The 72,089-nt window shown below is 44.7% G+C and overlaps 4 protein-coding genes across 4 annotated transcripts; 2 read left to right on the forward strand and 2 right to left on the reverse strand.

Annotated features, from left to right (window-relative positions):
• Positions 1 to 1,579: 1,579 nt before the first annotated feature.
• PtA15_7A343 (uncharacterized protein) lies at positions 1,580 to 1,957 on the forward strand (the record flags this gene model as incomplete). The annotated part of the gene is made up of 1 exon (XM_053170941.1): positions 1,580 to 1,957. One exon carries the CDS (start codon positions 1,580 to 1,582, stop codon positions 1,955 to 1,957), a length of 378 nt encoding a protein of 125 aa, XP_053022172.1.
• Positions 1,958 to 17,112: 15,155 nt separating this feature from the next.
• Positions 17,113 to 18,399, forward strand: PtA15_7A344 (uncharacterized protein; the record flags this gene model as incomplete). Its single annotated transcript, XM_053170942.1, has 4 exons — positions 17,113 to 17,505; positions 17,569 to 17,677; positions 17,744 to 17,971; positions 18,044 to 18,399. 4 exons carry the CDS (start codon positions 17,113 to 17,115, stop codon positions 18,397 to 18,399), a joined length of 1,086 nt encoding a protein of 361 aa, XP_053022173.1.
• A 10,634-nt stretch (positions 18,400 to 29,033) lies between these two features.
• On the reverse strand, positions 29,034 to 29,782 carry PtA15_7A345 (uncharacterized protein; the record flags this gene model as incomplete). Its single annotated transcript, XM_053170943.1, has 2 exons — positions 29,034 to 29,244; positions 29,319 to 29,782. 2 exons carry the CDS (start codon positions 29,780 to 29,782, stop codon positions 29,034 to 29,036), a joined length of 675 nt encoding a protein of 224 aa, XP_053022174.1.
• Positions 29,783 to 47,337: 17,555 nt separating this feature from the next.
• Positions 47,338 to 47,954, reverse strand: PtA15_7A346 (uncharacterized protein; the record flags this gene model as incomplete). The annotated part of the gene is made up of 2 exons (XM_053170944.1): positions 47,338 to 47,390; positions 47,465 to 47,954. The coding sequence occupies 2 exons, from the start codon at positions 47,952 to 47,954 to the stop codon at positions 47,338 to 47,340; spliced, it is 543 nt and encodes a 180-aa protein (XP_053022175.1).
• Between the last annotated feature and the right edge of the window lie 24,135 nt (positions 47,955 to 72,089).

Here is a 72,089-nt window from a genome sequence, read left to right on the forward strand (position 1 = left end):
ACCCACCGGCCCAAGGAGCAATGTTCCCAGATAAGGGTAACGCATTATCTGGTAACAGTGGGAAGTTACACTACAAAAATCCCTCTGGATATCGTAACGTATATAACTTCCCATTGTTGGTAGAAGCTAAAGAAGCTTAGACTAGATTTCAAAGAACCAAAAACCAGAACTGACAAAAAAACACGGTAAGAACATTGAGACAGAACAAGATAAGATCAATAAGAAAAAAGAATAAACCAACCCAAATGTAACTGTGCTAATTAGAAAGATGGACAGAATAGAATATGATCTGGAGATTATAAGAGCGGCCAAGAACTGAGATATGATTGAGAAAGATTAGTTGACAAAGAACAGGAGTGATTGAAAGACAAAAAATAACAAACCCTATTTAATAGGTGATAAAAGATAATAAGGAAATCAGAGAAGATAGACAATGGTCAAAGAGGCTGGAAAGCTGAACGGAAAAAAAGAGTTAGTAATGAAGATCAAGGAAGGAGGGAGTGACGCCGAGATGAAGATTGATCTGGAAATGCAAGGCATTTCTCACCAAGTTGGAAGCCTGATCAGCTGTCCAAGTGAGTTCTTCGAGTTAGTCAAAGAAAGAGTTGGACCGAGTGGGCTGACTGATGTTGAGGTGAGTTGGTGATCAATCGATGGATTTCGAGGAGAGTTCCAAGGGAGGAAGGATGAGAGAGATTGATGATGAAAAATGGAAACCAGATGCCACGCGCTAAAGGGACCGGGATCAGTTAGATTAGGTTTCTGAAGCCTAACCTAACCTCAATCTTGCTTGCTGCAAGTTGCGCCGGACCAAGGATGACGGATTGACAGCTGATAATTCAACAGAAGCTTTTGTCTGTTAGATGCATATGCATAGTGCGCAATGTCAAATCAAATCTGCACTAAAAAAAAAAAAAAAAAAAAAAACGGTGCTCTTGCCGTTGTTATACGTTGTACAATATGGCATAGGCTGCGACCGGACTTCTCCAAGTCCGGCCAACCCTTTTGAACCCTTATCCGTTTCTTATCCTCTTCCCTTGTGGCACTCAAATCAGTTCCACCTAAGGAAATTTCCCAGCTTCCCCTTATAAAAAGGTAATGGCTTCGGCCACCGTTTCCCTTCTGACTGCTCTTGGTCCTTACTCTCCATCTTGCACACCACTCTTGGCCTCTTACATGTTTATTGCTGCTCTTGCTCATTTTTCCCAAGTATGCTGCTCTTGGCCAGCTTGTGTATCCGGCTATCTATTCCTGCTTCTCTTTAGCCCTGTATATTACATTATTATTTTGGATCGGATTTTTCCAAGTCCGGTTGCCCTTTTGTACATACTCCCTCCCTCTTTGCTTAAACTCTTTGAAATCATCCAATGGGCCTTGTGATTAATAAAGGGGCTGTGAAGAGTAGTTTGGTTGAAAAAACGGTGTTTATATTGGGTTGGTGGGATCAAAGAGGAACAGCTGACCCTGCCCGGTTGTAGCAAGTATTTTGAGAATACAAGGTTGGTCATCAATGATCGGGTGTTTTCTGTACGAGTCCTCAATTGTTGGATCATATCCAAGTCTTTGTTTCCCAGACAGGATGAAAGAAGAGTGGAGGCCTGATCAGAAAAAATCTACAGACGTGATGACCGCGCAAAACACAGAGAAGGCAAAGGATTTGTGCTGGTGTATTCCATCACAGCGTGGGCAACGTTTGAACGGATTGAGCGGTCCCGGTCACAGATCTTACGAGTCTATGCCAATCATCCTTGTTGGCAAGGCCAAAAAGCACGAGGTCGGCAAGGACAAAGGCCTCGCTTATGCTCAAAAGATGGGCTGCTTCCTCAACGCCCTGTCCAAGTTCAAAACCGAAGGAACCATTTTTTGGCGGCAGAGCACACGCAAGAAGTCTGAGGCCCCCGCCTCCTTCTCACCCACCTTGAACAGTGCACACAGGTCAATTTTGGGCTGTTCTTAAAAAACCTTTCTCATATTTACTTATTAGGTACATCAATTGTGTGAGTAACTGTTGCGAGAGGATTGCTTGAGAGAAGAGGGCAACGGTGGGCCGCTACACTACATTTAGTCTGTAGTTCAGCGCAGCGTAGCGGATCTAAACTACAAATGACAGGGTTTTCTGTTAGCGGACAGTGATTGCCCGCTACCGCTAACAGGCACCCCTTGAAACTACAGGGCCTCTATCGCCGCTATCAGCGCTAGCAGTGTTATTCAACCGCTAAAACTGCTGATAGCGCTGTTAGCGCCTATTAGTGTAGCGTAGCGGCCCGTAGCGGGCGCTACAGCTAACGGCACTGTGTCAGGAACTACGCAACGCTGAACTAGCGGATAGCGCTTGCTACAGATAGTTTAGCGTAGCGGCCCACCGTTGAATAGGGTGCCTGTGGAATGTTTACATCAAGGGAGGAAGCATTGTATAGACAACCTATCCAACTGTGCTCACAAATTGCTTTCCCTTGGAGCCGCTTGAACCGGCCAAAAACCCTCTTTTCAATTCATGAAGTACTGGATAACCTCTCCTTCTCTATTCCTGGATAAAAATGTATTCAAATTTATATTGGATAAGCAGCTTGTGAATTGTGACGTGCCAGTGCAGGTGGTACCTAACTTAATCAAGTCCCTCTGCAATTGGAGAGGGAGGATGTCCCACAGGGAGCCTACAAAGGAGGCCGCCTGTGGAGGGAGGAAGTTATTTAGGTTAGTGGTGTTAGAGAAAGCACACAGTGCTGGATGCAAAATATGTGCATCAGGTTTTTAAAAGAAATTTATGCAAACTGGCCCCATATACACAAGTGCTTCAAAGCCATGCGGAGGTTTCTTGCTGATGTTGAAAATTTTCAACTGAGCCTTCAGTCTTCAGTCCACAACCTACCCAAATGGGCCTTACAAGTTCCCAATCATTCTTTGGCTTGAATGTGACCGACTAAGCCGGCGTACAAAGGTGATAATGTTCCACCAGAAACTGAGACCACTTCTTCATTCAAACCATTAACAAGAAAGATCTTTCTCATGATGGTGAAGAAGGGCTATGAATTTTTCAATCTCAATGATAAATTTTTCAATCTCAATGATCTTTATTATTATACTTCCTGGTTGAATGATGAGTGGAGGACCAGCTGCAAGGATTGTTTTGCTGAAAATATTGATCATGTAAATTAATAGCTTCCCTTGTGAATTTCCTCAACAAAACAGCCTCTGAGTCATCAACCATCACCTTTGCAACATCTAAACTGACTCTGCTGTACTTGATTACTCAACTATCCCTGCATTTTAAGCAAGGGAATTCCCTACCCAGTGCTATCTCCAAGGTATTCCCTGTCCACTGAAGTCTAAGACAGAGAACCAATTGTAACATCGTCAGTCTTTCTCTCCCTCAGCTTGAATCCAATCCTGCTTAGGAAGTTCAAAGACAATATAGGAAAATATTCTGCGGTCCTTAGGTCCTTACTCAAAATCCTGTTTGAGCTGTGGTGCTCTGCACTGGGTGTGACATAGGTGCTGATTGCATGTGCTACTCAATTTTTTTCCAGAAAGGCAAAGTGACTGTTCCATTTAATCAAAGGAAGATGAAACTTCCAATGTGGTTATTAATTCTCTGTTGGCAGGAAATTTTACAGGCCTAAAATGAGATTATTTCTGGCTGTATGCAACAATGCATCTACACTACAGTTAGCGGGTTGGTATTACACCAAACATTACGGCCCCAGATTACTAGCTGCAAGTGCTACACTATGTACTTTCTTAGTGGTGCTAATTACATTTAGTGTAATAGATGCATCATTGCTGTATGAGTGCACCATTAATTAAAGCATTCTGCTATGTGAGATAATTGAATTTTTCATCTTTTTGATAAAAGTTTAATTTATATTTCAGGACTTGAGCCCTCACCAGGGGAGGATTTGACGCACTCTCCAGAGAGTGCCTGACTGTAATTTTATGTTGTTCTGGGTCTGATGTCAGTTAGATGTGTATTAGGAAATGATTGATAAATTATTCAGGAGTCAATGGGAAGTCTTTCATAATTTATGAGGAAGTATCACAGGACCTCATGCAATGTTGTATAGAGCTGTTTCATTCCTTAAGGATAACTCAATTACAACCTATAATGAAATGATATTTACTCAATGCCCAATTATCAATCATTTATGGTGAATTTATGGTGATCAATTTCTCTATGTGCAAGGGGTTTCACACAACATAAATGTGACTAGCTGGGGCTTTAATGGCTTTCCGACCAGTTTTTAATTGTCATGGAGCTGTGAAAGGCCCCTCTGGTGATCTGTCACCACAATGTACGCGCGTACACAAAGGTGACATTGTAAAAATGGAAAACAGCTCACATGCATTTGCATGGAGACATTGAAAAACAAAAGACCATAAAAACAAATCACAATCTTATATGTGTTAAGAATCCAGGTTGTCTAGCTGAAATCTGGTACAACAAAACTCCAAGCTTGACTTGACACATACTTTCACCCTATTTTCATCCTTTTTTGGCTCAATTATAGATGATACCTGCTTTTATTTAGGGAAATATGACAATTCAGGTGGGCCTTTCACATCATTCTAACCGGTGGGTATGTGTTATTGATCTGAAAGAGGCCCAGCCTATAATTTGTAACAACATTTTACGCGCGCAATGAGGGAGAAATTAGCAAAGTGAAAACAGTGAAAACCTTCATGAGCATGTGAATAATATGAATTGAATCCCAAGAAATCATAACAATCAACAAACAGGTCAAATTGAGTTATGATTTAATTGTGGTCAGTGTGTCTTGGTTGTTTCAGCTGTGTTCTGATTGAGTTCCAGTTGAGTTCTGCATGAATTCTTGATGATTTATGGATGAATCCAGGATCAGTTTCAGAACGGTTGTGGATGAGTTCAAGCATTGTTCATTATTTCTTACACTAATTTCACCAAAAGCATCCAGCACAGTTCTGGAAAAAGGGTACGGTATGGCACTCTCTGGAGAGTGCATCAAAATCACCCCTGGTGCCTGATTCAAGGCTGCTATGTATGAATATATTTCCATGAGTTGCAATAAACCTGATTGTGCAATTTACATTTTTTGTTCTGGGGCGCAGCCGCAATTTCCCTAATTTCTCATAGTGCTCAGGCCACTCGGGAGCACTCGGGCCGGGGCTACTTCGTCCCGCGGGGACGCGGGGTCCCGAAGGGACCCCCGTTCAAGAGGCTTTGTTAAGCTCGGGAAGCACCATCCAATCACCTACTCACATGAGTAGGGTCAAGGCGTAGTGGCAACCTATTCAGGGCGCGGGTGCGCGTTTAGGTTTCGTGGAATTGTGATATGCAAGTTCTCTCAATTCATAAGTTTTTAGATACACTCAATTAAGTCAGCGCTACAGTGTTGCTTCTAGACATGTTCAGTGACAGGTGTCACCTAGGTGGTCCCGAGTACCAGGCATAATAGGGCCGGTACTCCAAGACCACCGTGTGTGGGTTAGGGTTAAAAGGGGGCGCGAGTGCTTTGGCTGAAAGCCTAGCCCAGAACCTGGAGCTCCAAGGGGAGATGCCGTAGCGCCACATCGTGGGTAAGGCTAAATCTCGCTCCTGGAGGCCCCAGGGATAAGGGCGCGCTATAGCGCTCCCAGATTAGAAGTGCACACCAGAGTGTGCCAGGGTCGGTGCAAGGCCCATAACTCAAGACTAAGTAGTCGAGAGCCCCGCACCGACGCTTCCGGTTCCCTATGCCGCAACGGCTTCCACAGGGGAGTGTCTGTGAGAAGTAGTGGTCCCTATTACTTCATCACCCGAGTTCAGGTGCGCTGCCAGGATGCCTCTAGTTCAAACAAAAGCTTCAAAGTAGTCGCCAAGTCGGCCTTGGAGTACTCTCTCAGGTAGAGTTTGTAGCAGTCCGAGATCCAACGGCCTAGTTTGCAAATTTCGTCCGTAGGTACCCCAACGGTGCATCGCAGAGAGGCACCTCCTACCCAGAAGGAATGACCGGTGATTTCGGCGCAGCCCCTTTTCTTCCAGATTTGGTCCAGTTTACGGCAGACCACTCGCTTGGTGAGGTGAACCCTGTTGAAGTTAAAGTAGTTCTTTTGGTTCTTTCTCATTTTCCCGCCTTTAGTGTAGTTGTGCCGCAGTTGTTCCAAAACCTAGTTGATCTTATAAAACTCCGTTCTTATCATGTATCGGTTCTTTTCTCAATCAACTCATTTAGTTTCATCAAACAACTCTTCGCTAACTCTCATCACAACTGATCAGGTTCGTTACTCATTAAGGTTATCTTATCATGTATCCTTCCATCTTAACCAACTCTTATCTTGTTGTTCAGGTTAATGATTGTTCGCGGTACTAAGTCGTACACTCGTGTAGTTACTTATATCACTACACCTTAAAGCTCCGAGTTCATTAGGTTATGAGCCCAGATTGTGCTTAAATCTGCAACCTCTTCAAACCCGAGTCTTCGTACGCAATGACCGATAAGGCTATCCATCGTCTTCCGATTCTCACCAGGACTACTTTTGACGACTGGCGAAATGTCATGTTCTCATTCTGTCTTGAGAAGGGAGTCGATGAGCACTTGTTATCTGACTTGGTCACTGGTGAAAGAGATCCGATCGCCAAAGCAACTCTTAAACTTCAAAAAGGAGTTGCGGCGGGAATCTTAGGTCGCAACTTAGGGGTAGAAAACTACGCCAAGTTCATCACTGAAGAAAATAAGAAACAACCTCATCTTATTTGGACCGCTTTGACTGATCACTTTCAGTCAAATTCAGCTCAAAATCAATTGGTTGTTTACCAAGATTTTCTAAAAATTAGATTCAACTCGACTCTCGAGCAATTTTTGATGGATATAGATGTAGGGTTATCTCGTGTTCGGTCGGTAGGGATCCAAATCGTCAAGATGGAAAAGTGAACGCTTGATGAACATCTATTAGCCGAATACCTTGTCAACCTTTTGCCTTCCAAACTGGAAGGAACTAAAGATCTTCTTCTCAATAAGAGTCCGATCGACATCGATACTGTCAAACAATTCCTCAACTCTAAATCTTTGAGTTTGAACGCTGAAAACTCCTCATCTGCTTCCGAAGGGGTTATCATAAAGAGTGAAAATGCTCTCAAGTCCGTCGTGGCAACCTGTGAAAACGGTGTTCACAACGAGGATGCTCCGCATTCTAAGTCAAATTGCTATCAACTTCATCCGAATAAGGCAACCGAAGCATACAAAAAACGTCGAAGTCAAACTGCTTCAAAGAAGAAAGCTAACGCCGTGACATCCAAAGATATTAGCGGGGTCTACGTCTGCGTTTCTACTCCTCAAGCTTTGGCGGTGATCCACGACAACGCACTGATCTTCCTAGACAGCTGCTGCTCTGATCATATGTTTCCTGAATGTCGTAATTTCACTGAGTACGAAAAATTCGACTCTGCGGTGAACGTTGCTAGCGGACAATATTTACCTATTAAAGGACGCGGTCTCATCAAAATCAAGAGTGACAACGGGAAATCTTTCGTCGTTAAGGCTCTTCATGTGCCTGATTTAACTCACGCGCTTTTGAGTCTCGCGCGCTTGTCAGCATCCAACTGTGACTTGCTCCGTCGGGATGGTTCTCAATACTTCGTTAAGGATATTGTTAAGAATATCGTCCTTTTCGAAGCAAATATCAGCAGCAACATCTTTGTCTGCCAGGTCAGAGTTGTTCAACCACCGGGTTCCTCCAAGTCGTTATCGAATGCTACGCAAGCTCAAGGTCCGTCTAAATTCGCTTCACTAAGCTCAGCGGATGTTGACTCTGAACTTGCGCACAGGCAAGCGGGGCACCCTAGCCGAGAAGCATTAGTTAAAATGTTCGACTTAAGCTACTCAACTTCAAATTGTGAATCGTGTTGCATTTCAAAATCTCACCGTCAACCATTTACTAGTCAACTACCTAAGCCTACTTGTGTCCTTGACTATGTTTACATGGATCTCAGCGGCAAAATAACGCCAGCCACTGTTGGGAAATGTTCATACTACTTCAAAATTACCGACGCTTTCTCTTTGTATAAACATGTATATATTTTATCATCAAAAAGTCAAGCTTTCAAAAAGTTCAAAGAATATTTCAATGAAGTAACAACGTTTCACTCAAGGAAGCTTCTTAACCTGGTAACCAATGGCGGTGGCAAATTTTGCTCCGCAGAGTTTGAAAGTTATCTTAAGGATCAAGGCATTCGTCATCATATCACTGCACCTTATACACCTCAGCAAAACTCAATTGCTGAAAGGGGTAATAGGACGACAAGTGAGAAGGCGCGATCTCTCCTGAAGCAAGCTTTGCTACCTGTTACCTTGTGGGGGGAAGCCGTTATGACTGCCGTTTTCTACAAGAATATTACGCCAACCAAGAAAATAAAGTGGAAATCTCTGCATGAAGTTTGGTTTGGATATTGTTTTAACCTTGCTTGTTTGCGTGTATTTGTTTGTCGGGCGTATGTTAACATTCCAAAGGAAAGAAGGCAGGGGAAGTTTGGCGATACCTCGAAGAGAGGTGTTTTAGTTGGCTATAGACTTAATATTCCAAACTGGAGAATATTAACTTCGGACTACAGGGTTGAGTACAGCCATGACGTCACTTTTGACAAGGCTAGTTTTCCAGGAATCTCCCCCGCAAGTTCTGTCTATGCGGAGCTACATGAAGAACTTGATGATACAATGACGTCATCCTTTGACGATTCGTCATCGCTTTTATTTCCAGTTTCTCCGATCATTCAAACTTCTCCATCTTCTTCTATCCTGTCCATTCAACCTATTCCCTTGCTCGCTCCGGTTGCAGTTGATTCCTTGTCATCAGCGCAACCCACTTCCTCCCAGGCTCCACTCACTTCGCTTCCTTGTGATTCTTCGTCATCAGCGCCAAAACCAAACTGGTATTACGTTCCCGCAAACCAGCCTGCGCCTAAATATATCACTTCAGACCCGACTGACCCGAGTAACATCCTTACCACCAAACAAAGAGCTCACTTGGTCAACAAAACTTTGACGACTGAACCTTGGTTTGTGCCGTTCTTTAATCATAGCTTGTGTTGCTCCTCCATTCAAGAATCTAACTCAGTTCCCAAAACCTACAAAGCCGCAGTCAACTCAGCTCAATCTCATAATTGGCTAGAAGCTATTTCGGCTGAACTTGCTGCGATGGATCGTCTTAATGTTTGGGAAATCGTACCAATACCATCCGACGCCACTCTTCTGGGCACAGTGTGGGTATTCAGGATTAAAACCAATGCTGCGGGTGAATTCGTAAAATTTAAGGCTAGACTTTGTGCGCAAGGCAGTGCGCAACAGGATGGAATCGACTACAACGAGACTTTCGCTCCTACTGGTCGGCTTCCAGCTCTTCGCTCTGTGTTGGCTTACGGTGTCAACAACAATCTTGATATACATCAGATGGACGTCAAGAATGCCTTCTTGAACGGGACCTTGGAAGAAACGGTTTACCTACGAATTCCGCAAGGTTTGGATGCTCCGGCTGGGACCTGTCTTCATCTGGTAAAGTCAATTTACGGTTTGAAGCAGGCACCGAGGGTTTGGTATCGCGAACTGTCCGCCTTCTTCGAATCCATAAATTTTTTCTCTTCTCCGAATGATCCCTGTCTCTTCAGTTCCGCCGATCCCAATTGGACTTGTCTTGTTCACGTCTATGTGGACGATCCCGTCGTCGTCTCAGAGGATGTTGGTCGTTTCAAACAGTTCATCAACAATAAATTTTTGATGGACGATTTGGGTCCGATCAACTCTCTTCTTGGGATGAAAATATCTCGCGCCAATGATCATCTTGAGTTGTCTCAAGAAAATTATGTCTCTGAAATTCTGGCCGAATACGACATGGCGAATTGTCGACCTGTGCTTACTCCCATGGTTCCGAACACAAGATTGGTACGAGCCACTTCAGACAAAATTCAAACCTTCAAGGATTTAAATATAAGTTATCGAAGGGCGATTGGTTTAGTGAACTGGGCGGCGGTGGCGACTCGACCCGACATCACTTTTGCCGTTTCTCAACTCTCCCAACATCTAGAAAACCCTGGGATTGTTTATTGGCGTGCTTTTCTCCATCTTCTCCGTTATCTTTCAAAAACAGTCTATTTTTCCCTCAACGTTGGCGGCAATGATAATCGAGTTTTCATCTACGTCGACTCAGACTACGCGAGTTGCGTTGATACTCGTTGCTCTTACTCGGCCTACTTGGTTCGTTGGGGAAACTCTATCATTTCCTGGCGTGCCAAGAAGCAAGTTTCTGTCGCGTCCTCGACTACCAAAGCAGAGTACAAAGCCTTGTACGACGGTGTTCAAGAGGCTATTTCCATGCGCGCTCTTCTTACTTCGCTTAACTTGCCAATCTATCTGATTCCTATATTCTGCGACAATCAAGGTGCAATAGCTTTGGCAAGAAATCCTCTTTTTCAACAGCGCTCCAAACACATCGATGTCAAATTCCATTTCATTCGCGAAGCCGTTGAAAACAATCAAGTCGAGATCAAATACATTCCAACTTCCAACAATCAATCTGACGGATTCACTAAATCTTTATCGACCCGCCGTCACAAAATGTTTCTTCGTTATCTCGGATACCAGCTCCGAGACTTCAAGTCTGAAAACTGAGAACGAGGGGGGGTGTTGAACTTAAAGTAGTTCTTTTGGTTCTTTCTCATTTTCCCGCCTTTAGTGTAGTTGTGCCGCAGTTGTTCCAAAACCTAGTTGATCTTATAAAACTCCGTTCTTATCATGTATCGGTTCTTTTCTCAATCAACTCATTTAGTTTCATCAAACAACTCTTTGCTAACTCTCATCACAACTGATCAGGTTCGTTACTAATTAAGGTTATCTTATCATGTATCCTTCCATCTTAACCAACTCTTATCTTGTTGTTCAGGTTAGTGATCGTTCGCGGTACTAAGTCGTACACTCGTGTAGTTACTTATATCACTACACCTTAAAGGTGTGCAAAAGCAATCAACTCATTTAGTTTCATCAAACAACTCTTCGCTAACTCTCATCACAACTGATCAGGTTAGTGATTGTTCGCGGTACTAAGTTGTACACTCGTGTAGTTACTTATATCACTACACCTTAAAGGTTAGTGATCGTTCGCGGTACTAAGTCGTACACTCGTGTAGTTACTTATATCACTACACCTTAAAGCTCCGAGTTCATTAAACCCTCTCGTCGTTGGCGTAGAACCCGAACAAAGAGGTGTCTTGGGTTCCAGCCTCTTTAACCCGCCTTTTGATCGCGGCTACAGGACAGAGAAGGTGGGATTGGCTTTGGACGTGGATGGTTTGTACCGCCCCGGGAGCCAAAGTTTTCGCTCCTCGAATGGACAGCGCAGCTGCCTTCCCAACGGGTGTGTCATAGAACCTGACGTCGGATGTCATCAGAGATGCGGTCCACCTCGGTTGTCCCTCCGCCCTGTCGTAGGTGAGCTCGGAGAGCCGGGCCATCCCCCAGAACGCTGTTATCGCTAGATCTAAAACTGCTTGATCCAGCTTGTCCCCTTTGTGTAGCTCTTCCACTAGGATGACCAGATGTTTGACCATGACCGGGGATTTGGATGGCCGTTTAGGGTGTTCTGCGTCGGCCAGCGCTGCTGCCCGAAGCAAGACTGCGACTCTGGGTTTAGTGTTGAATGGATAATCTACGGCATGGTAGTTGTGCCAGGCTTGAAGGCCATATAGGTACTTGGTTAAGGTTCCGGCTGATATGTCGTGCGAGGTCGGTCTAGCGGGGTTCTTGCCGGCCCAGCAACAAAAGCCGTAAATGTCGGCTGCCTTCAGAGGCAGGATATAGGGGACTTCTGCCTTAGCTGATTTGTATTTAAAGAACTTCCTTGTTGCGGTGTTGTAGTTCAGGAGCGTATTCCATTTGTACCCTGTCAGGAAGTACACCTCATCTTTGGTGGGCTCCTTGTAGACTGACCCGTTTTTAAGGAAGTCTTTGATGAGAGCCAAGTCCATTTGGTTCTTGTAGGGGGGCAGTAGATACACCCAGGCACCAAGCCCTGAGCGCCTTTAAATTCACAAGCAAAGAGGGGGAGCAACAACAAGTAGGAAGAGATCAGATCAGGGGGGTATTACAACTTGGAGACTGGGACAAGTTTCAGTTGTGTATACAACCCAGATTATTCCTCCGAGGTCGGATGAGACATTCTGTCCTCTAGATCAAGGGGAAGATGAACGATTAGGCGGTGTTTTACCTCATGACCAGTACGGTCCCCTCTGGATAAGGCATCCGCTCGATTCTCCGCCGACGTCACTCGTTTCGCTATCAGGTCCACTTGCAGCTCAATGAGGAGGTCTTGGATTGTTTTCCACTCCTTGTTGACGTGGTAGTCGCGGGATTTCCGACTCCTGATTGCGTGCTCGGTGGTAGTGTTATCCGTCCAGACAATGACGGTTCTGCCTTGTTTGATTCCTATCATTTGGAGCATTAGGAGGCCGATGCGGATTGCAACCGTCTCGAGCCAAGCAATGCCTCTTTTTGGTTTGTTTTTGCCTTCCCAACCGCTTCTCAGTTTAAATTGGGCCCATTTTCGACCAATGGTGACCCCGATACCGTAGGTAGTCAAAGCATCACCCATCCACCCAATTTCGGTTGGGTCCGGGTTCGCAATGAGTCTTGTTTGCTTAAAAGATAGCAAAGACCTTTGCCAGTACACGAGGTTGTTCCGGACATCTATGGGAAGAGGGAGGGTCTTCTTCCTGTGTACCCAGCTGCACAAGTAGCAGCGCAGTTGGGGGAGCATGTACAAGACGTGATTCATGCGGACGGCTAGGACCTCCGCCTGGTTGAACAAGAACTCTTCTCCGATCACCAGAAAAGATTCAATTTGCCTGATCCTCTCGAGGAGCTTTTCTTCTGGAAGGCGGACGGTTTTTTCTTTTGCGTTCCAGATGAATCCAATGTATTTCTGTTCAACTTTGAACGGAGAGATCTTTGATGGGTTTGTTTTTACTCCGAGCTCGTCTGATCTAGCGACGATATCGTCCATTTCAACGGTTGAATCGATCTCCTTTATGAAAAGGTTGTCGTCCACCCAACAAAAAACATTGACTGGGTCAAACTCTGCCATCATTATCTGTTTCCATGCGTCGGCCGGTCTACCAAATGATCCGCAGCCGGCGACTCCGCCAAAGGCTATTCGCGTGTCAATGATGATTTGGTCGTTAAAATCTTTCAACATGAGGAACGGCCACTGGCTGGGGGCAGTTGGGATTTGCCTGTAGGCTTTCTCCCAATCGAATATCGCCATCAGCGCTGGCTTCGTCCTGTTGCGGAGGAACCTTGAGACTGCTTTGAAGTCGTCCCACGTGGTCTGAAAATCTTCTTTTGCCACGAATGAGTTTACGGACGGGATATTCCTGTCGTCGTGGGGGTAAGATAGGTCATTGATTGCTCTCATTGATCCGTCTCCGTTCACGACTGCTCCCAACGGGTTTGTTCTAAAAAATCCGTACCAATCCCATACTTGTTCTGGTGGGAATGGTCCGAACATGCGGCCCGCTTTTATTTCTTTGGCAATTGACTCTTCAATTTTTGCTTGTGCCAACGTTGCTGATCGGTGGTTTGGGGGTGCGAAATATGGTATCGACTCGCCTAGCTTATGGCTTGGGATCCCTTGGTCGAATCCGTATCAGAAACCGTGTAACACGTCTTGGAACTCAGTTTTTAGGCTTGCCTTGCATAACGCAGATTCCCAGGCGCCAATTTTCATGTTGCATTGGACCTTGGTTGGCCACTTCGCGTTTTCACGCTCATTTTCAGAGGAAAGATCCTTGCACTCAAAGGCAACGGGCTCACTGTTGGATGCAATTTGGGAGATTTATTGCTTCAGTTCCCTATCTTAAACACTTCTCAAATGGGATTCTAGGTACAATATCGAGGTGTCTATTCATTCGCTTGTGGGCGAGATGGCTTAGGATTGGATATGAATGTGATAGAAGAATGGGACTATCAGGATTGAAACAACTTGTACTTTATTCCTCAACGGTTACAAGGCTTGGGGGGTCTTGGGTTAACTGGGATGAGGTAGCTAACATGTGGGGGGGGGGGGGGGGGGGAACGGCTCGAAGACGAGGAAAATGAGGATAGGTGAATAGGCCTACGGTCCATTGTTTCCGCTACCGGATTGCTTTGGCAGTTTGTTGGTAGCCTTCAGTTCGGCGTAATTGGGGAGGAAGTTCTTGCCTTGGTAACCGGGACCCTTTGACCTGCTTTCTTTTGGTTTGGCGGGGAGGTTGTTGGGGTTAGGGTGAGCACTTGTGACGTTTGGTGACTGGCTGGTTGCACCGACCAAGGGTTTGCTTGCTGTCCGGTGATCCGTTTGCCCGGGTTTAAACCTGTGTGGGGGTCCCAGTTGAAGCGGGCCCCCCCGACAGCATATGGATTGGAGTCTCTGAACAAAAGTTTGTCGAAACGTCTTGCCTCTCCGTATGCGGTGTTGTATACGTCTTGTCTGAATATGGATATGTCCGAGAAGGACGAGACCCCTTCTCTCACTACTTGGTCAGCAAAAGCGTTTGCTTGTATGCGGATGTCGTAGCGCAAAGCTACCATGAATCCGTCTTTCCGGATGATCTTATCCGCGTTGGCCTTGTGGAGGATGATCCACTGGCCTAACGTCTTGTATCGCTAGATGTTGCGCATTGTTATCTGCAAAGGTTACCAAATTTCTCAGCTTCCGTATATTTTGTATAAAATGAATTGGCAGTTTGGTGTGAGCGACAACTTACAAGGAATTCCGCATAATTTAGACTCCAATCGCTATAGCTCATTAGCCACTCACTGGGGTATGGGTAGCCGGTGTACCGCATGCCTCTCTCTGTGGAGTTGTCGTCGTTTTTCGGCAGTTTCTCGGCGTGGTACTGGAGAGCTGTGTCTTGCCAGGCTTTATTGAAGATAGTCAGGGGCAACGGCCCTTTCAACTTGAGCAGGTTTTGCTCGAAGTATGGGGTAAATTTGTGTCGCCCCAGTGGAAATTGGTGCCGCCCTCCAATGTGTTCTGGTGACCCTCTGGGGTTGGGAACGGGTCGGGTACAAGAGTCCTCTTGATCGGTAGGCTGGTGTTCAACTTCTCCAATTCTTTGCGCATCACCAGTGCTGGAACTGTCACCGTTTGGCTTTATACAGATGTTAGTTAGGTCTCTCTACGGTTTCCGGGATTATAGGCTGCAGGCTTACTTCAATCTCATCGATTTGTAAATCTCGAAGTACATATCCGACTTCTCTTAATTCCCTTCCTTCGCCGCTTTCATGGCTGATTCGAGCATGGAATCTATGATCTCGTCCTTTGCCCATTGAGCCTGATCAATGGTGCCTACCGGGCCCTTGGTTCTTTTCACTGCTTCGGTGCCTACTTCTTGGATTTCGTCGACATCGACGACTTCAGAACCTTGTCAGTTTAAGGACACAATGTTCAAGATCTGGATGAGGTACGTACTGTTTTTCGCTCCGATCGTTGCTGAGAGCTTCTCGGTTTGTGGGTCGCTTGGTTCCTTCCCTGCCGCTGTGGCTTCTTTGGGATTTGGGTTTGTTGCGACTGTTTTTGCGGCCGTCTTCAAAACCTTGGTCTTCTTTTGGGCTGTTGCCTTTGCCGTAGCAGCTGAAGCTGTGGGTTGTAGGGTAGAGGAAGTAGCTACCGTGGGGTTTGGGATTGGGTTTGTGCCGGTAGTGGCTTTACCTGCTGGGTCGTTGACTTGGGAGCGGGTTAAGCGGGCGGATAGATCTATGTCCTCGCTTGGGGATGATGAGGTCGCATCTTTCATGCTTGTAGATAGCTGATCAAGGTTGTTCGACATATTTATCTACTGGGAGTTTGGGTTGGGAAAACACGGTTTATTGAGTCTGTGGGAGCAAGGTGGGATATAGATCATGGAGGGGGGGGGGGGGGGAGGGGGCGGCGCGTTGGATACGCAAGGGGGAAACTGGTTCTGTTGAGATGAAAGTGAGATTATAATAACATACGAGTCTGTGAGTTTTCCCGTACCTATTAGAGTTTGGTGTTAGACTTTTTAAGTTTTTTAAGAAGATTTATAGTTTCCGGCTTGCTAATCAAGTATCTCTGAGGGAGATTCCGAAACAATAGGCAGGGTTTGTGGTGAAGAAGGGCGGAACGGAGTTTAGACCTGAGGAGCGGAGACTGGCCCTGGAGGATTCGGCCTCTTATGTCTCTGGTGCGTGGCACCGCCTTTCCCCTTTTCCGGCCGGGCTCTGTGTGAGGCGTGTGTTCCCCAAGCCTGTGGCTGGGGCTTCCGTTGAAAGGGGCAAACCTAGGCTGATACTGTCTGGTTCGTGACGCGTCACGCCATAGGCTCAACCAGACGGTATGTTAGCCACAAGGGTTAGTGTTTATCCGCCGGACATACCAGCCCCGAGGCCCGGCCGAGGTTGGCCGGTTCTTTGGACAATACCCCACTCCCGCTACGCTCCCGTTAAGAAGACATGAAGACCCACCTCCCGAATCAAGCAACCACCCTTCAATCTCAACCCCAGCATGTATACCATGGGCCGTCGAGCTTCCTGTTTGAATCATCTTTACAGTGGCATGATGATCAGCCAAGGTGCCTTCAAACCGAGGCCGATAGGGTGAGTTCAATTCACATACACAGATCACATCGCTTTTCTCTCATTTGGAGCTCTAAGAGCATCCGCATCGGTGCGGGTGCTGCTTACTCCCGGATTAGCGCTAGTCCCGGCCGGCAACCGCATCGGTGCGGGATAAAAAGCTGTGTAAGTACGTGGTATGCACCTACAGCTTATGTAAGCTGTGTTTGGTGCATACTTTTGGGTGGGGAGCAGTGTCTGCATGCATGTGAATATGCATGCAGCGCTTACTCCCAGGATTAGCGAGGAGTAACTTTACTCCCGCTTGCTCCAAATCGTACTCCCGGGAGGAGTTTAGTCCGATTAAATCGGACCCAATGCGGTTGCCTAGGAGGATTAGTTACGCTAATCTTCCCTTAATCCGCAACCGATGCGGATGCTCTAACTATCCAGGATTGCCTTCCTCTCGTCTCTCAGCAGAGTAGTCGCACGCACTTTTTTCAATCGAACTCGCGAAACTGAAAACCTTTCTATCCTGTTCAAATCTAAGCCTCAATTGACACTCATGCTAGGACCACCTAGCTCTGGGAAGACGGCATTGACAAAGCATACCACGTCTCAACTACAATCTGATGGAACCCCGGAGTTCCATCCGCTAACCATCGATCTCAGGGTAGTGGATACTTCTACGGAGGGGGCCTTCCTCGACGCCTTTTTGGCCAATGCGAATATAGCGGCGAAAACTTCCGAGGTGTGGACGGGCTTGATGGACCAACTGACGGTTTCACTCGGACCCTTATCTGTTAAGTTTGGTAAAAAGAAACCTTCTGCGACATCGGCAGCGACCGTTTTCAAGGCACTGGGGGACAGCTTGAAGCCATGGAATTTTTATCACGGCACAAGACCTCCTGTATTGGTCATTGATGAAGCAAATTTTTTCAGGCACATGAATGACCCCGTACGTCTCTTGTCGACTGCCCGTGAAAAGAACACATGATGTACTGACATTGTTGGACTCGAGGGGAAATTTGCCTTCTTAAACTTCGCCGTTCAAGCTTCTAAACAAGACGAGAAGATGCATGTGATTTTGACGTCATCCGACTCGTTTTTCGAGAGTTGGCTAAGACAATGCAGGTCCGAGCTTTCATGTTGAAGAATCATCTGTGTTTCTGACTCGATTCCTACCGCCTATCTAGACATTAATCCTGCCCACTTTGAGACGATCACCTTGGGGGACCTGCCCATTCAGGAGGCACACACGTATTTCCTCGAGATGGTCGAAAACCATCGATATCTTCAGGAAGAAGATAAAAGTATCCTAAGATCCATCAATTTCGACATCCCCTTTAAAATGACTGGAGGGCGAATGCATTTTATCGATAAATACATCTCTCAAGTCTCTCGATATGGTTATTTCGATGAGCGTGCGTATGAATGATGAATTGTGCCTGAATTCGAGCAAAACAGGAAGCTAATCACTCAACTGTCCACCTCAGCTGCACGCTTCGAGCCCGTACGAAATGCATACAACGCAATGGAAGGCAACTTTACCGGACATCCCAAGACATACGGCGCACAAGAAGCCCTCAAGGTCTCTAAGCTTCTGATTCAATCACCTGGCTACATATCCTACTCCAAGACTATCGCACTGTTCAACGTGAACATCGTCGAAGAGATGATTGAGCGCAATTTGCTCCATTACCGACCAGCGTCGGGGTTCTCTAGGGACTTAATACCTTTGCCTTCCAAATCGGTTCTAACTGCGCCAAGCGAACCCGCTCTACGCGCAATGGAAGAGTTGGTTGCTGAGTACGAGAACCATTCTACCTCAAATGGTCAGGAAAAAGTTTAGGAAATGTATTGTACAAGACATGCCCACAAATGAAACAAGCCACCTAAAGCCGCCAGCGACGTCGATGGAATGCTTAAATTAGTCTCAAGCTCTCCTTTCTTCTGCTCATTTTAATTCCTATCTGTATGCTTGATCTTGTTATGGCAGATCATTTACAGAATTATATTTCTGCCATGGTTTTGCATGTTTTCTTCTAACCAAACCAATTACATGAGGGGATGTAGAATTTTACAAAATGTTCTTTACATCTTGTAGTGAATGCAAAATTGCTCAAACCATGCAAATCAATTAATTTTGCAAACACCATACAAAAAGTGGCCCGCTGTAAAATCAGGCTATGTGAAATACTTAATGTAAAAGTGCCACTGAGTTATGTGACACACAATTTTCAAAAGTATATCACATGGTCAACCCAATGCAAAAAATTAGAATGTAAAATTATATATTGTATTTCCTATAAAGCTTGGACCAGAGAATTGTTTTTAATTTTTTTTCTTCCTGCTTAGTATGGAGATATGCGCCTAAAGCTTCCAGTTTCTGCCTTGTGACAGAATCCCATTTATGTGGCTGATGCATGACACACTCATGGTATCAGCATCATTTTCAAATACTTTGGGTCACTATCTGACAGATGCCAGCCTGAATATTCCCACCCATCCCCCTTTCCCATCCGACCAGCCCTCAATCTGCCCATCTGATCAGCCCTCAATCTGCCCATCCAACCATCCCTTGTTCTCCAGACAACATCAGCCCAAATCCCTTCATCCCTCCCAATTCCTATTTTCCAACAGGCCAACCAATCAATTCCAACAGCGCAGACGTATATGCCCAAATTGCCTCTCCCAGACATATCGGAAATGGTCCCAGCTCTGCACGAACCCGAAATCAAGGGTGGGCAGTTATCCAGATGAAAATCTGGCTGCAACTGACTGTAAAAAGCTGTAGAGATGTGCAATAGAGTTTTTATTGTATCTTTATGTTGCTTGATAGTCCTCCTAACATATATTCATTGTATTTACATATGGGCTCACTGGCTGCTTTTTAATCATTAAATCCAGGTCAAAAATTCAGTTATCTGTAACTATTTGGTTGGATAACTAATTTTAGGTTTCTTTTCAGGGATAATTTTTTACAGAGGTAAAGCCTGTGTCTCCAAAGTTGAAAAAATGATTCATTATAACCACATAAAGCTTTGTTTTATTTGAATTGCCAATAAACAAAGATATAGGCCACCAAAATCTAACTTACAAATGAAATTAATGGATAACTTGTTAACGTAACTGCCCACCCTTGCCGAAATCGTCGGGAATATGCCGCAAATAGATCCAACATTGCCAACGCCGCAATCAGGGAAAGTGAACACGTGTTGTCAACCAATGAAAAATAAAAGCCAAACTCCATCCAAGACAGTGAGTTTTCCTCCCTCTTGGTTTGATTTGACCCACTACTTAATGTTGGAATTTCACATCTATGTCACTCACTTCTTTCCTGTCTCTTCTCTGTCACTCCCTTTCTCCTGCCAGTTGCATATGCAAACTCCATCTTCTGCCCACATCTTGTCCCCCAATGTAATAGCTTAAGTATCCACTCAGATAGATAGAAATAGAATCATCAGCTTCTGCGCGCTTTTCCCCAAGACCAGTCAGTCTCTTGTAGTGAGCAGCCTTTTTCCTCCTCACAGCTAGCAGCTTGACCCCTCTCTGGGTTTCCTTCTCCTTTTTGGTTGCCTCAGAGCTTTTCTCCTCTAGGCCTCAAACCTCACTTGAGCTTTCTTCCTTGAGTCCTCATCTGTTCTCCGGTTGTCTTTTCAACACTTAATATTGATTGTGTCAATATGTTCTTCCTTTAGTGAACTCAAATAGATGTGTCAACAACATTCAAGCTTTCCATCTTGATCCGAGCCAAGAACAACAAGAAGATATGGGAGCCAGTCCCAGGCAAACAAGGCTTTGTTGTGACTATTGTTCCAGGCAAAACTTCCCTCAACCAGTTTCAAGCGCTTGTGGTGGCCGGTTGTGATGAGGTGGTTCCTAATAAAGGTAGTATTGTTGAGGACGCAATCAAGAAGAAAAAAAATGAGCTGACACTGCCAGCATAACTGGCTGGGTTGAGGTTATCCCAGTTAAACTGGGATGCACTCAACCAATTTAAACTTGGGTGATCTCAACTGATGAAATATAAATCCAAGGTACCCCCCTTGGCTTTATATTAAATTGGTTGAGATCAACCAAGTTTAAATTGGTTGAGTGTATCCCAGTTAAACTGGGATGACTTCAACCCAGCCAAATGTGCTGGCAGTGTGAACTGGTTTGCTAGCATCCCCCAAGTCAAGGGATGGCACAAATCTGACTGGTTCAAGATCATCAACGCAGACTCTTATCAACTTTGGACGCAGACTCTTATCAACTTTGGATCAATACGTTTCTTACCACTATTGTGAAAAACCTGGAGGCTTGCTTGACACTCCGAATGACAAATCCATGTAATACCACTTATTCCCGCAACCTAATTGTTCTTGAGTGGGAATTGCAGTGCAAACCCTTTCCTGCGGTATGAATGGTAGAGTTTAGGGTCTCACAAAAAAAAAAACCTAGTAGCACTGCAAGAAAAACTCTAGAAACTGCTTGCAGTTGAGATGCAGCAAGCTTGAATCAAGCCTCAGCTCAAGTTGGAGTCAAGCACCCAAATTCCATGCTGGTGCACCTTGAGTGTGTACCTTGTTCAGCATCTCAATGCTGAACATGCTGTAGTGCTCATGCAGTAGGCTGAGGCAAATGTTCAACCTTGCAAATGAGCATACCCCTGAGCAACCTTTTTTCTTGCTTTTAGTAAACACTCCATCTTCCATTGAATCCAGCCAGAATAGCATAACAGGGGTATGTACACATGAAAGGGATATCTACATATGAAAGGAATATGTACGCATGAAAGTGGAATTTGATAAGATGTATTAACACATAAAAGACACAAATGATTAAGGGGCTGGCTTTATACACTCCAAATGTTTACTACATGCACTCCAAACAAGGATTGAACTTGTTTCTACTTCAATAAATGTTGGAGTGAACAAAGTTTCACTCCAAAAGTGGGCTAAATTGGAGTATTCAGAAGTTCACTCCAATATATACTTTGAGTGAACCTTTTTTCACTCCAATATATACTTGGAGTGAACCTTTTTTCACTCCAAAAGTGGGCTCAATTGGAGTGTGCAGAAGTTCACTCCAATATTTATTGGAGTGAAAACTTGTGCACTCCAAAAAAAAATGGAGTATAAAATTAGGCACTCAAACTGTGGAGTGGAGTTCAACCCACTACATTTTGGTTTGGAGTGTGGACCACTGGGCACTCTAAAAAAGTGTGGCCAGTGATTCTGTCAGCCTTAGAGTCAATGCAGCTGACCTGAAGTCTGCCTTTTTCTACTTTTTACATATGAATTACTTCATATCTTTTTCATCTTAAGAGATGTACTTGTTTTAACTTCACATTCTGTTTCCTCATGCAATTTTAACCCTAGTTACAACTTACCAATTCTTTTTAACTCTACTCCTTCCCTGAGTTCTTGAGTTGTGGCGCGCATGCGCAGTTGTGACGTGTCAGCGCTACCAGGCGCGCCAAACCACATGTACATATGTAAATTACATACACAAACTGTGAAAATTTTTGTAGTAAGGATCTACAGACTTCAGCACACCAGAACCACTGTCAGCCTTAGACAATAGTAAATAATAATAATTAGTGAATTATTATTGCAGAATCAGATTCCTCATCATAAATTAAGGGGGGTCACCCACTCAAAGTACCCCCTTATTCCTATTCCTTCATGTACTAATTGTATAAATAAGAATTGGCTTCAGAAAGCGCCCAAAAATAGTATTACATATAACAAAAATTTAGTAAAACAAACAAGGTACATAAAATTAAACTGTTGTACAGTGGGCCATCTAAAATTTTTGGCACCTCAATTTTTGATTTTTGAGGGCCAAGATGGACTTTTTGAGTTCTGGTTTTTTGCTCAGTGGAGCTCAGGAGGCTGATAAGAAAGGATCAATTGAGCTTTTGATTGCAGCCTTGCCAAAACAAGAGATAAAAAATAATATATAAACTGACAATTTTTCAGCTCTGTGGATAATTTTTTTAAAAATACGTGGTAAGCAGGGGGGGGGGGGGGGGGGGAAGGGGGGGGGGGGGGGTAGGAAGGAGGATGATTATAAGTTAAAATCTTAAAAAAAGAAAGTTTTCTTATTTTTATTTATTTGTTTTTGTTATTTTAGCTTATTTGACATGATGCACGCTTTTCTTTTGCAAAAAAAAAATAGTTTCTACCATTGCACTGATCCTCCATCAGCCTCAATGACCTCTGCCATTTGTCTGGGCATTGACTCAATGAGGTTGTTGAGTATGTTGGTGGGAAAGTTGGCCCAAGCTTGGTTGAGTGCCTTGTGCATCTCCGCCACCTTTTTGGGTTGATAGAGTTTGTGGACATTTCTCTTGAGGACAAGCCAGACGTTCTCAATCGGGTTCAGGTCGGGAGATTGACCGGCCAGTCAATCTTGTTGATTGAGTAGTCGTCGAGGAACTCCTGGCTGACAAGGGCCTTGTGGACTGGGGCATTGTCCTCCATCAAGCTGAGCTCGTGCTCCGGGTCGAACTCCTCAAGGAACGGAAGGAGGGCTTTTTTGTAGATGTTTTCAATGAATTTCTCCGCCGTTCGACTACCAGGAGGGAAAACGGTGAGAGGAGCACGGGTTTGGCCAAAAAAGCCCCCCCAGATCATGGTTGAAGTTCTGCCGCTCTTGAAATTTGGGGCTAGATTCTTGGGGTTGTATTTCTCATTCTTCTTTTGCCAAACAACAACCTGCTTGGAGTTCTTGCCAATCTTGAAAGAGGATTCCTCCATCCAAAGGATTTTCCTCCAGTCGTTGGAGGTCCAATCCTTGTGGCGCTTGGCAAATTGGAGCCGACGGTGACGGTGGAGCTTGGTAAGGAATGGTTTTTTGACAGCAACTCGGTTCTTGAAACCAAGTTCATGGGCTCGGCGGCGAGCGGTGACTGTTGCAATGGGCGTACTCAGCTGGTCTTTCACCTCGGCCATCTTCATTCGAGGATTTTCATCAAGGACATTTGTCAGCTGACGGAGTTCGCGGTTGTCCAACTTCCTTGGTCTGCTGCTCCTAGGGGCTGTCACAACCGTCCCACAAGCTGCGGATCAAAGGATGATTGCCAAGACGGTCGTTTGTCCAATTGCTGTCTTGGATGCAATGGCCGTTGGCGTCATCCCAGCTTCCGACATGCCAACAAGCTTGGCCTTTTGCTTGGTCGAGAGATGGGGCTTTCTAGTTTGAACCATCTGAAAAAAAGGCAAAAAAAAAAAGTTGATATCAATATTTGCAACGCTGCATATATTATCTACACTGATTTCTGGAGGCCGTACGGCCCGTTCCGAGGGATTTGCAGGTGTCGTGGTGGCTGGTTGTCGACCTTGAGGATTGTTGACCGCCTCCAGAAGCCTCAGGCGCTGCAGTGTTTACTTGTGACATGTTTCCCAGGTGAGCCTGGGGGGTCACCCACTTTTACCCCGCGCCAAAAGTATAGATGACCCACTGTACATTAATGAGTAATATTACTCGTGTAAAAATACCCCGTGAAAGTATTATGTAGACTTCTACTGAAGCTCTTTTACATGACAATTGGTTATAAACATGTCATGTGACAGAGTCAGGGAAATTAGTCTATTATAATACAATTAAATTACCCACAGCCAAGCCCTTTTCATGGCTACACCCCTGGATACTCCCATAGGGAGAAAAGGACTCAGTGTTTACGCCCACTGAAGTCCCCTCTATAAATAGAGTCCTATTTGGCCCTCAGGAAAGGATCCCCCAGACAATTCACCACCCAGAAACTGTAAGTTTGCCGTGAATATTCTCCTCAGCTACCATTGTAGCCCCTTTTCCTTATAAAACCATCCCCAGCACGTAAAATCCACTGGATTAAACCCTTTAAATCATCAAAAATCCCTTATCAGCATATTTAAAGATTTATCCTTATAAGTAGTTGCCGTAAGACCTCCGCCTCTGTCAAGCAGCCAATCAGTTTAAGCGCTTACCACCTACTTTTACGCCAAACTAATTCCCTGTAATTAATAATTACATATTATTAATTACATAATTAATCCTTCCTCTGTTACAGAGAGTTTAAACCCTTGTAGTGGCCATATTTGCCACGTAACAAGTGTGGTAATTTAAATTACCAGTGTTTACATCAGCACAGTTATAGTGCTAGGGCTCAAAACCCTTATTTTGACGGGTTTTTTGCCCTAAGCTTCATAAACAGAGCTGTCAACCACACCCCAGATAACCCCAGAATCACCACCAAAGAGATTACCACGTTCCCAGTATACCTACCGTCACAGGCGCCTAGGATATTGACAGTAAGTAAACTCTTTCACTGAACCTTGTTTATCTCAGAGGTACAACTTAGTGGAACCTCAGGCTGGTTTACCGTAGGAAAGATGGCATTACATGTATAGAGAGAGGAAACAATCTATATACATGTGATGACATAAGCACAAAAGAGGGTCTAAGTGAGACTAAGCCCTGTGGCCCGGCCTGGGTCACAACACTCCCCCCTCACCTAGACACTGGACATGATTCTCCCCCGTAACTGCAGGAAAGGCTCCATGCTCAGTGGTTTAGTCAGGATATCAGCAAGTTGGTCTTTAGTAGATACCATACCAGATCTGTGTGCTTTCTGTACAGCACTTGATTAGTCAGAAAGAATTCCCTCTCAACGTGGTGGACGCGCTTGTTAGCTGAATCATCAGTACTGACACATATAGCTGCTTGATTATTGCAGAGTAGATGGCCTGTGAATTCCTTTTTAAGGATATCCGTTAGCAAATGCCTGACACACAGTACATGGCGGGTCCCAATGCCCAGCGCCATATACTCTTCCTGGCAGTTTGAGGAAGCTACTGTCGCAAAGCGCCTGGATGCCCACAGAACAGGACATCCGTAGAAGCTTACCAGTATGCCATAAGTCCAGCGCTCGTGCTTCCCGCCCCACGACGCGTGGCAAAAGCAATTGTGAGCCCGAGTCTCTATAGTGACAGGGGGGGAAGTACCCCTTATGCCCCCCTGCTCAATGACCGGAACAAAAAGTCCATCAAGGGGATTAGTTTTTTCTCCTCTTGATGACCGGTTGGGGCCGGCCATCAAAGACATAGTCAGTTGTTCTCAAAGGCCAGCTGCCAGTTCGTTGAAGGCAGTGTGCACCCGTGACAATGACCGGCCAGTACCTTTGATCCGGTCTTTAAGAGCAGGTACACACTCCCTTCAATGACCGGAACAGATGGGCCATTGAGGGGAGTGTGTACCTCCTCTTGATGGCTGGCTATTGAGTAGAGTGAGTTGCTCTCAATGACCTGTACAAACGCCGGCCATTGAGAGGGCATTTTGCACTCCTCTCAATGGGCAGATGTACAAGAAATTAGACGGTACACACCCAACATCAAGAGGTCAGCCTTGATGACCGGTACGGACCAGCTACCCGGCCATCAAGCAATATGTGAGGAGTACTTCTTCCCCTCAATAAACGGTCCGTTGTGGAACTACTCAAAGGGGAAAATAGAGCTTGGAAGGGAAATGGATAGCAACACTAGTACTAATGTAAGCTATGCAAGGGTGCTGATGAGGCTGCCTTCCTGACTAATGCTGAGGGGATGAGAGTAATACTAAGAAAAGAAAGAAAAGGTGTGGCTGATTTCTACTTGATCTTAGGAGCTAGTACGTCTATGAGCTGATTACTGACTACTGAGGGTGAGAGTGTTGGAGCAATGGTTGAAGGGGGAAAGCAATTGGCAATGATTCAATGGAAATGGGTTGATGAGAATGGGCACTATAATTTCTGTATTTAAAATTCTCTATAAATTCTGCATATAGTTCTCTGCATGAGGTACAAGTGAAGGGGGAAAGACAGTTCTTATATGAAGGAAAGCTGAGCACAGACAATGAGAAGTTCTGGCTATGGGAATGAAGGTTGTACAAATGGGGAAAGGTTCTGGCTATGAGAATAAAAGATTGTACAAATGGGGAAAGTGATGTGAACATAGTAACAACTTGTAATGATGAGCACTACTGAAAGGGGTAAGCACAGATCCAATGATGTAATGTGTACAATAGGTATAGTACATAATGAGTAATGTATGTAAAGGGTTTAGTATGTGAGAATATCTATGTAAAAGGAATGTAATGTAATGATCCAACTAAGTTACTAATGGAATGAGTGATGTAACTAATGAAGACTGTAAGGTTTCTGTAAGTCTTATATCCTCTATAACTACTGATCCATTGAAGATAAGGGGATACTATGTCTGAGTGACTATAGGTGAAATTTGGCTTAGAATCTAAATATGCAATAATAATGAGGTATTTGTGAAGGGTTATGGGGGAATGGGCAATGTAATGATGAATATATGTAAAGGAAAGCAATAAAATGCTACTTATGGTTTGGAATGGAGCACCAAACCGTTCCAGCAGTTAAACTGTGTTCCTGCTTGCCGGGGAGGCTACTGCCGATGGGCAGCCGGTGATGATGCCTTGCCAACGGCAGCATGCGCTCATCCAATTACCTACCTGTTTTTTTTTTAGTTGTACATAATTTCTTTAGCCCTTTGTGCAAATCAACAACCATATTCATTTATGATTGTTTAGGCTACATTCAGGCTCGCGTTCCGTTCCATATGAATCCAACATATTTCTGTTCTTCTGCAAACGGGGAGTACTTTTCTTTATTCGTCTTCACCCCTAGCTTGTCCAATCTCTTTACCACATCCGTCATGAGTAGGCTTGACTCTTTCTTTTTTACAAATAAATTATTGTCAACCCACCGGAAGATGGCAAGTACGTTGAACTCTGCTAGCATCATTTGTTTCCATGCGTCCGCCGGCCTTCCAAATGAGCCGCAGCCTGCTACTCCTCCAAATGTGATTCGCGTAATACCGTCCTCGAAGTTGCGCACCATCAGATATGGCCACTGATCTGGCCTTGTTGGTATCTGCCTGTATGCCTTCTCCCAGTCAAAAATGGCTAGGAGGATTGGTTCTTTGGTCTTCTTTAAGAATTGCGCCACAATGTTGAAGTCGTCCCATGTTGTCTGGAATTTGTCCGAGTCAACGAATGAGTTCACCGAGGGAATTCTGGTGTCTCTGTGTGGAAATGAGAGATCGTTGATTGGTCTCAAGGAGCCATCACCGTTGATTACCGCCCCCAGAGGGCTAGTTCAGAAGAACGGGAAATGCTTGTTTACTTGCTCCCTTGTGAACGGCCCATGCATCCTCTGACACTTCTTTCTTCATTGACTATTCAATCTTTGCCCTGGCCTGTAGGGCGGAGCTATGATTTGGAGGAGTGTAGTATTCCTTGTACCCGTTGACGATATGTTGAGGAATACCTTGGTCAAAACCTTGTTTGAAACCAATCAGTACATCTTCAAATTCTTGCAGGAGGTTTGCCTGTTCCAAAGCCTCTCGCCATCGCGGTATATTCATCTCGCAGGACACCTTTATTGGCCAATCTAGTTGCTGGGCCTTTAGGTCTTCCTCCCCGTTTGGTTCTCTTGCGTTAACCTCCTCATAACCGTTGGTTTCCTTCCTGTCTTTGTTTTCATCATAGTAATTCCTTTGGTTACCCTTGCGATTGTTATGTCAAGGGTTGTAGCGGCTACCTTTGTAGCCCCCTTGGCTTTGCCGCTGATTGCCTTGGCCACTCTTCTCTTGAGCATTTGCCGGTTTGGGGGAGGCTTGTCTTTGCTGGTTGTGTTGTCGCCCGTCAGTCTGGCGAGTCTCCGGTTGGCAAAGGTGCAGTGGTAGGTTGTTTCCTCCATTATCGCCTTTTGCTTTAGGTTGACCCTTTGTTGGGTCCCATCTGTAACGCCTGCCGCCTGCTGAGTACGGGTTGTCTGGGAAGTCGACTTCTTCGAATTTTCTCACCTTCCCGTAGGCCTTTCTCACCACGTCCTCTCGATATACCAAGATGTTGTCCACTGAAAGCCGGCCGTCTCCGAGTGTTACCCTGTCCGCCAATGCATTCGCGCGAACCTGTATGTCGTACCGCAATCTGGTCATGTAGCCGTCTTGGAGGATGATTGCGTTGCAGTGCCTCTTGTGAGTGATGAGCCACCCCGCAAAGTTTTTGTGTGCTTCGGTAGTGATTTTAAGTAGTGCCGTGTGGAACCCTTGATGGTTCACTGACCACTTGTTATACATTTGGCAATATTCATTTGGGTAAGGGTACCCAGAATACCGGGATCGGTCGGTGCCGCTATCTTCTGACTTTGGCCTCTTCTCTGCGTAGTGCATAATGGCTTTGTCTTGCCACTCTTTGTTGAAGATGGTCAGCGGGAGTGGTCCCTTCAATTCCTCTAGGTTTTTCTGGAAAAAAATGGTCAACCCTATGTCGACGGAGGTCGGGACCGCAGATTCATTGCAAATCAAAATGCTTCCGGTGGTATTTGGTTTGGGTTTTCCTGCCGGGCTTGGTTCTTCTATCTCTTCGGTTGAATAGCTGTCTTTGACCGTTGGGATTGGCACCTTGAGTCCCTGGATGATTAGGGGGGGCGGTACCTCTTGACTCCTATTATGGCTTGGTGTCGCCGGGGCCGGTTTTGACATCGCCCTCCCTAGGCCGGCGCTGATGTTGTAGAAGCGAGTAGCCATTGCCTGGTTCCCCTTGGATTCTGCCTTCATTGCCCTTTTGACCATCGCCACCAACATCTCTTGGGCTTTCCTTGCGGGTATTGCTTCTAACGCGACCGCCGGTTCTGCTTCCGTGTCCAATGGGTTGGACGCTGGTGGGATAAGCCATGCCAGGTCAGACTTCCTGTGGTTTATTTCTTTGGGTTCCCTTGGGTTATCTGTTGACTTACCTGATCCTGGTCGCGCTCTCTTGTTCTGGCCTCTCTCGTTTGACAAAACGTCGGCAATTTCCTCTGGTATATGAGCTGACAGCAGTAAGGCAAGTCTCTGCTTAGTTCCTCTGGATTTCCTTTGGTTCCGCATGTTGGTTCCCGAGCGCTTACCTCTCTTATTGCCAGGCCTACCATTTCCTCCTAACAGTTCCTCCCACCCGTCGGTCTCCCTTGGCTGGTCTCTTGACTTCAGTGGTGGCTCCTCCGGAATCCTCGACGTTGATCCCATTGCAATTTGTCGTGTGGCCTCTTTTGGTACTGATCCTTTCTTGTTCTTCTTCGGGGGGTTCAGGTCTGGTACCTCGTCTGGGTTCTCTGATGCTGTTGTTGGAGGCTGTTCCGTTTCTGATTCTCGTTGTGTTTGAATGCCGGACAGTTGCTTCACTAAGTTCGTCGTCTGCTGCATCAAATTAGCCATTTCTTTGTTTCTGTTAGCGAAAAAAGATTCTACTCCTGGCGGTAGGTGGTGTATAAACTTGTCGGGCTGGTTCCGGTAAGGTTTCTTAGCCAACGGTTCACAGTTCCCGACTCGCCCGGCTTCCGCCCGGCTGGTTCTGTGGGTCTGTCCGCAGATCCAAGCCTGCGCGTGCTGCGCCACCTGCCGCCAACGCTTCTCCACTGCGCGGCTCTCTCCCTGGGCTTTCGCCGCGGAGGGCACATCTTGGTCCACAGCTTCTTGGACCTTATCACCTCCCGCTGCGCTCCCGGTAATTGGCAATGAAAACAATAGGTCCCTCTTTTCTTACTCCATCAATGACTTGGACTTGATGTACTAAAGCAGCACCTAAACCAGTCATACTAGCATCTACATATAGTGTGAAAGGATGGGCCCAGTCAGGAAACAGTAGCAATGGAGCTGTGGTCAGTTTCTCTTTCAGCAAGTTGTAGGCTACTATCCTATGATGAGTCATTTCATATATGACATCAATCAACATAATGATGATATCATCAATGTAGATAATGACCCAATTCTCATCAATCTCTTTTCTGAACTCAATGTCCATCATTCTCTGGAAATGAGAGGGGGCATTCTTGATCCCAAAAGGCATCCTCAGGTATTCATAGATTTCTTTGTGCATAATAATCCTGAGCAGGTGTCTGAAATCTTCTGCAATGAAATTCTGGTGGAAACCTTTGAGTACATCCATACTAGTCAGATACTTAGCTTTGGCTAGGTTGTTCAGAGTCTCACTGATCTTGGGAATGGGATACCTATCTGAAGCAGTATAGGAGTTTAAAGCTCTGAAGTCTCCCACCATTCTAGACTTTTCATTATGCCAGGCAATGATTACAGGAGTGGTGATCTCAACTACTTCATTATGGCCAACTTTCCTCAGAACATTCAGGTTTACTAGCTCTTCAATATGTTGCTCAAGAGCTTCTCTGCTTTTGGGGCTGGCAGGGTAAGGAGGTCTTCTGAGGAGAGGAGGATATGGTCTCTCAGTTGTCAGCTTGAGATGAACTTCATGACCCTTAATGGCACCAAGGGGCTGGTTGGTGTTAGAGAAAGCAAGGTTGTTTTTGTAGAGGACTTCAAACAACTTTTCCTTTTGCTCAATGGTTAGCTTATCACTGAACTTGGCTTCACACAGTTCTTCTGCAATAAATTGTTGCAGTTGGGGATTAGATTTCTTTACAGCAGAGATTTCAGTTGAAGGACTCATCTTTTCCAGATGATGGGATTTGAAACTGAATTTCTTCCTCTTATTCTCATTCCCAATGGTGAAGAATCTCTCTTTACTGTTTGTGATATCAAAACCATACAGAGACATGTAATCATTTCCAAGTATGAGGTAGTTGATTCTGGCATTTTTCATCACCACAAATTCTGCTAGAATTCTTACTGAACCTTTAGTGTGAGGAAAAATCAAAACCATTTCTATTATGCCCATTGGCTGTAATTGATCACTACAGCTGTGGAATTTAGCATGGTTAATAGGCATAAGTTTGTTTTCCCATTCTGGTATTATAGAATCTAGCAATCTGTTGCTGATGATTGAGCAAGAAGCTCCACTATCAAGAAGACATGAGTGTTCTCTGGATTCAATGAGGACAGTAGTGAGATTTGCCTTTCCAGCAAGATGAGCTTTTCCTCTATCAGGTTTACATTTCATCAGTCTAGCATCCTCTACATGGGAAGACTGGCAGGATTTGTCCCTAGCCCTTTATGTGCACATATCCCTTTCATGTATGTATATCCCTTTCATGTAAATGTATCCCTTTCACAATGTGTACATACCCCTTTCATCATGTGTTCATGACCCTTTCATACATACCCCTTTGATGTTTACATATCCCTTTCATGTGCAAATACCTGTAAACATTATGAAAGGGGTGAATGCATACAAAAGGGATATATGCACATGAAAGGGGTATGTGCACATGAAAGGGGAATTTGCACAGGTATCAACTCCTGTACTTAGTTTTTTGTACTTTAGAATCACTCTTGCATAAATTAGACAATGTGCATGGAATCAACCAGTGCTTGATTTCTGAATGAGCCACAGCTTGCCTTGAGCTCTTGCATCTCAACTGCAAGCAGTTTCTAGAGTTTTTCTTGCAGTGTATCATTTCCTAAAATAAGATAATCACATAATGCATCCTGTAACACTAAAAATTCAACAATAAGTCTTACTGATCCTCTAGTGTGAGGAAATATTAGAGGCATAGAAACTATTCCTATAGGATGCATGTTTGAATTACAACTGCTGAATTTGGCTTTTGGTACAGGCAATAAGTGTTCTCTCCATTCAGAATAACATTTATCTAAGAAGGATTGGCTAGTACACAAACAGAAAGCTCCAATATCAAGCAAAGTTTTTACCTCAGCTCCCGCAAAAAGAACAGTAGTGTAGCTGGACTTACCTAAATTATAGTTTTTACCTTGCTCAGGTTTATTTGTTAAAATCTTGGCATCAGTAACATGTCCTACTCCCATACTAGGGTGCCATTTCTGCGTAAGATGAGAATCTCCATGAATTGTATTGATATGAAGTTCATTACCTATATCAGCCTGGACAACAAGAGTTTCATAATCTGGTTCCTCATCATTAATGACCAGATTTATTCCTGAATTCTCATCAGATTCTTCTGATTCTGAGGTATTAACTTCAGCTCCTTCTACATTCATGATCTTCTTACGGGGTTTAGGACAATCAGGTCTTTTATGTCCTACTTCTCCACAATTATAACATTCTGGCTGAGGTGGTGGTTTCCTAACCTGGTCTTTAGCAGGAGTATCTTTATCTTCTCTAGGCACTTCTTGAGAAGAAATCATTTTATCTCTTAGAGTATGTCTAGATTTCTTATTAAAACCCATATGTTCTACTACTTCTTCCAAAGTAGTGATGAAGTCAGCTAGATCTACACATCTATCAGGGATATAAATCTTTATAAACCATCATCTTACCGCGTCTACAGACGCGCCCACTCGCCGCAGTCACTCGTGTAGCTAGAGGACTTCGTGTCTTGGCATCACCAAGCCTGACATTTGGGGGTCTGGCCGGGAAGTTATCCCAAAAAACTAGAAAAAAAAATCCTAGTTTTTCGTCTATCTGACGACTAACCAAACCAAACCTACCCCTGAAAGCTCTTTTAGCTTACATTACCGTTAGATTTTGTTTAGAAACTCTGCGCTTTGAGCACGGCGCGCTATATCACACCATTAGATTGACTTTTTAGTCTAGTAAAGCTCAAAAACCGCGCTCTTTCGCGCGCAACTTACCCCTGAACAATTCAGAAGCTACTAATCCTTCAGAATTATCTCCTATCATCTCTTTACTCGCTTTTTGAACCTCCCTAACTTGCTTTTTTGCGTTCCTATTTTACCACATCAGTGGCTCATTTACAACAGAACGCCGAGCTGATTCAATATTACCTCCGCGATCTTAAACTCAGAAACGAAGAGTTTATTAAAAACTACCAGCCGGACGACTTTGAAAAGTTAACCTGCGAAGAAAGAATCCAACTCGGCACGATCCTAGTGGAATAGAGCAAGAAAAAGGACTTAGAGGCGCGAGTCACTCTGAACTTTCTACTCAACGAACACCGGTTGAATAGAATTCAAAGAAAAAAAGAAAGAAGTAAATCTCCTTTTTTCAAGTACTTAAAAATTTACCTTGAAAAATTCTAACAAATTATTGATTCTTCCGCCTAGTGGCCGAACAAAACAAAGAATCAACAAGCTCCTTTACCGCAAAGGAAGCCGAGAAGTTTGAGAATCCCGTATTAAGCAATTCTGAAGCGGAAGAACTCGGTTAGTCCAAGTTTCTCTTGCAAATAATCCGTATAAAAACAATATAATATAAATAAATAAATGAATAAAAAAACATAAACTAACATGTCCACCTGATTGAGCAGACCCGATCTCGAAGGACCTCTGTCCACCCCCGAGAGGCATCCTAGACAAGCCACCGGCGGCGGAAGCCGAGGAAATGGCAGAAGAGGAGGAAGCCGCGGAGGTAGCCGCCGAGCCTCCCAAGGAGAAGACTCCAAAGCTGAGCTCCTTGAAATTCAAGAAGAACCCAGCTCCGGTTCCGAGTACCTCGACGACCACCTCGACCAATCCGGCAAGGACTATCCTCAAGACAAAGGAACAGCTAATCAAGCTGGACAAGACCAAGGAATTAGTCCGCGAAAACGTCCTGAACTGGCAGGAGTGTGTAGCTCTCCAAGCGAGAGGGGGAGCGACAGAAGAGCTGCAAACAGCTCTCCGCAGAGCTCAAGAGAGACAGAAAATGGCGCAGAAGTTGATGACTCAAAAACAGCTAGAGTCTTACGTCAAGGGTTGGAATCCTTGGACGGTGATGAAGCAACTCTACCCAGCCAGAAACACTGGGAAAAAGCGCAAAGCACCCCCAACTCAAGCAGCCAGAGACGACGTCATCCAATGGAAGCGCCTGATGAAGGTGGCGGACACACTAGACAAGGCTTACAATCACCTACAATAGACAGAGACTTTATTTTTTCTTTGTTTGAGAATGTATATAGTAATCTAGACAAATTACATTACAACTCAAATAATTACCATAAAACTACTGTCTCCAAAATTATTGATTTTTATAAAGCCACGAGTAACATGATTGAGACCGGCGTAAAAAAATAGCTGGAATTGTCCCAAGAAACTTTTGTTAAGATCCCAGAACTGAGAGAAATAGTTCAGAAAACTGAGAGAGAACTCCGTGACATAGTTAAAACTGTTGCTGCAGTAAGAGAATCCAATCTCACGGTGCAAGACAAATTAACTGATCTTGACATCAGCCTGGCGGACTTCAAAAATGAAGTAATCACCATGATTATATCTGAAATAATGGTAGCTCAGCGTGAGCGTGAGGAGCACCAATCTGCTCAGTTAACAATTCTGATTGACCTTGTCAGTAACCAGGATGAAACAATCAAAGAAGCTGCCAAAAAAATCACTCAGTCTGTTTCGGAACAAATTAGCACTTTGAAAATTGAGATTAAGTCCCTTAAACAGGCAGCCTCTGGTATTCAAACTCCGCCCCACATGACCAATAAGGCGGAATCCATTGTTCAAGAAGAATTACAATTCAATAACCCTTTCTTGAATACAAAAGAGAGAGTCTTTCAACATAAAGAAATATCAATGCCTCCCAAAAAAGAGGAACCTGTTGAGCAAACCCCTCCTTACCAAAACCAAGCAAGACAGAACACATCATATTTGAGCAACTTTGATATTTTATCAATGAACAAACTCTTGCCACCCATCAAAGAATGGCCCAAATTCACCGGCGAAGAAGAATATGATCACATATACTTTATGAATTGCATAGATCATCTCCTTGAGTCCTACGAAGCGTCAGATGAAATAGTGACATCCAGATTACCCCGATTGTTTGAAGGCATGGCCTTAGATTGGTTTGTAGGAAAAAAGAAATCAGTAGGCAAAATCAGCTGGAAGGAATGGAAGAAACTGATCCACTTACAATATGGCACTGACGTCTGGGAAGACAAAATGCTTGCCGCATATGAAACCGATTTCTTTGACCCTATGAAACATGTGCCTTACAAATGGTGCTTGACACAAAAGAAGAGAATTGACTGCATATATGATCAACCTTCTCAAAAATTTGTCAGCAAGAAAATCTTGGCAAAGTGTCGGGGTGACTTAGAGCATGATGTAATGTGTTGCCTGAGAGATTCTGACGTAGACTTAGCAGAGTTAGTCTCAGTTATAGAATTGGTGATTGCGGCAAAAGGTTTAGATAAGAAGCCCAAATCTTATGAAGAAAGAAAGAGTGCTGTGTATAGAGATAATGCGCCCACCGGCACAAAAGCTGCTGAAACTGCGCCGAAGAAGGCTAATATTCCTGAGTGTTATAATTGCGTGGAAAAGGGCCATAAGAGACCTGAGTGCCCCAAACCCCGCAGAAGGATTAATAACATTGAGGTGTTTACAGATGACGAAGGCAACTCTGACACTGCATCCTAGTTTGATATAGTACATTTTGAAAATGACCGGGAGAGTGTCACCGGGGATTGTGGCTCCGAACCAATAGCCCACTGCAACGTGATTCAAGCAGACTTGGGTGACCCCCTTCACATTACAGTAATCCAAGGTGATTCAAACTTGCCACAAAAATGGAACCCTTCCGCTGGAGTCGGACATGTATCTGATGCCAAATTGATGACTAATAATCCAGAAGAAGGTATGAGTTATACCCTAGGCAAAACAAGTTACACTACTGTGCTCTATGATGGTAAAGAAGTCACTACCAAGATGGATGAATTTGCGATGTCGTATATTGATCAATATAGCGTATATTGATCAATTTATATTGATCAATTTTTTATTATTATTCTTCTTGATACCTTTGTCTGTTTTCCATGTCTCCTTAATACCATTCTATAATCTCTCTCCTTCCCCTTGTGTTAGCTTCAAGCCACAGGAATTTTTTAAATTTCTACATACACCATTCAATTCTTCCTGAAAAAAAGACATTGCAAGTTTTGGGATTAATCCAGGGTGGCTGAGGGGTCTCAATTTTTTTTTTCTTTTTTTTTTTACTTCAAGAATTGATCTGTTATCAGAAGTCTGCAAATTGACTTTTTTTTCAAAAAAGGAAAAACATTGACCCCTGACCTCTCTCATGATACCATCCTGCACACATTTTTAATTTGGTTGGTTGAACTTTCTCAAGATATTGCATATCATACTTGAAGTGCTACATGCATAGGAGGCCTTTTTGAAATTAGGTTACCATGGTTTAGCATATTTTTGTCAGGTTCTTTTTTTTATCTACTTTTATTATCAACCAGAGATTAATGAGGAATATTTCCACATAAAATTTTGTTGGACAATTTTTCTGAATATAAAACCCAGAAATAATGTTTTTGGGGTCACATCCATTATGCAGCAGCTGCAATCTGATCAGTTGCCAAATCTCACTACTTTGTTAGTTTCTTGGTATTTCTGCAACTATATCTCAACACAGCCTGGGAATTTTTCCATGAAATTGGTACCAAAATTTTTAAAAGCCCCCATAGATTCATTGTGTACCTTGAATGACCACAAAATCCCCAAATGTAGCTGCTACAATCTGATCAGTGGCCAAATATCACTAATTTGGTAGTTTCTTGGTGTTTCTGCCACTATATCTGAACACAGCCCAGGAGTTCTTCCATGATATTGGTTTCAAAATGATCAATAGTCCCCAAGGATTCATTGTGTACCTTCAATGACCACAAAACTCCCTAATGTAGCCCCTACGACCTGATCAGTTGCCAAATATCACTAATTTGGTAGTTTCTTGGTGTTTCTGCCACTATATCTCAACACAGCCTGGGGGTTCTTCCATGATATTGGTATCAAAAGGTTCAGTAGCCCCCAAGGATCCATTGTGTACCTCAATTGACCACTAAACCCCCAAATGTGGCAGCTACAATCTCATCAGTTGCCAAACCTCACTAATTTGGTAGGTTCTTGGTGTTTCTGCCACTATATCTCAACACAACCTGGGAGTTCTTCCATGATATTGGTTCCAAAATGACCAATAGTCCCCAAGGATTCATTGTGTAACTTAAATTACCATGAAACTCCCTAATGTAGCCCTACGACCTGATCAGTTGACAAATATCACTAATTTGGTAGTTTCTTGGTGTTTCTGCCACTATATCTCAAAGCAGCCTGGGAGTTCTTCCATGATATTGGTACCAAAATAATCACATGCCCTCAAAAATTCATTGTGTTCCTTGAATGACCACATTACCCCCAAATGTAGCAGCTAGGATGTGATCAGTTGCAAAATATCACTAACTTGGTAGTTTCTGGTGTTTCTGCCACTATATCTCAGCGCAGCGTGGGATTTCTTCCATAATATTGGTATCAAAATGATCAAATTCCCTAAAAGATTCATTGAGTACCTGGAATGGCCACAAAACCCCCATATGTAGCAGCCACAATGTGATCAGTTGCCAAATATAACCAATTTGGTAGTTTCTTGGTGTTTCTGCCACTATATCTCAGCGCAGCGTGGCAATTCTTTGATGATATTGGTACCAAAATGATTAAATGCCCTCAAAGATGAATTTTGTACCTTGAATGACCACCAAACCCCCAAATGTAGCAGCTACAATGTGAATGGTTGCCAAATATCACTAATTTGGCAACTGATCACAGTGTGGGTGCTACATTTGGGGGTATTGTGGTCATTCAAGGAACACAATGAATCTTTAGGGGAATTTGATCATTTTGGTACCAAAATCATGGAAGAACTCCCACGCAGAGCTGAGATATAGTGGCAGAAACACCAAGAAATTACCAAATTAGTGATATTTGGCAACTGATCACATGGTGGCTGCTACATTTTGGGGTTTTGTGGTCATCCAAGGTACACAATGAATCTTCAGGGCCATTTGATCATCTTGGTACCAATATCATGGAAGAACTCCCATGTTTCACTGAGATATAGTGGCAGAAACACCAACAAACTACCAAATTAGTGATATTTGGCAACCAATCACATTGTGACTGCTACATTCGGGGGTTTTGTGGTCATTCAAGGTACAGAATGAATCTGCAGGGGCAACTGATCATTTTGGTACCAATATCATGGAAGAACTCCCACGTTGCGCTGAGATATAGTGCCAGAAACACCAAGAAACTACCAAATTAGTGATATTTGGCAACTGATGACATTGTGGCTGCTACATTTGGGGATTTCGTGGTCATCCAAGGAACCAAATGGAATTTTGAGGGCATGTGATCATGTTGGTACAAATATCATGGAAGAACTCCCACGCTGTGCTGAGATATAGTGGCAGAAACATCAAGAAACTACCAAATTAGTGATATTTGTCAACTGATCACATTGTGGCTGCTACATCTGGGGTTTTGTGGTCATCCAAGGTGCATAATGAATCTTCATGGGTGAATAATCATTTTGGTACCAATATCATAGAAGAACTCCCATGCTGTGCTGAGATATAGTGGCAGAAACACCAAAAAACTACCAAATTAGTGATATTTGGCAACTGATCACCTTGTGGCTGCTACATATAGGGGTTTTGTGGTCATTCTAGGTACAAAATGATTCTTCAGGGGCATGTGATCATTCTGGTACCAATATAATGGAAGAACTCCCACGCTGCGCTGAGATATAGTGGCAGAAACACCAAGAAACTACCTAATTAGTGATATTTGGCAACTGATCACATGGTGGCTGCTACATTTGGGGGTTTTGTGTTCATCCAAGGTACCCAATGAATGTTTGAGGGCATAAGATCATTTTGGTACCAATATCATGGAAGAACTCCCATACTGTGCTGAGATATAGTGGCAGCAACATCAAGAAACTACCAAATTAGTGATATTTGGCAACTGATCACATTGTGGCTGCTACATTTGGGGGTTTTGTGGTCATTCTAGGTACACAATGAATCTTCAGGTGTGATCAACCATTTTGGTACCAATATCATGGAAGAACTCCCAGGCTGTGCTGAGATATAGTGGCAGAAACACCAAGAAACTACCAAATTAGTGATATTTGGCAACTGATCACATTGTGGCTGCTACATTTGGGGGTTTTGTGGTCATGCAAGGTACAGAATGAATCTGCAGGGGCATTTGATCATATTGGTACCAATATCATGGAAGAAATCCCACGCTGTGCTGAGATATAGTGGCAGGAACATCAAGAAACTACCAAATTAGTGATATTTGGCAACTGATCACATGGTGGCTGCTACATTTGGGGGTTTTGTGTTCATCCAAGGTACCCAATGAATGTTTGAGGGCATATGATCATTGTGGTACCAATATCATGGAAGAACTCCCACACTGTGCTGAGATATAGTGGCAGAAACATCAAGAAACTACCAAATTAGTGATATTTGGCAAGTGATCACATTGTGGCTGCTACATTTGGGGGTTTTGTGGTCCTGCAAGGTACAGAATGAATCTGCAGGGGCATTTGATCATTTTGGTACCAATATCATGGAAGAAATCCCACGCTGTGCTGAGATATAGTGGCAGAAACATCAAGAAACTACCAAATTAGTGATATTTGGCAACTGATCACATGGTGGCTGCTACATTTGGGGGTTTTGTGTTCATCCAAGGTATCCAATGAATGTTTGAGGGGATATAATCATTTTGGTACCAATATCATGGAAGAACTCCCACACTGTGCTGAGATATAGTGGCAGAAACATCAAGAAACTACCAAATTAGTGATATTTGGCAACTGATCACATTGTGGCTGCTACATTTGGGGGTTTTGTGGTCATCCAAGGTACACAATGAATCTTCAGGGCCATTTGATCATATTGGTACCAATATCATGGAAGCATTCCCATGCTGCGCTGAGATATAGTGGCAGGAACACCAAGAAACTACCAAATTAGTGATATTTGGCAAGTGATCACATTGTGGCTGCTACATTTGGGGGTTTTGTGTTCATCCAAGGTACCCAATGAATGTTTGAGGGCATAAGATCATTTTGGTACCAATATCATGGAAGAACTCCCATACTGTGCTGAGATATAGTGGCAGCAACATCAAGAAACTACCAAATTAGTGATATTTGGCAACTGATCACATTGTGGCTGCTACATTTGGGGGTTTTGTGGTCATTCTAGGTACACAATGAATCTTCAGGTGTGATCAACCATTTTGGTACCATTATCATGGAAGAACTCCGAGGCTGTGCTGAGATATAGTGGCAGAAACACCAAGAAACTACCAAATTAGTGATATTTGGCAACTGATCACATGGTGGCTGCTACATTTGGGGGTTTTGTGTTCATCCAAGGTACCCAATGAATGTTTGAGGGCATAAGATCATTTTGGTACCAATATCATGGAAGAACTCCCACACTGTGCTGAGATATAGTGGCAGAAACATCAAGAAACTACCAAATTAGTGATATTTGGCAACTGATCACATTGTGGCTGCTACATTTGGGGGTTTTGTGGTCATTCAAGGTACAGAATGAATCTGCAGGGGCATTTTATCATTTTGGTACCAATATCATGGAAGAATTCCCATGCTGGCCTGAGATATAGTGGCAGAAACACCAAGAATTTACCAAATTAGTGATATTTGGCAACTGATCAAATTGTGGCTGCTACATTTGGGGGTTTTGTGGTCATCCAAGGTACACAATGAATCTTCAGGGCCATTTGATCATATTGGTACCAATATTATGGAAGAATTCCCATGCTGCGCTGAGATATAGTGGCAGGAACACCAAGAAACTACCAAATTAGTGATATTTGGCAAGTGATCACATTGTGGCTGCTACATTTGGGGGTTTTGTGGTCATGCAAGGTACATAATGAATCTGCAGGGGCATTTGATCATTTTGGTACCAATATCATGGAAGAAATCCCACGCTGTGCTGAGATATAGTGGCAGAAACATCAAGAAACTACCAAATTAGTGATATTTGGCAACTGATCACATTGTGGCTGCTACATTTGGGGGTTTTGTGGTCATCCAAGGTACTCAATGAATCTTTGAGGGCATGTGATCATTTTGGTACAAATAACATCAAGGAACTCCCACGCTGTGTTGAGATATAGTGGCAGAAACATCAAGGAACTACCAAATTAGTGATATTTGGCAACTGATCACAATGCGGCTGCTACATTTGGGGGTTTTGTGCTCATTCAAGGTACACAATGAATCTTCAGGGGCATTTGATAATTTTGGTACCAATATCATGGAATAACTCCCACGTTGTGCTGAGATATAGTGGCAGAAACACCAAGAAACTACCAAATTAGTGATATTTGGCAACTGATCACATGGTGCCTGCTACACTTGGGTGTTTTGTGGTCATCCAAGATACTCAATGAATGTTTGAGGGCATATGATCATTTTGGTACCAATATCATGGAAGAACTCCCATGCTGCACTGAGATATAGTGGCGGAAACACCAAGAAACTACCAAATTAGTGATATTTGGGAACTGATCACATTGTGGCTGCTACATCTGGGGTTGTGTGGTCATCCAAGGTACACAACGAATCTTCAGGGGTAATTCATCATTTGGGTACCAATATCATGAAACAACTCTCACGCTGTGCTGAGATATAGTGGCCGAAACACCAAGAAACTACCAAATTAGTGATATTAGTCAACTGATCACATTGTGGCTGCTACATTTGGGGATTTTGTGGTCATCCAAGATACTCAATGAATGTTTGAGGGCATATGATCATTTTGGTACCAATATCATGGAAGAACTCCCATGCTGCACTGAGATATAGTGGCGGAAACACCAAGAACCTACCAAATTAGTGATATTTGGCCACTGATCACATTGTGGCTGCTACATCTGGGGTTTTGTGGTCATCCAAGGTACACAATGAATCTTCAGGGGTGATTAACCATTTTGGTACCAATATCATGGAAGAACTCCCATGCTGCGCTGAGATATAGTGGCAGAAACACCAAGAAACTACCAAATTAGTAATATTTGGCAACTGATCACATTGTGGCTGCTACATTTGGGGGTTTTGTGGTCATCCAAGGTACTCAATAGGGCATATGATCATTGTGGTACCAGTATCATGGAAGAACTCCCACGCTGTGCTGAGATATAGTGGCTGAAACATCAAGAAACTACCAAATTAGTGATATTTGGCAACTGATCACATTGTGGCTGCTGCATTTGGGGTTTTTGTGGTCATCCAACGTACCAAATGGACTCTTGAGGGCATGTGATCATTTTGGTACCCATATCATGGAAGAACTCCCATGCTGGGCTGAGATATAGTGGCAGAAACACCAAGAAACTACCAAATTAGAACATTTGCCAACTGAGGACATTGTGGCTGCTACATTTGGGGGTTTTGTGGTCATCGAAGGTACACAATGAATCCACAGGGGCATGTGATAATTTTGGTACCAATATCATGGAAGAACTCCCACGCTGGGCTGAGATATAGTGGCAGAAACACCAAGAAACTACCAAATTAGTGATATTTGGCAACTGATCACATGGTGGCTGCTACATTTGGGGGTTTTTTGGTCATCCAAGATACTCACTGAATGTTTGAGGGCATGTGATGCTTTTGGTACCAATATCATGGAAGAATTCCCATGCTGCACTGAGATATAGTGGCGGAAACACCAAGAAACTACCAAATTAGTGATATTTGGCAACTGATCACATTGTGGCTGCTACATTTGGGGGTTTTGTGGTCATCCAAGGTACCAAATGAATTTTTGAGGGCATAAGATCATTTTGTTACCAAAATCATGGAAGAACTCCCACACTGTGCTGAGATATATTGGCAGAAACATCAAGAAACTACCAAATTAGTGATATTTGGCAACTGATCACATTGTGGCTGCTACATTTGGGGGTTTTGTGGTCATCCAAGGTACCAAATAGAATTTTGAGGGCATGCAATCATTTTGGTACAAATATCATGGGAGAACTCCCATGCTGTGCTGAGATATAGTGGCGGAAACACCAAGAAACTACCAAATTAATGATATTTGTCAACTGATCACATTGTGGCTGCTACATTTGGGGGTTTTGTGGTTATTCAAGGTACTCAATGAATTTTTGAGGGCATGCGACCATTTTGGTACCAATATCATGGGAGAACTCCCATGCTGCACTGAGATATAGTGGCCAAAACACCAAGGACCTACCAAATTAGTGATACTTTGCCACTGATCACAGTGTGGCTGCTACATTTGGGGGTATTGTGGTAATTCAAGGTCCACAATGAATCTTCAGGGGCATGTGATCATTTTGTTACCAATATCATGGAAGAACTCCCATGCTGCGCTGGGATATCGTGGCAGAAACACCAAATTAGTGATATTTGGCAACTGATCACATTGTGGCTGCTACATTCGGCGGTTTTGTGGTCACCCAAGGTACTTAATGAATCTTTGAGTGTGTTTAAACACCTTGGTACCAATATCATGGAAGAACTCCCACGCTGTGCTGAGATATAGTGGCGGCAACACCAAGAAACTACCAAATTAGTGATATTTGACAACCGATCACATTGTGGCTGCTACATTTGGGGATTTTGTGGTCATTCAACGTACACAATGAATCTTTGAGGACTTTTGATCATTTTGGTACCAATATAATGGAAGGAATCCCACGCTGCGCTGGGATAAAGTGGCAGAAACACCAAGAAACTACCAAATTAGTGATATTTGGCAACTGATCACTTTGTAGCTGCTACATTTGGGATTTTTGTGGTCATTCAAGGTACACGATGAATCTTCAGGGGCATGTGATACTTTTGGTACCAATATCATGGAAGAACTCCCATGCTGCGCTGAGATATAGTGGCAGAAACACCAAGAAACTACCAAATTAGTGACATTTTGCAACTGATCACAGTGTGGCTGCTACATTTGGGGGTATTGTGGTCATTCAAGGTACACAATGAATCTTCACGGGCATTTGATCATTTTGGTACCAATATCATGGAAGAACTCCCATGCTGTGCTGAGATATAGTGGCAGCAACACCAAGAAACTACCAAATTAGTGATATTTGGCAACCGATCACATTGTCGCTGCTACATTTGGGGATTTTGTGGTCATTCAACGTACACAATGAATCTTTGAGGGCTTTTGATCATTTTGGTACCAATCCAATTCAAGGACTCCCACGCTGCGCTGGGATAAAGTGGCAGAAACACCAAGAAACTACCAAATTAGTGATATTTGGCAACTGATCACATTGTGGCTGCTACATTTGGGGGTTTTGTGGTCATCCAAGGTACCAAATAGAATTTTGAGGGCATGCAATCATTTTGGTACAAATATCATGGGAGAACTCCCATGCTGTGCTGAGATATAGTGGCGGAAACACCAAGAAACTACCAAATTAATGATATTTGTCAACTGATCACATTGTGGCTGCTACATTTGGGGGTTTTGTGGTTATTCAAGGTACTCAATGAATTTTTGAGGGCATGCGATCATTTTGGTACCAATATCATGGAAGAACTCCCATGCTGTGCTGAGATATAGTGGCAGAAACACCAAGAAACTACCAAATTAGTGACATTTTGCAACTGATCACAGTGTGGCTGCTACATTTGGGGGTATTGTGGTCATTCAAGGTACACAATGAATCTTCACGGGCATTTGATCATTTTGGTACCAATATCATGGAAGAACTCCCATGCTGCGCTGAGATATAGTGGCAGAAACACCAAGAAACTACCAAATTAGTGATATTTGGCAACTGAACACATCTTGGCTGCTACATTTGGGTTTTTTGTGGTCATTCAAGGTACTCAATGAATATTTGAAGGCATGTGATCATTATGGTACCAATATGATGGAAGAACTCCCATGCTGCTCTGAGATATTGGGGCAGAAACACCAAGAAACTCCCAAATTAGTGATATTTGGCAACTGATCACATTGTGACTGCTACATTTGGGGGTTTTGTGGTTGTCCAAGGTACTCAATGAATCTTTGAGTGTGTTTAAACACCTTGGTACCAATATCATGGAAGAACTCCCACGCTGTGCTCAGATATAGTGGCGGCAACACCAAGAAACTACCAAATTAGTGATATTTGGCAACCGATCACATTGTGGCTGCTACATTTGGGGATTTTGTGGTCATTCAACGTACACAATGAATCTTTGAGGGCTTTTGATCATTTTGGTACCAATATAATGGAAGGACTCCCACGCTGCGCTGGGATAAAGTGGCAGAAACACCAAGAAACTACCAAATTAGTGATATTTGGCAACTGATCACTTTGTAGCTGCTACATTTGGGATTTTTGTGGTCATTCAAGGTACACGATGAATCTTCAGGGGCATTTGATAATTTTGGTACCAATATCATGGAAGAACTCCCATGCTGCGCTGAGATATAGTGGCAAAAACACCAAGAAACTACCAAATTAGTGATATTTGTCAACTGATCACATTGTGGCTGCTACATTTGGGGGTTTTTTGGTCATTCAACGTACACAATGAATCTTTGAGGGCTTTTGATCATTTTGGTTCCAATATCATGAAAGAACTCCCATGCTGGGCTGAGATATAGTGGCAGAAACACCAAGAAACTACCAAATTAGTGATATTTGGCAACTGATCACAGTGTGGCTGCTACATTTGGGGGTATTGTGGTGATTCAAGGTACACAATGAATCTTCAGGGGCATTTGATCATTTTGGTCTTAATATCATGGAAGAACTCCCATGCTGCGCTGAGATATAGTGGCAGAAACACCAAGAAACTACCAAATTAGTGATACTAGAGATCAAGGCGGCTGCGCCGCTGTACTCCCAGAAACCAAAGAAACCAATTGCACCAAGTCCACTAAACTTACTGCACACAATTGGCAAATGGAATTTTCTCTATTTGGTAAACTTGAATGGTGTCAACCTTGGTCTTGAAAAGCTTGTAGGACTTGTCAGGAGGAGAAGGTTTTGTTTCTTTTTGGAGGTGTTGCCAGACAGGATGGCAGCCTGGACTGCGGCAACATAAGCAACAGCCTCATCAGGGTGATAGACTTTTTAGGCTCTTTGCTTGAAACCAAAGGAAAATAGAGGGGTTGTAAGTGTGGGACAACAGACGTGGGCCCTACCCTTGCCTTCAATACCATCACTTATCTTGTTGATTTGTTGCTTAGGATCAAATCTCAGTTCACCATGAGGAATCTGGTCTGCACAGGTAAAGTGTTTAGGTGGGTATTTACTTTGCACCATTGGTGAAAAACTTACAACTTGCTGTCAAATCAATTGACAAAAATGTTGTGTGGGGAGGAACCACATGTTGAATGTATTGATTAGTCAAGATCTGGTCGCCTTGTAGACCTATCATTTGAAATTTTTTATTCCCACTATACATACCACAAGAAAGAGAGGGGAAAAAGGGAAGTGCAATGGAAGGAGGGGAAAAATGACTTGAACTGAACTAATCAACTCAGAGAAATAAAATTTGGATGAAGAGAAAGATAAAGAAGGCACATGAAGGATGATGTAAATTGTTTGAAGGAAGAAATCTGTAGAAAAAGGGGGTCGGATAGTCAGAAATTAGTTAAATTGTTTAGGTTTTGAGATGTAGAGGGGAGAAGATACTGGAATGGATAAGGAGTAGTACACACATCTGTTTTCTTTTTGTCTTTCTTTGGTTTAAACTATAACTAATATACAAAACTCTTGTAGCCAAAGAAAAGAAAAAACAAAATCGGATGGAAGGAAAGAGAGCAAAAGATTGAATGATGCAATCTCCACTTCGCCGGAATCTTCAGCCTCCGATGCACTTCCACACTCGCCGTCTACATGGGCGGCGTTGGCTGAAGATGCACCCCCGGTGCCGCCAGCACTTCCATTGTTTGAGAGTGCTAGCTGAGTCACAAGGGGCAAGATGAACTTTGAGGATCAGATGTGGTTCTCCAAGAAATGTTCGCCCGAATCTAGCAATTTTATACACGTCCAGACCGCAATGTGCTGGAATGTTGCGTTGCGGGATTCTAGAAATCGGACCAAGTATCCTTCTAGCCCGCCTTCTGGCTTATCCCAAACTGGTTGAACGCCGTGTAATCCTCGGCTGAACATCACAAGAAAATACATTGATTAGAGCTGTTTCATTGTTGAACAAAAGAGATAGAAGAAAGTCAATACCTTTTGAAGAAAGGTTACCAATTGCTGCTGCACTGTTTCCTTGAACCTCAACACTGACACTATTCGTCAAGGGGATCAAGACCTCTAGTATGCCAAGATCCAACATATTTCCTTTGATTTTCTCGCTTATTCCGAGTACAGCAGCGCAAGCAGTTGTCTCACTTTGGACGCTCAAAGGCACACTCAAGACGAGTTCTTTAATCAGTTCAATAGCTTTGGCTTCGACGATTGCAGCTTTGTTCTTTTCTGAGGAGGCCGCCAGATTTCGAAGAGTTGAGATGGCGTGAGATTGGATCTCCTCGTTCTCGTCATACGCTAAAAGCTCGATCAACGGATTTAAGAAGTTTGCCTCAATAATCGGTGATTTGTTTTGTGGGGTGATGGATACATTGCGGAAACACGAGACCGCCGAGGAGGACAAGAGCGAGACTAAAATAGGAATTGAGCCAGCGTTGATGAGTTGTTGACGATTCTCATCCGAATGTGTCATGTTTAACAAGACGCCTGTAGCGTTGCGCTGAACTCGAGTATCTTTTGAACGCGCCAGTCAAGTCAGAGGGACCAGGGCGCCTGATTTTGCAATCTTGGCTTTATTGTTGTCTGATGTTGATGGGTGACAAAGAAAATCAATCAACAAAATGCTTCAAAAAGATATTGATGAGGAGATGTGGAGCTTACAGTGAGTGGCCAGGTTGGTTATACAACCAATGGCATTGCATTGGACTTTGACATTAGGACTCAGCAGGGAGGCTGATTAGTATACATACATAAGTACATAGTTACATCTAGCTTTGGCAACCATTGGCCGTCCCACGGCGATGGCGTTTTTGGGGGCGTTGTTGATGGTGTTGTTGCCGTGGCGTTGGTGTTGTGATTTTGCTAGTCCGATTCAATGCCAAAGGCCCGCGTGTGGGACTCGGCTATATAAAGAGGAGCTGGGTTGCCTAGCGTGTTTTTCCCCCAGGCGCAACTGTTTTTGCTTTATTTCCAGCTGGCGGTGCGCCTCATGCCCCCCCCCCGCTGTTGCAATTGCATAGGCGCAGGGGCTAAAGTACTGGGCCCCATGATGCATTCTGCCTTTGGCGCTGCAGGGGGCCCTTGATTACATGTTTTTTGACCCTCCCGGTGAGTTGGGCGGCAATGTGGGCCTGGGTGCAGCGGCTTCGGCTGGTGTTGGGCTAGGTTGCTGGTCAAGATTTTTATCAACTTGGATGTAATTTAGCTTATGATATATTTTTTGTTTATTTTGTCAACTTGTAGATTGATATCCTATCTGTTTTTTATTAAATTGTTTATATTACAGGGGAAACCCTTGAATTTTTTTTTCCACAAATCACTGGTTTTAATAAACTTGGATTTGGCAACTGATCACATTGTGCCTGCTACAATTGGGGGTTTTGTGCTCATTGGAGGTACTCAATCAATCTTTGAGGGCATTTGATCATCTTGGTACCAATATCTTGGAAGAACTCCCATGCTGCGCTGAGATATAGTGGCGGCAACACCAAGAAACTACCAAATTAGTGATATTTGGCAACCGATCACATTGTGGCTGCTACATTTGGGGGTTTTGCGGTCATCCAAGGTACCAAATGAATTTTTGAGGGCATAAGATCATTTTGGTACCAATATCATGGAAGAACTCCCACACTGTGCTGAGATATATTGGCAGAAACATCAAGAAACTACCAAATTAGTGATATTTGGCAACTGATCACATTGTAGCTGCTACATTTGGGGGTTTTGTGGTGATCCAAGGTATCAATGAATTTTTGAGCGCATGTGATCATTTTGATACCAATATCATGGAAGAACTCCCATGCTGGGCGGAGATATAGTGGCAGAAACACCAAGAAACTACCAAATTAGTGATATTTGTCAACTGATCACATTGTGGCTGCTACATTTGGGGGTTTTGTGGTCATTAAAGGTACATAATAAATCTTCAGGGGCATTTGATCATTTTGGGTCCAATATCATGAAAGAACTCCCATGCTGGGCTGAGATATAGTGGCAGAAACACCAAGAAACTACCAAATTAGTGATATTTGGCAACTGATCACAGTGTGGCTGCTACATTTGGGGGTATTGTGGTCAGTCAAGGTACACAATGAATCTTCAGGGGCATTTGATCATTTCGGTCCCAATATCATGGAAGAACTCCCATGCTGCGCTGAGATATAGTGGCAGAAACACCAAGAAACTACCAAATTAGTGATATTTGGCAACTGATCACATTGTGCCTGCTACAATTGGGGGTTTTGTGCTCATTGAAGGTACTCAATCAATCTTTGAGGGCATTTGATCATCTTGGTACCAATATCTTGGAAGAACTCCCATGCTGCGCTGAGATATAGTGGCAGAAACACCAAGAAACTACCAGATTAGTGAGATTTGGCAACTGGTCAGATTGTAGCTGCTACATTTGGAGGTTTTGTGGTTATTTAAGGTACACAATGAATCCTTGGTGGCTATTGATCATTATGATACCAATATCATGGAAGAACTCCCAGGCTGTGTTCAGATATAGTGGCAGAAACACCAAGAAACTACCAAATCAGTGATATTTGGCAACTGATCAGATTGTAGGGGCTACATTAGGGGGTTTCGTGGTCATTTAAGGTACACAATGAATCCTTGGGGGCTATTAATCATTTGGATCGCAATATCGTGGAAGAATTCCCAGGCTGTGTTGAGATATAGTGGCAGCAACACCAAGAAACTACCAAATTAGTGACATTTGGCAACGGATCAGATTGTAGCTGCTACATTTGGGTTATGTGGTAATTTAAGGTACAAAATGAATCCTTGGGGGCTATTGATCATTTTGATACCAATATCATGGAAGAACTCCCACGCTGTGTTGAGATATAGTGGCAGAAAGGGCCAGAAACTACCAAATTAGTGATATTTGGGAACTGATCACATTGTTGCTGCTGCATAATGGATGCGACCCCAAATAAATTATATTTTAAAATATTTCTGGGTTTTATATGCAGAAAAATTGTCCGATGAAATTTTATGTGGAAATATTCCTCATTAATCTGTGGTTGATAACAAAAGGAGATAAAAAAAAGAACCTGACAAAAATATGCTAAACCATGGTAAACTAATTTCAAAAAGGCCTTCTATGCATGTATCACTTCAAGTATGATATGCAATATCTTGAGCAAGTTCAACCAACCAAATTAAAAATGTGTGCAGGATGGTATCATGAGAGAGGTCAGGGGTCAGGGTTAGGGTTACTCTTTTGAAAAAAAGTCGATTTGGAGACTTCTGATAACATCAATTGTTGAAGTAAAAAAAAAAGAAGAAAAAAAATTGAGACCCCTCAGCTACCCTGGATTAATCCTACAACTTGCAACGTCTTTTTTTCAGGAAGAATTGAGTGTGTATGGAGAAATTTATGAATGTTATCAGGCAAAAGAAAAAAAAAATTCCTGTGGCTTGAAGCTAACACAGGCAGAAGGAGAGAGATTATAGATTAGTATCAAGGAGACATGGAAAACAGACAAAGGTATCAAGAGGAATAATAAAAAAAAAATAATTGATCAATATAAATTGATCAATATACGCTATATTGATCAATATACGACATCGCAAATTCATCCATCTTGGTAGTGAGTTAAAGCTCTCCTAGACATTGGAGCCTTCTGTTCATGTACCAGTACCGACTTGTTGAGCCGGTACTATCCAGGATGGCGGGAGAAATTACTCCCAACCCCGCGTGCCAAGTTTAGTAGTTGTAATGCTGCACTTAAGCCTATAGGAGTTGTAAAGATGCCTCTAATTTTCCCGCACACCAAGGGTTCACTTAGACTACATATAGAATTTGTAGTGTTAGAAGATGCTGTGTGTGATTACCTGATCTTGGGAAATGATGCATTCTGTCTTTACGGGATAGATGTTTTCCAAAGTAAAGACAGGTTCTACACTATAGGTGGAGATTGGAAAAGGAAGTTTGAGATATGTAACATCAATTTCCAGAGCCCTGTTAAAGGAAACCAAGATGAGAAAGAGCTGAACCGTTTCCGTCAATATTACATGTCTCAAGCTGCTGTCAGTGACACGCTGAGCAAAGACCAACATCTAGATGTGTTAAAAATTTGCTTTGAACATGAAGAAGCTTTCTGCACAAGAGAGGAGCCCATAGGCAATATCTCCGGACATGACATTGAGATAGAACTTACTTGCAAACCTCCTTATCCCCCCGCGCTAAGGAGAGCGGTGTATCCCTCAAGCCCTAAGTCCCGTGAAGCACTAGAAATTCACATTAAGGAACTTCTAGAACTTAAAGTATTGCGGAAAGTAGGCCATAATGAGCAAGTGGAAATAACTACACCAGTAATAATAGCATGGCATAATGAGAAGTCCCGCATGGTAGGAGACTTCTGAGCGCTTAACAATTATACAAAAGCGGATAATTACCCTATCCCCTGTATAGACCACTCATTACATAACTTGGCTAACGCAAAGTTTATCACGACAATGGATGTGCTTAAAGGTTTCCACCAAATTCCTATTAAGGAAGAGAGTAGGAAATTTATGAGAATTATCTGCCACTTGGGTGTTTACAAATATTTACGCATGCCTTTTGGTATTAAAAATGCGCCGTCCCACTTTCAGCATATGATGGATACCATATTTGGATCTTTTATCCGACAAAGCTGGATGATGGTGTACATAGATGACATCATCATATATTCTACAGACCAGGTGGAACATCTTGAGAAAATAAGATTAGTACTTAAAACGGCAATAAAATCCGGCTTGAAAATGTCTATTAAGAAATGCAACTTTGGATTCAAAGAACTTAAAGCCTTAGGCCATATTGTCTCAGGGTTATCACTAGCTATAGATCAAAATAGAGTGGCGGCAGTACTACTCAAACCTATGCCACAGACAATTACGGAAATGCAGTCATTTCTTGGATTCTGTAGCTATTACCGTCAACACATCCCTAGGTTTGCAAACATAACCAAAAGTTTGTATGAATTATGTAGCAAGGATGCCTTTTTTGAGATGACCTACGGGAGAGTGGACGACTACGAGCAGCTCAAGAGACTCATCACTACTGCCCCTGTCTTAGCTCAACCAGATTACGCTCTGCCATTCATCCTGTACATAGATGCTTGTTTTGAGGGAATAGGCGCCGTGTTACACCAAGAATTCATCATAGATGGAGTACCAATAGAAAAACCAATCTTGTTCATATCAAGACAAGTCCGTAAAACAGAGATGAGATACGGCGCCAGTCAGATGGAATGTCTCTGCCTTGTTTGGGCATTAGAAAAATTGCACTACTACCTGGAAGGTTGTAAAATCATAGTAGTCACCGACTGTACTGCTGTGAAAACTCTCATGAATATGAAGACACCTAACCGTCACATGCTCAGATGGCAAATTGCAATTCAGCAATATAGAGGCCACATGACTATAATTCATAGAGCGGGAGCTAAGCATACTAACGCCGATGGACTAAGTAGATGGGCTCTACCCAATACTCCAGATAACCCAGCGTAAGACCCAGAAGATGAGGACGTATTTCCAATCATAGGCATTCATGTATGTGACATTGATGATGTATTCTTTGAAGAAGTCAGAGTTAGTTACAGTGAAGATATGGAGCTAGTTAAATTAATCAATATATTGGACAATGAAAACAGCGCGCCAGAATTGATTGCTAGTCTACCAGAGAAATGACTTACTCCTTACAAAGCCGGACAATTCACGCTCTTAGACGGCATAATTTATTTTCGTCATAGACACTCTAGCGTAATTGTGCTAAGCAAAGAGATTCACATCAAAAATATGTTACAAGAATGCCATGACAATGTTGGTTCCGGTCACTTCTCCAAAGAGTGTACTGTTGAAAGGGTCAAACAAACCGCCTGGTGGATTGACTGGAAAAACCAGGTTAAAGAATATGTTAAGTCATGTGAAATTTGTCAAAAGTCTAACAAACAAACCGGCAAGAGATTTGGATTATTACAAACCATTGCAGAACCAAAAACGCGGTGGGAAATAATCAACATGGATTTTGTAACTGGCCTACCTCCGGGAGGACCTTTCTCCTACAACTCTGTTCAAGTAGTAGTAGACAGGTTCTCAAAAAGAGCCAGGTTTATCCCGCATTATAAAGATGATACAGCTATGGAAGTAGCCATATTATTTTGGAATAGAATAATGGCTGACGTAGGTATCCCAAAAATTATTATAAGTGACAGGGACCCTAAATTTACGTCAGAATTTTGGCAAAACTTGCATGATATGCTGGGTACTAAACTAGCTTTTTCCACTGCATACCATCCACAGACAGATGGCTTAGCAGAATGCATGATACAAAAATTAGAAGACCTACTCAGAAGGTTCTGTGCGTTTGGATTAGAGTTTAAAAACAGTGACGGGTACACGCATGATTGGGTCAACCTGTTGGCAGCATTAGAGATGGCATATAATAGCAGCAAACATTCTACTACAAAAGAAACGCCCTACATCTTAGAAAGAGGAAGGATACCGCGGTTACCTAAGGATACTATTAATGATAAATTACCTGTAGCCCACCCAACCACTGCGGACTTCAAAAAGATGTTAGACGCAACAAATGCTCACGCAGCCAGATGTGTCCAAGAAGCAGCAGAGTATAGTAAAACTCACTGGGATAAAAGTCACAAAGAACCTGAATTCCAAATAAGAGATCCAGTGCTTCTGTCCACAGTGAACTTTAATAATCTGGGAGGCAGCAGGAAACTGAAACCTGCGTTTGTGGGACCTTTTGTCATTAAGAACCTACACGGTAAAAATGCAGTAGAAGTAATTTTGACAGAAGAATTCAGTAGGAAACACCCTGTGTTTCCCGTAAGCCTTATCAAGAAATATGTTCCAAGAGCAAATTAAGTGGTCCCCAAACCGTTACCGGTACCCATAGAAGAACCTTCAAAGAAAGAACAACTTGAGGTACATAAGATCCTCAAAGATAAAAAGGAGAGGATTTCAGGAAAAGATACAAGGTTATACCTTGTAAGATACAGAAACCAATCTGCAGATAAAGATGAATGGCTGCCAGAGGACAACATCCCAGACGGTGCAATTCACCTACGTAGCTACAGAGCTTCTAAACGTAAATAATGTTAGAAATTCAGCTAAGTTAAGAGTAACTTATCTTGGTGGTGGGGAATGTCAGCCGGGCTACCATTCTAGAATAGAGCCCCGCCTGCAGCTCCGGTAGCGCAGCCAAGAGCACCGTAAACTGGGTGCAGAGCAGACCACAGCGCGGACCTCTGCACAGCATAGATTAGTTTCAATTGTTTTAAATATTACAAATAGCTCCCTAGAGAAGCTAGACACCAAAAAGACCGCCGTGCGGTCCAAAACCTCTTCTGTACAAGATATTCCGACTAGATACAAGTAACAAAAACAAGGGAGCCTATATAAAAAGACCCCCTCAGAAGACCCACGTAATACTCAGCAGACAGCCACTGGTCGCGTGAATACTACGTGGGCTTGGTAGCGGCTAAATCACTCATCCACGCGATACAGAGTACTGTAGTACCTGATTGCATGGAAACAACAGCCGCCGGTAGGCGGCTAAAACAACCAAGCCACGCGACTCAGAAAACTACAGTACCTGGTCGCGTGGTAACAATCTTCTTCCGAGCTCCGTCGCAGCAACAGTAGCGGAAAGACTCGGACACAAATTGCCGAAGAGCTCCGCATAGGAACTGACTCCTAGTGATCCTCCACTTGATAGCAGAAGATCTCTAGCGTGCCATTTCGAGTAGAACTCAGTAAACAAGTTCTGAGAAGAACAAAGCTTCCTTGCGACCAGTATCCAAGAGATACGGGTCTTACAAGTAGCAAGACCAGTAAAGAGGCTGTGCCTTCCAACAAAATGTATTGGAAGGCCAGCCAGGAGAATAGTGAGCCAACAAGCCTCCCAGAAACAGCATAAAAGCCGGTGTTGGGAGGACTCTGGCTCCCCAGAATTGTCAACCGCTTTAACCGCCCAGCAGCGCACTACTTTGCCAAACATATTTGTTGATCAGTTTGCTCTCAGCTTGTGTTAGATTTTTTTTAGATTCATTGCTCATCGCTGGACTCCTGCTTCAACAGTAATTGCAGCTCATTTTCTCTTTATCGTCTCGGGTGTGATCCCCATCAACTATATACTTGGGAACTTGTCGAACAACCCCCGCTTGTTGGACCCCAGACAACACAGGACATACTACCCCTGCTTGTCAGGCCCTGTAAGAACCTCCCCGGAGGGCACCTTAACCATTCCGCTGCTCTTGCGGCCCCTCCGTTACATCCCATCAGGGATATAAATCTTTATAAACCATCGTCTTACCGCGTCTACAGACGTGCCCACTCGCCGCAGTCACTCGTCTAGCTAGAGGACTTTGTGTCTTGGCATCACCGAGCCTGACAAGAGTGCAAACTATGCTAGTACATGAGTTGTATGCGCGCGTAACTTTATTCATCACCATCCTGGACCTAGTTACTGCGGCGCTCTACTTGTACATAGTCTACTCCTGGCAGAGCCGGGTACCGGCTCCTTTTTCTCTCTCTTTACCGAGTTTGGAGTCAATACCCGTGCTGCGCCTGTGCTGACGCGACGTTGTGGAACTACTCTTGGGATGAATAGAGCTGGAGAGGGAATGGTGCTTTAATGGGCTGCCTCTCTGGGAACAAGAAAAAGAATATAAGAGTGTGGACTCTTATAGAAAGGTGTGGCAATGGAGATTTCTTGAGGTATGTCTAAGTGTTTAATTTCTACTAATCTAATAGCAAGTTAAAGGTAATGTAAAGTCTGTCCAACCTGATATATTTGGCATAGACTTATCAAGCTTGTCCACTCTGATTTAATGGCATAAGCTAGGCTAGTGAATGGTGACCAGTGATCTGGATTGCTGGGACAGGATCTGATGGGGAACAAATGAAGAGGAAAACAACCCATTTTATATGCACAAGAAAGAGGAGCCATGATGAAACAAGGATAGCCTGAAGGGAAGCATAGAAAATTCTACTTCTATAGGATGAAACAGCCATGTGTTCAGAGTAGTGGGTCAAGGAGTCACATGATGGTGTAATAGTGGGTGGGGATGATGCCATCTTCTGGGGGCTATGGTGCAATCTTCCTAGTTAGAGGAGGGGATATGTGAGACATAACAGGGGTAGAATATTCTATGATCTAAGATAGGAGGAGTTAGGTGTTTCAGGAAGTGTTTCAGGAAGTAATATTCTAGGGATCTAAGATAGGAGGAGTCAGGTGTTTCAGGAAGTGTTTCAGGGAGAAATAATCTAGGTGGGGTTTGGGGCTATGTCTAGTATAATGTGTATCATGTTGGGTTTGGAGGGTGAAGGGTTTCAAGGTTGCTTATACATCTTTGAGCACATGGTTCTAAGGAAACACTAGAAGAAGGGGGTAACATGTGATCTGGGTAGATGTTTGAGACTAGGGAGAGGGTTTATCCAAGTGAGGGTGAGTGTGGGAAGAGGGAATACTATTATCCAGGGTATTACCATTGAGTGGGGATGTTGAGGGCCTTGGGCTTTGCTGACAAGGGGGCCAGAGGCATGGGATTTAGTCTTGAGGTGTGACAGCCTTGTGATTGATGGTTGCTGGTTTTCTGGTTAGATCAGGATTGGCTTACCACAACGTGTTCCTTATTGTCAGGTGAGTAGCAATCTTAACCAAGTTTGGAGTCAATACCCGTGCCGCGCCTGTGCTGACGCGCTGTGTTCCTTATTGTCAGGCTCATATCCTTATAGGTTAAAAGCCAGCTCTAAGCGGCGGGTACTTGTTCCTTAGCGTTGACAACAACTCGGGTGGATGTCTGGAGCTGGAAGTAGCAAGCGTTTCGATCGTCAAGCAAATTTGGAGAAACATCAGAGAGAAGCAAAAGAAAAGAGAGAGCGACAAGAAGAAGAAGATCAAAAAGAAAGAGAAAGACACATTAGAGAAATAGAAGAGAATCAAAAGCTACACCAACAAGAAGTTGACAAGATATTTGAACAACGGTCCAAACAACGACAACAACTGATCAACAGCATCCAAGACGTCGAGATGGCCAATCCAACTGCGGAAGACTTAGCAGCCCTCCGCCAAGAACTAGATCGTCTCAAACTGCAAATTCCCCAGTCTGGAGCGACTACTTCCTCCGCCATCTCTCGCGCAGAACTGGTCATCCGTGCCTTCTGCAAAGATCCCCTTGGCACTCACACGGCCACCAATCCTCAATCATCCAAGCTGGATTACAATGGTGTCTTCTTCCAGATCTGGGAGAAGGAGATCAACAGAGCACTCCGGCATGTATTCCGAGTCGACAAATTGACCGAGAAAGAGAAGAACTTTGTCGATTGGCTTGGCGACGAGCGGGACAATATCTCTTGGTTGTTCAGAGCTACCATCAAGTCCGACTTGCTGGCAATTGTGAACGGAACCAACACTGAAGAGCCTTGGGAGATATTCAAGCTGCTCAAGACCAAATGCAGCCGCTCGGATCGACGCCATAAATTATCTCTTGCCGAACAAATCCTGACCTTGGCGGCCGACAAATCACCCGGCAGCGAGGTATCAGTCGCAAAATGGAGCAAAGTTATGGCGGAGCTCCTCCAACACAAAGTGACTGCGGATGAACTTGGAGGTCTGCTGCTCCAATCAACTTTTGTCGCCCCAGTCGGTGTCAATGTTCAAACGTTTGAGTTCACCGTTGATCAGAAGTTGGAAGCAATTGAAAAGCCGTCTTTCAGCGATGTGACAACAGTGATCCAAGCAGCCTCCAGCAAGAACAAGAACAAGACCGCAGCGCAGCCGATCATCAATGGTTGTCAAGACTCAGGGCACACCCCGGAGCAAAGGAAGCGCAAGGAGCGAAACCCTAACCCTGCAACGGGAAGTGGTGAGTCCGCGCGACCCCCAGGCACATGCATATGCAAGTGACCCCCAGACAATAGGAGTAGGCAATAGCTGAAACTTTGTTCTTCTTCTTTCAGCCACGTCTACCCCCGACGAAGAGCCTAAGTTTCCTAAGAGAAGCACACCACCAAACAGGTAAGTAGTGCTCCTTGGGTTCTTCATAAACTGAGGAGCGAGCGGCTGATCAAAAGATCAAACGTCTGAATGCAGCAAGCATACGCCCAAAGTCAACCCAGACCCTATCGGTCCCAGCCTCATCGAAAGGATCTCCGACTCTACGAGCGGTAAGTCCTTCAATGCAGAGCCACCAAAGTGTAGCCGGTCACTGACTGAGAGTACTGTCAACATAACAGACCACAGAAGTTCTGGCATGCTTCTCACTCGTATCGGCGGATGTTAAAGTACCAAGCCTGAACGAGCACAAGTAAGAGAGAAACTATATCTCATCAACTTCCGCACCGGAAGCTCAGGCACTGACTCAAGATACAGTTGCTCTTCTCAGGCAGTAGCCCCTTACCCACGATTTCGTGGTCTCAGCTGCCAAAGCAGTCTTTCTTAATTTCTCTCTTTTCTCATACCAGAGTTGGCAACAGTTCCGCTCTTAGGTACATATCTTGTTTCTTTCTCTCTGTCTCTGAAATTGTCAGATAGACCAATTCATCTCTAACCATGAAATACATTCTTAGTGTTGCGAATTCTATTAGATTTACAGTCTTGAGACTCAGAACCACCCAATCTCATCAACATCACGACTAAGAGCGGAACCTCATGGCCGGAACACGTCAAACGCCCGCTGCCTCCTCCTCTTCGAACGCCACAAATTCCACGGCCACCACCAGTGAGGATCATGATCTATTCAAATGCCCAACGTTCGACGGGAAGAATTTTCCAATCTGGCAGCAAAAGTTCAAGACGTACCTAGCCGTCAAGAGTCTAATGAAGTGCATTGAGGAACCCCTAGCTCCCAACGCCTCTGAACAAGCTAAGCTGGATTACGTACGAGCTGCCGCGATCATCAGCGGACACATTGAGGATGAAATCTACAACCATATCATCACAGACAAAAACGTCAACAATGCCTTTGCTCTCTGGAAGGAACTGAAAGGAGAATACGCCTCAGCCTTGGTACTAGCTATCTATCATGCGTGGAGAAAGTGGGAAGACATACAGTACAACAATGACATCAACCGGTACATTACTCAACTTGAATCCATGTTGGCCGACTTTGCCGCTATGGGTTTGGAAGTACCCGGTACCATTATCAGCTGTACAATCATTGCAAGAATCTCAAGAAAACGGCCTTCTCTAATGGAGACTCTGATCAGCAACGCCGACATGTTGTCCCATCCTAAGCAAATTATTGCAAAAACTACACGATATCGCTCATCACGACTCCGTGTCGGCCACCATGGTTAGAGAAGAGGAACTCGCGACCAGCTCATCCACCGCATTAGCTACACAGGCTCAGCAGCCCGCAAACAGGGGCAATCATCAACGGAAGAGACGATTCAACCCGCACCCGTGCTCTAACAAACAGCACAATCCGTTGGCCACTTCGCACACAGAGAAAGATTGCTGGACACTTCACCCTGGTCTTTAAAAGAAGGCTCGTACAAACCCTCCAACCGGTCTAGTGACAACCACCGTCTCCGATACTCCAGCGCCAGCAAACATTGTCCGGCCATCCTTTGGATACTTGACTGGACCAAATGCCTCGGGAGAGAGGATGCGAATGGTTCTGGATTCTGGCGCCAGTCACCATATGCTCAACGCACTGGACTTGTTCAGCACCACGACTCCAGTAAAGATAAGCATTGCAACTGGCAACAAGTGGGACCAGCGAGAGCTTTTTGCTGCAGCCAAGGGGAATGCAGTGCTACGCCTTGAGAACGGCTCCTTGATTGTTCTAAAAGACGCGCTTTAAGTACCGAATCTTACCAGAAGCTTGATTTCCTTCGCCCAACTAATGGACAACAAGGCGGTAATAGCTCCTGCTCCCTGCGGATTCAATGTGCAAATCGATGATCAAACCTCAATCGACATTGACACTTCCAACTCAATCTTCGAAATAGTGGGAGTCTGTGAACCTCAAGCCAAGCCAACTGCCTGTCTCACGGAAGCAACAACGGCGGCTAAAGCAAACAACTTCGACCTGTGGCACCGCAGATTGGGCCACGCAAGCCGTAAGCAAATTGAAACAATGCTTGACAAACCCCTGCCCTCTGAAGCCACGAAAGCTTGTGACGCATGCATGAAGGGTAAAGTCACTTGATTTCCCCTTCAATAGTCACTTCAAAGCCTCAGCCCGTGCCTTAGAAGTTGTACACGCCAATCTTGTCGGGCCAATAACTCCGGCAACAAATGGAGGCACGCGATACTTTTTGACTATTGTTGATCAATATTCAGGCTACATTCATACCGCAATCCTGAAGTTAAAGAGTGAGGCCCCAGCAGCTATAGTGGAATTCAAAACATTCTTCAAAGCGCAAACCGGGAACTCCATCAAGAAACTGATCACCGATGGGGGCGGCGAATTTGTTGGAAAGACTTTAGGCGACACTCTCAAGGAAGCCGGAATTCAACATAATGTATTGCCACCCTATACACCGCAACATAACGGATTTGCCGAAAGTGCCAACCGCACAGTTATTGAGATGACGCGCACCCTGATGATGCAGGCCAATATGGCTCCAGAGTGGTGGGGCGAAGCAGTCAAGTCCGCTACAGCCACCACAAACTGCTTACCTTCTCTCAGCAAGAGCCGGGCCTCGCCAATGGAACTGATGTTCAAGATCAAGCCCAACATGAACTTTTTCCGACCCTTTGGCTGCCGCGCATGGATTGTGAAACCAAAACAGAACCGCGGGACCAAATTTTTACAGAATCTTTCGACCTGAAGACAAGTCATTTGTAACGTCAAAACACGTCCACTTTGATGAACTGACTTTTCCGACTTGTCCGGCATTGAACAAGAGTTACAACTCCTTTGGCACTAACAAACTGCCATTGTTCACTGAGGATGACCCTCTTCCCTTCACCAAAGAGGATGAGATCGAGGAGCAGCGGGAGATTGAGGAAGAAGGCCGCGAAGAGGCAGAAGCCATTGATTGAATCCTAGCGCAACTGGCTCCAGGTCCTCGCTTGGACAATGATGATCATGAACTTGCAGATCACCGTGAAGTCGCTGAAGACGAGTCCGCTGAAATTAATCATCAAGAACATCCACCGCAGCCAACTCCGCTCCCTTGAATAAAAGTAATAGGTCCTCAACACCCCTCCTTGATAAATAGCAATATTGACCCGGCCAACATTTGCAATTACAGTCGGCGACAGATGTACCATGCCACTGTTGTGTTAGAACCGCAAAATCACCGGCAAGCGATGAACTCAGCTGAGTCCCTGGATTGGAAGGAAGCTGAGCTCAAGGAGATTGCGAATATGGTTCAGCATGACATCTGGCTCCAGCGCCTCCGCAAACCTGACGACACACCCATTCCGGCCACCTGGGCCTTCTGAAAGAAGCTGGGCCCGGAAAACAAGGTAACGGAGTTCAAAGCCCGCATTTGTGGGCAAGGCTTCAGGCAGACCTACGGTTTGAATTACAAGGCGCGCTACGCTCCAACCGGCCGGCCATGCTCACTACGGCTACTCATCTCATTCAAAGTAAATCACGACCTAGAGATCCATCAGCTTGACATGAGGAGTACATTTCTGACATGTCCCCTTGAGGACAAAGTAACGCTCCTGCCTCCCCCTGGACTCGATGTGCCGCCCAACACCGTGCTTGATCTCAAGAAGGCAATATACGGTCTACGCCAAGCGCCCCTTGTCTGGTACAATCGCCTCTCGACCTACATGAAGAAGATCGGTTTCTTGGTTTTGATCGCCAATCCTTGCACTATGAAAAAAACTTGAGAAACTGGTGTCAGTTGACATGCCAGATCTGGGCTGATACAATGCCACATTCCTGAGTTTGTCCAGCTTTATTCCTGGTTGATTCCATGTATTTTTATGGATTAGCTCAGGCTAAGCAGTATGTTCAGACTCTGCTTAACCACACCAGCCACCACACTAACTTTGTGCACAGTTCATTTTGAGCTGCTCAGCTGGCACAGCAGAATACATACAAGCACCCTTTCAAGCGGGAGGCATCCCTCCCTCCAACAGAAAAGGCCACATGCGCTCACCCACGTGGACCAGGAGGAATAGGGATTCCTCTCGGTCAACAACATAACACAACCGGGAGCAATCCCTCCTGCCCCTGGTCAACAACGCAACACCACAGTCGACCGGGCGGAATACCTCCCGGTTGACAGCTATATGCAACTGTCTTGCCTGGGAGGACTCCCTCCCGGTCGACAACGTAACACAACAGTCGACCGGGCGGAATCCCTCCAACAGTTGCCCGGGAGAGATCCCTCCAGGACAATGGCCTTGCATAACAGTTGTCACCTGCCAGACAACTGCTTCATACAAATGTCGTCCGGGAGGGATCCCTCCCAATCAACGGCCCCATACAACAGTTGCCCAGGAGGGATACCTCCCGGCCAACTGCTTCATACACCAGTTGTCCGGGAGGAATCCCTCCCGGAAAACAGATACATGCAAGAGTCACCCCGGAGGGATCCCTCCTGGCCAACTGCTTATACACCAGTCGTCCAGGAGGGATCCCTCCCAAACAACAGCCCCATACAACAGTTGCCCGGGAGGGATCCCTCCTGGCCGACTGCTTCATACACCAGTTGTCCGGGAGGAATCCCTCCCGGACGACAGATACATGCAAAAGTTGCCCGGGAGGGATCCCTCCTGGCTGACTGCTTCATACACCAGTTGTCCAGGAGGGATCCCTCCCAAACAACAGCCCCATACAACAGTTGCCCGGGAGGGATCCCTCCCGGACAACTGCTTCATACACCAGTTGTCCGGGAGGAATCCCTCCCGGACAACAGATACATGCAAGAGTCGCCCGGGAGGGATCCCTCCTGGCCGACTGCTTCATACACCAGTCGTCCAGGAGGGATCCCTCCCAAACAATGGCCCCATACAACAGTCGCCCGGGAGGGATCCCTCCTGGCCGACTGCTTCATACACCAGTCGTCCAGGAGGGATCCCTCCCGAACAACGGCCCCATACAACAGTCGCCCGGGAGGGATCCCTCCCGGACGGCTGCTTCATACACCAGCTGTCTGGGAGGAATCCCTCCTGGACGACAGATACATACAAGAGTCGCCCGGGAGGGATCCCTCCTGGCCAACTGCTTCATCAAACAGTGGTTCAAGAGGGATCCCTCCCGGGAGACTCTTGCATGTATCTGTCAACCGGGATGGATCCCTCCCGGGCGACTGCTGTATGGGGCCGTTGCTCGGGAGGGATCCCTCCCGGACAGCGGGTGTATGAAGCATTTGGCCAGGAGGGATCTCTCCCGGGCGACTCTTGTATGTATCTGTTGTCCGGGAAGGATTCCTCCCGGACAACTGGTGTATGAAGCAGTCGTCCGGGAGGGATCCCTCCGAGGCAACTGTTGTATGGGGCCGTTGTTTGGGAGGGATCCCTCCTGGACAACTGGTGTACAAAGCAGTCGGCCAGGAGGGATCCCTCCCGGGTGACTCTTGCATGTATCTGTCGTCCGGGAGGGATTCCTCCCAGACAACTGGTGTATGAAGCAGTTGTCCGGGAGAGATCCTTCCTGGGCGACTGCTGTATGGATGTTGTATGTATCTGTTGTCTGGGAGGGATTCCTCCTGGACAACTGGTGTATGAAGCAGTTGTCCAGGAGGGATCTCTCCCGGGTGTATGTCAAGCTTAAGGCCTTGTGTGTTAGCTGGAGGGATGCCTCCCAGTTGACAAGGGCACTGGTAATGTATGTACTTAGGTGCCACTGCTGTACCAGCTGAGCATCTCCAAAGTTAGTGTGGCTAAGCAGAGTCTCAACATACTGCTTAGCCTGAACCGTTGAGTAAATTCCAAATATTCCAGGGTGCACCACCCTGGGATTCATTTTGTATGAAGCTTGTTCTAAGGGAGACTGAACTCAAGTATGCTGCATGTCAACTGACACCAGCTTCTTGAGTTTTTTTCATAGTGTTGTGTGTACTATTGCTGCGGAGTCCCAGGCAAGGAGGATACACTCGTGTATGCTCACGTTGATGACCTCGTCTTCATCAGCAAAGACCCACTTCAGTTTAAAAGTGAGATGGAGGCTGAGTTCAAGATCAAGTACTTGGGCGATGTGAGCCTGAGTCTCTATAGTGTATACAGGACACAAGAAAGAAGGGGGGAAATAGTTGGATTTCTTTGGATAAAGAAAATACAACTATAAGAGAAAGAGAGAAAGAGAGAGAAAACAGAGCAGGATCAGGATAAAGAGAAGTACTAGGTTAACCTGGTGGGAATGCATGTCCACTGGCAATGCTACTCTTCAGAAGAGTGCTGCTAATCTGTGCTAGTAAAGAGCTACAGCTTCCTCTCAGGAGGGTATCTGGATTAGATAAGTTTAATCCAGCCACAATTTTTTAGCTTCCTTCTGGATAGTCTAGGTTCTTAAAGGGAAACCTGAGGGACAGCCCTGTAACCTAGATTTGAGGCAAAGGCCAATTGATAAGAAGGGACAGCCCTGTGATCAAGATTGAGGCAAAGGCCAGTAGATTTGGAGGGACAGCCCTATGATCAAGAAGAAGATAAAAACCAATAGAAAAGAGCAGATCAAGCAAGACACAGAGTTGTACCTCTGAGATAAACAAGGTTCAGAGAAAGAGGTTACTTACTGTCAATATCCTAGGCGCCTGTGACGGTAGGTATACTGGGAGTGTTGTAAACTCTTTGGTGGTGATCCTGAGGTTATCTGGGTGGTGGTTCTGGTGTGCTGAATTCTGTGGATCCGCCTCAGGCAAGGGGGATCCTGACTACGAAAATTTTCACAGTTTGCTTATGTAATTTACATATGTACATGTGGTTTGGCGCGCCTGGTAGCGCTGACACGTCACAACTGCGCATGCGCGCCACAACTCAAATTAATCAGGGAAAGAGCATAGTTACAAGGAATTGGTAAGTTGTAACTAGGGTTAAAATTGCATGATGAAACAGAATATGAAGTCTAATTAAGGTTATTTCTTAAGATGAAAAGGATATGAAGTAATTCATATGTAAAAGGTAGAAAAAGGCAGCTTTTAGGTCAGCTGAGTTGACTCTAAGGCTGACAGGCGAGGCGAAATTCCTCTTGGGAATGAAAATTGAGCAAACGGAGAAGGGAGTTCACGTCAACCATTCGCAATTCATCAAGCGTAAACTGGAAGAGTTTGGTCTGGATAAACTACACCCGGCGACTTGCCCGCTCAATCCAAAGGCCTACCTCAAGAAAGCAACTCCTCAGGAAATGTTGGAGTTCAAAAAGACCCAAGTGAACTTTTGAGCGCTAATCGGCTCGCTTAACTACTTAAGCGTTTTAACACGGCCCGACATATCATACGCCGTTAGTTCTCTGTTGCAATATCTCAAGAATCCTGGCATGCTCCACTATTAGGTGGCAATTCAAGTCTACCGGTATTTGGCCGGCACAAAAACCCTTGGCCTCACGTACCTCAAGAACGCTGATGTTCTCTAAGAGCCTAAGTTGATGCGGATTGGGGGAACTGTCCTGACACAAGGCGGTCCTCTACAGGCTTTGCAATCATGGCGGGATCTCACCTACTGGCGTGGAAATCTTCAAAGTAAGCCACGGTGTCGCTGTCAACAACAGAGGCTGAATACAAATCCTTATCGGACTTAGGCTGGGAACTTGCCTGGCTCTCCAACCTCCTATCCAAAATCAAGATCCAGCCTGATCCTAAAGACATTGTAGTCCTAGTCGACAACAGAGGAGCGATTGACTTGGCTAAAAGTGAAACCTTGCAAAATAGTTTCCGTACGAAACATATGGCGATACGTCTTCACTTTGTTTGTGAGCTAGTGGTTCGCAAGTTAATTCAGCTCAAATACATTCGCTCCGAAGCAAACGCTGCCGACTTTCTCACTAAGCCAGTCGGTAGAGTCATCATTAGAAGAGCACTCGAGGTCATAGGCATAAAACCTTTGTCAAAAGTTGCCTCAATCCTACCGGATCGAAGCATGGCGGGATGTCAAGACTCAGGGCACGCCCCGGAGCAAAGGAAGCGCAAGGAGAGAAACCCTAACCCTGCAACGGGAAGTGGTGAGTCCGCGCGACCCCCAGGCACATGCATATGCAAGTGACCCCCAGACAATAGGAGTAGGCGATAGCTGAAACTTTGTTCTTCTTCTTTCAGCCACGTCTACCCCCAACAAAGAGCCTAAGTGTCCTAAGAGAAGCAAACCACCAAACAGGTAATTAGTGCTCCTTGGGTTCTTCATAAAATGAGGAGCAAGCGGCTGATCAAAAGATCAAACGTCTGAATGCAGCAAGCATACGCCCAAAGTCAACCCAGACCCTATCGGTCCCAGCCTCATCGAAAGGATCTCCGACTCTACGAGCGGTAAGTCCTTCAATGTAGAGCCACCAAAGTGTAGCCGGTCACTGACTGAGAGTACTTTCAACATAACAGACCACAGCAGTTCTGGCACGCTTCTCACTCATATTGGTGGACGTTAAAGTACCAAGCCTGAACAAGCACAAGTAAGAGAGAAACTATATCTCATCAACTTCCCCACCGGAAGCTCAGGCACTGACTCAAGATACAGTTGCTCTTCTCATTCTATTAATGGTTACATGCCAATGGACCTGGACGTGGTCCATGCGATGCGATCCCCTCAGCCTTGGTACGCCCCTCCCCACAAGCGTGGCCCGCAACCACAACACCAGCAGCGTCCTCAACAGGATTACAGACCTCCTAATCTGTCAACCAAGAAAGCGACTTGCTTTTGTGGACAAGTACCTAGTGAACACCTCAAGGAACGGCACGGACATATCTGCCACTACTGCAACCAGTATGGTCACTGGTACAACAACTGCTTGGCATTCTGGGCTGATGTCGAGGCAAAGGAGATCGGAGCGCCACCGGTTGACCATGATCAACCTCATTCCAACTACATTCCCCCAAACCGACCACCTTTTCCCCGCAACCGAGTTCAACACCTTGACGTCCCTGAAGTGAACAATGGCAAAGTCTTACTTGACTCCGGCGCGTCAACACATGTGAGTGGCCAACTCCACATGTTCATCACAAAAGACGAGCTAGCAATACCGCGGACAATCTCCCTCGCAGTCGCTAACTGTACTGTTGTGGTCAGGTTCAAGGGTCGGGTGAGGATCAATACGTCGAAGGGTCTGATTGAAATCGACAATGTCTACCATTGCCCTGGCGTTGATGGTCTGATTCTCTCCGTCGGACGTCTGACGGACTTAGGATGGCGACTCAATTTTTTGGGATGCACGGCGACACTTCTTAGTCCCTCAAATGTTTCTTTTATTCCCCATTTCAAGAACGTTTGTTGGTACATAGCTATGTGTAGTGAAGTTTTTGAAATTAATAAAATCACTTCAACCCCGTCTTTCGGCCCTTATCTCTGGCACCGGCGTCTTGGTCACGTCTCAGAGGAGGTTGTGAGGAAATACTTGAAGATCCATTTCCCCGAGGAACTCAAGAAGAAGACTTGGAAATCATTCTTCTGCAATCAATGTGCCAAGTCAAAGGCTTTGGACAAGAAGTCCCCGGGGTCAAACTCTCTGATTCCGCAAGATGAGCCATTATATTTACTGGTGTCTGACGTTGCAGGTCCATTCCCATATGATATTTCTGGAAAACACTACCTTCTGACCTTGAGAGACCACGCAACAACCTATATCTGGACAGCAATCCTTACCAGCAGAGATCAAGTCCCATCACAGATCATGGAGTGGATTGAGAATATCAAGACGTCAATTGGTCACTATCCAAAACACATCAGGACAGACAACACGCCTGAATACACTGGTACCTTGCGGAAACTTCTGAAACCGACTGGCATCAACGATGCTCCAGTGACGCTGTACTCCCCCGAGCAAAACGGCGAAGCTGAGTGTGTGAATCAAACGCTTGGGGACATGGCCCGCACAATGCTGCATGAGAGTGGACTCCCAAAACACTTTTGAAGTTTTGCGTATCAGTCCGCATCATACATCCACAACAGGATTCCCAACAGCAAAGTTCAAGATGCACCACTGACCCAATTACACGGTATCAAGGTGGATCCCAACAAGATGTACCCATTTGGAACGACGGCGATTGTTCTGGTGCCTAAAGAACATCGGGACAAGCTCGACGAGCGCGCTCAGGAGGCTCAGCTGATTGGTTTCCCTCCTTCAGGAGGTGGATGGTTATTCTGGTCACCGTCAAAAAACAAAATCATCCATTCCACGGTGGTCATGTTTCCTGAATTCGTCAACCTGCCAGTGAAGAAAGCAGTACCTGCAGAACCGACGCAACAGAATCTGAACTTAGTCCTAAACCAAATCATATTGAAACTTGGTGAGGAACCCACTGATGTTCTGCATGAGCAAGAAAAGAAGGCAATATCGGAGCTGAATCTGACGCAGGATAGACGCATTCCATCGACTATCAAGACTGCCCAGGCAAGCTCAAAGGCAATTGAATGGAGAACCGCTGCAGTATACAAAGCCAAAAAGTTCGACTCGCTTCAAATTTGGGAACCAGTTGACCCCTTCCCTGGTGCAAAGGCCCTTGGCTGCTGCTGGGTATTCACAATCAAGCCTCCAGAGTCAGAAGGCGGACCCAAAATCTTTTGTGCAAGATACGTAGCAAAAGGATTTTACCAGAAGATGGGCGTTGATTGTAATGAAACGTATGCTCCGACAGCATCTCTAAACATTCTCCGCGTGCTGATCTCTCAGGCGAACAAGTTCAAATTTCCAATGGCAACATTTGATGTAAGCTCTGCGTACCTCTACAGTCCGATCGGGGAGGAGGTTTATGTCCAACCACCGGTGGAAATCAGGCCAGAACTCAAAGGAAAAATCATGCGGCTCAAGAAGGCAATGTACGGGACTAAGCAGGCGGCGCGCTGCTGGTGGAAATTCTTCAAAGGCAAAATGGAAGAACTTGGATTCTTGGCATTGGAATTGGAACAATCCCTGTACATGTACAAACGTGGTACGGATTTTGTGATCATTTGGTTGCACGTGGATGACAGACTGGTGGTGGCGACAAATCAGGCTCTTTTGGACAACTTGCGAATGGGGATGGAGAAGGACATGAACATCAAGTGGACAAATGGGGTAAAGCGGCTGGTTGGTTTGAACATTGTGGACAAGGACGGCGAAGTGGTGATGGATCAAACAGGACTAGCGGAACAGATCATCAAGGATTAAAAACAGACTGCGCACCCTTGCAGGAGCACTCTCCCTGACAATGTGCTTGAAATTAACGTGTTTGAACCGGTGTCTCCAACTGAATATAGGTCTATTGTGGGATCCCTGATGTACCTGGCCGGTGGAAAACGACCAGATTCATCCTACGGCGTGAACTTGCTATCCAGGTATAGCAACAACCCTTTGGAAGAGCATTGGGCAGTACTGGACTACCTTGTTGGCTACCTCAAGAGATCTGCTGATACGAAACTGGTTTTCAGCAGTTGAGGGCATTCACTTGATCTATGGTTGGACGCTAATTGGGGCGGCGAACACGAGCGGTCAACCTCTGGTTTTGTCATAAAACACCTCGGTAACTCAGTAGCTTGGGGTGCAAAGCGCCAGACAGTCGTAGCTCTCTCGACATGTGCGGCCAAATACATAGCTCTGTCAGAAGGCGCCCAGCAACTGGCCGGTATTGCTATTCTCCTGGAAGACATCAACCACACAATTCCCCTGAACATCTTTTGTGACAATCAAGCGGCTATCCTTATTGCTGGCAACAATGTGTCAAAGAAGAAGACGTGCTACCTCACTCGTGCATTCTATTTCATCAACAACTTCGTGCGAGAAAACAAGATCCAGATTGCGTGGACAAACACCAACAACCAGCAAGCCAATATCTTCACCAAGAAGCTTGGGCCCAACAAAATTGACGATGCAATCAAAAAGCTGGGACTACGGCGGTGAAGTTTGCATTCTTGGGGGGGGTGTTAGAGTTAGGGATAGCAAAGAGTGCAAACTATGCTAGTACATGAGTTGTATGCGCGCGTAACTTTATTCATCACCATCCTAGACTTAGTTACTGCGGCGCTCTACTTGTACATAGTCTACTCCTGGCAGAGCCGGTGTGGAACTCCTACCGTGCCAGGCGGTAGGCAGAGTGTTGAAGGGATAGGTGCTGTTGAGGCTGCCCTCGTGGGTGGTCCAAGAAATGAGATGAGGATTGAAAAGAGTGATAGCGTTGGGGGGGGGGATTTTTGAGAGACGACGGGGATGGAATACCGTCGGCGGTGGTTGGTTTGTTGAGGATCAAATGATGATGATAAGGGGATCAGGAATAGTGCTGGGGATACTGCCAGCGGATCAGAAAAAAAGGTGATGGAATTTCTCTTGGATCAGAGCAAGTCCCATGCCGTCCCCTCCTCCAAGTTTGAACTCAAACTTGGACTCTGGGGAGTGACATGTCACAGGACATGTCATCACATCCCTAACTACAAAGCAACACCACAAGGAGAGAAAAGAAAACACAACACAACAACAACCAACAGAAGAGAAGAAATAAAACAAACAAGATGAAAGAAACCCACATGACTCATGTGTTAGGACCAAGAAACATAAAAAAGAGCATAAAGAAAAAGAAGGGGGAAGGAATCTTGAAGGGTATTGAGAATGAGGGGCTTGATGAGAATCTTGAGGCTGAAGAGTCTTGCTGTTGAGATGTCTGATCTTGATGAATTCTGGATTTTGATGATCTTGAGGGCCTGTACTGGTTTGAACACCACATCCACCCACCATTTGCAGTCTGTCCCTAGACTGCGCCGCGCATTCCTAGATTAAGAGAAGACAAAAGGGGAAGAACCCGCGGGCCGCTCACAAATGTGGCAAATCGTAGAGTTTTTTGACAAAGCGGTAGAAACTACCCAAGAGGTGCACACATTGGGAGGACTTACTTTGATACTCCTATGCCTCCACGGAAAACCCTGTTCTTTCACAACAACCTTGCCATCCAACTGAATCAGACCTAGTTTTCTCTCATTGCGGAGTGGATTGAGGATCAACAATGGCGCTAGTTTAGCCTCATTGCGGAGGTGGATTGAAGACCTGCGGAGATTGATTTAAGAGTTTGAATGATTGAGAACAGGAGTTGGATCAGAAGTCGTACTAAAATCAGATAGTTTAGCCTCATTGCGGAGGCAGATCAGAGATTGAAAGGAAGTTTGTTGATCGGCAGAATTGGATGAGGATTGGGAAGCTAGTTTAACCTCATCTCGGAGGCGGATCAGCGTTGGGGAAGGTAGTTTAACCTCATCTCGGAGGCGGATCGGAGTCGGTGAAGATAGTTTAACCTCATCTCGGAGGTGGATCGGAGACGGTGAAGATAGTTTAACCTCATCTCGGAGGCGGATCAGCGTCGGGGAAGATAGTTTAACCTCTTCTCGGAGGTTGATTGGAGATGAAAGAAAACGTGCCACGGACGGGCAGAGAGCTGAGAAAACCATTGGACCAGAGCCTTCAACTAGGGTACCAGATGAAACTTTCACTTCCTGGGGACCAATCTTGATTTTGCGGAGCGAAATCCAAGTATTAATCTTCTCCGCAGTGAGCGGAGCGGCGGAAACGGACACGGA

This window comes from Puccinia triticina, chromosome 7A (genome assembly GCF_026914185.1).
Source record: "Puccinia triticina chromosome 7A, complete sequence".
NCBI lineage: Eukaryota > Fungi > Basidiomycota > Pucciniomycetes > Pucciniales > Pucciniaceae > Puccinia > Puccinia triticina.